We start from the raw sequence: 72,089 nt of genomic DNA on the forward strand, positions 1-72,089 counted from the left end.
CCTTCAAATGAGTCTTTTTTCAGTAGTAAAACCTGATAGTTTAGATGAACTTTCGCAAAAAAATGCTCTTCCGTATTTTAGACAACAGAGGCATTTGCTAGAAACCAAACCATAATTAAAATCTTCATTTTCCCACAGATCAACTATTTAAAGAGCTTGGGCATAAACAAACACAAAAAATCAAAAACTTTTTTTTTTTACTAGATACAACAGGAGCTTTATAAAGTCCTTATAAAGGCCAGGAACAGTCATTTTGTATTTATGTGTTTTGAACAAACGGGTACAGTAGTCTACATAAGTGAAAATTCAACCGCTTCAAAGGGAATTGTAACAGAGGAAAATACTTTGTCACGTTACAGTGCTATTTTGCCCACAGTAACTTTCGTTTCTCTAACACAGCTTTAAAAATAACACCCATAAGTTTTACTAGCAAATAATCACCGCATATTTGGGCTTTTTTTAGAATGGAATCGATATTCTCCCTTTTAACTGAGCAACTTGATAACTCTTGTTTAAAAAAAAACCCTGAAATACACAGACATGCAGCACCATCTACTGGATTAGCATGTCTGTCAAACATCTATGCTCTTACTTACAGAATATATTACCACAGGCAGAAGGAAAAAGCCATACAAACAAAAGCATATCATGGAGATTTATTTAGCCTGTGTCAGGCAAAAGGAATCAACAGGCATGGAATTTCCATGAAAAATTGTGAAATAATACTCTTTACTCATGTAAGACTTCATACTTTTAAGGTGCTATGTAAATACTGCACTCACAAAACCATACGAACACTTACGATTACAAAACTGACCGTTCAGAAGTCAGGTAACTGCTTTAACAAACTGCATTAAAACGACTTTAATTTGGTTTCTTGCTTGCACACATTAGGTACGTGACCATAACTTATTTTTCACTGGATGCCTGCCTTGCTTGGTGAACAGGACTGCCTGTGTTCATCTAATGACAAATGACTATTCAGTAATTTGCTTTCTTCTTACCAGACACTACATGGACTCATGTGTTATTTAAAACACAATCTCTGCTTGTGTTAAAACAAGAAGAGGCGTCTTTCTAAGGTGTGCAACACTGCAGTGCCTCATTGCATTATGGATATTAATTTAAAATCCCTACAAGGTGAGTTGCACTTCTTTCTCACATAGTGAACAAAAGGAGGTTCTTATTCTGGGTAGGGACCATTAATTATCTATCTGCCAATGCGCGCCACTGTAGTCTCCGGTGTACCTCTAGCAGCTTCTAGTGCCTCTGGAGTTCAACCTCATCATTCTGGCAGGTCACCTAGTTACACTGCACAATACCTACCTCTTGGCACGCCACCCACCAGTCGGTCGAAAAGCACAGTACTTAGCAGGCAGCCCTTTCACCCAGTACCTTCCAAACAGCTGAGCTTCCACCTTGTTATCACACCAATGCATGACCTCTGCACCCACCCGTTTTCTGATTAGCCCCATTTCTGATATAGTGCTGACAGTTGCTGGTCCTAACAGTTTATTTTGAAAAGCCAGCTGCCTGCACACGTCAGCCTTCTAGTAGTCTCCTCTGCATCTGCTAGAGTGAGGAATATCTTAAGAAGCCTGATTTTTGTACCCACAGAAATTTTCTTTTCTCTCCTTGATGGCCGTAGGTCTCAGCTACCTTTTATCCTCCTGCAGATCATCACCTTTGTCTCGTCCAGACTGGTAATGTAGGCTAAATCATTCGACGTTCCTCTAGAAGGCATTAGCCCTAGTCTGCAAATTATTCAGACTAGGGCTATATTACTCAGTAATATATATATAATATATATATATATACTGACATCATTACTGAGCTGCAGATTGTAAAAGCGTATGGCAATGAGGTCAAAACAGAGGACTCTGGCCATCAGTACTTCATCCATCTCAGAAGGCAAATGGAAAGGTTATAGGAGGCTGCTTGTTGCCAATTACTGTTTGGAGCCACTATATTTTCCTGCTGTTTATCATGACTGATAAGCTTGCTTCTTCAAAAATATTATTCAGCAAGACTTAAAACCATTCATAGCCCACTGTGCCATTTAAGACAACAAAGAACGTAAAGACCTTCCTAGTGACCTCTGTATTCGTTTTACAGCTAATTTGAGGCACCAGATTTGCTGTGCCATTCCTCTATTTCTAAGAGACTAGGTTGCCTCTTCACACTGATGTTCTTTTTGCTTTCAATGTGTTTAAGAATAAAGAGAGAAACATTTCATAGAGGGATGGATCGGTGAAGAGACTCGCAATCAAAGACCAACAAGAGTCTGCACACTACTGCAGGTTGCATTTTGGCATATTCTCATCAGGACTGACTTCCACTGTTCCTTCAGGGATCTTTTCTTCTCTTAAAATACTGCTCCACAGCACATGCAGATGTCTAGTAAGATCACTGTCTCCTGCTATGATCAGTGTTGTTACTATGCTATCTAGTCACAGGTGCACGCTTTATATCAAACTCCTCACTGCGTCCTAAACCATCCTCCAACCATTCGCCGATCCTCCTTGCTGTTTTGCTCAGGCAAATTTTGATTATGTGTTGACTCATTCCTTGTCTTTTCATCTGTCATCCCTTTAAAGGCCTGGCAATATTCTTTCAACCTTTTCAGGATACCTCTTCCTGAGAGCTTTTCCTGAGTGCTTCTTCATGCTGGAGTCTAAGCAGATCCTTCTTCCTCATCTCCTCCTTTCTCCTTTTTGAGAGTAGACTTTGGGCTGATGAGGAAGCTGATCGGCCATTTCAACCATACAGTCTCACTGGACAAACTCTCTGCAAAGGACTATGTTTCCTGAGCACACCGTTCTGCATTTCATCATTCATGAATGATGGAATTCATTGGCACAGGATGATTTGCAAGCCAGGCGTATAACTGGAGCCAAAAAAATGTAATAGCCAACACCTAAATGTAATCTCTGGCTCAAGGAACCTACCTGCTGATTTTGGAAGATGTACTAGAGGTCTGTTCAAAAACCAGGCATGAACCACGCACCTTCCTAGAAATCTGCTGTTAGGCATTATCAGCAACAGGTAAGCTATCCTATACTTGGTTTGACTGCAAATTTTATGCAGTTGCGACACAGGTTTATGTTCTGGCAGAAAGCAGGCAATCAGGTGGGGTTCTGAAGAGCTGGGAGCGGCATATCAGCCCAAGGCAGAACCTTGCATTTCAGTCTGAATGGTGCAAGTGCAGAACAGTTGCAAACAATTGCAGACAAGGTCATTGCCTGAAAAAATTTAAACCACCCTAGTAACCCTGCTACTAACAGCCCTACTCATGAGCTGATGCAAGCACTTAAGGGGAGATGCGCACTTACTCTGTGGCTCAGGTACTGCCTTGATAATGGGGAACCGCGACTGTGGGTGTCTCCTCACTGCCTGGAAAAGGGAGAAAAAAGACTTCCATGAACCAGAGACAGGGAGATGGGAAGCACAGCAAGGGGACAAATCGTACGGGGCGTGACCGAGAGGTACAGATCTGATGTGCTTTTAAGGGGAACAGGACTGAGTTGAGACTTGGTAAAACAACAAATTGCTGTATAAGGGGCGGGCAAACGTACGACTGCAACTATTACACGTTATCAGCAATTAAAAAAGCCTACGGGTTCACCGGGAAGCTTGGCTCCCTGCGCCATGAGGCACGCAGCGAGATTGCCTGCAGCGAGCTGCCGCTTTGCTCAGTAAGAAGTTGGCCGCTGTTATTGTCACAGAGGTGGGAATCAAAACAAGAAAGGACGTGTGAGAAACAGAAACCTGCTGAATTTTTAAAATACCTCATTATCTGGGAAGCAAGGTTGGGGGTGGGGAGGGGGGAGAAGGCGGCCGGCAAACAACGTGATCCACGACATTCGTACTTCGAGGCTTAACTTCGTAGTATGTTGTCTCACGCAGCCTATTTTCAGGCCGGCCCAATTCGCGGGAAGGGCGGGGCAGCCCGCCAGGCCCTTTACCTCCAGCCACCTTCCCCGGAAACGCAGGCTCCTGCCTCTGCGCGGCCTCCAGCGCCGGCTGGCTCAAGGGCAAGGAGCGAGCGAGGGGCTTAACGGTCAAAACCGCCACCGTCTCTCTGCCCTCGCTCGGGAGCGGCTCCCGCCCGCCGCACCCCGTGACGCAGCCGCCGGGGCGGGGCGGGGCCGACTGCCCGCGTGCTCGGTCGCCAAGGGCTCGCCGTTGCTAGGGGCCCCGCGGCGCCGCCCTCCCCTTCACCTGCCGCCGCCATGGAGAGCGCCGGCTCGTCCGCCTCGGTGCTGGCCGAGCTCCGCTGGGACGATGGCTACGCCGTCCCCGTGGCCAACGCGGAGAACAAGGCGCTGGAGGACGAAGTGAGCGCGGGGTCGCGGTGGGAGAGGGAGGAGCCCGCCTCGGCCGCGGAGCCGGGCGTGGCGGCGGCGGCGGCTCCCCCCGCCGCACCGGCCCCTTCCCGCCCGCCTCAGGCAGCCGCGGCGCCCCCGGGCCTCGGCCTCCCGCCGCCGAGCGCTGCGCTTTACTGACGGCTGAAGCGGGCGTGAAAAGCTGCCGGAGCAGGAAAACTAGCAGTTCTGCGCCCGCGGGGCTGCCTGTAAAGGGTAAAAAGCGTGTGCGCCTTCCGTCCCCTGCACGCTATACGGTTTCAGGGAACTGAAACCCGATACGTCAGTTGGATGCGGTATTTTTAATTCGCGCTGCACCGTAACGTTGCCTTTCACTCAATAATAAGCTTATGCAGGCAGGCTGGCTGAATAGAAGTAGACAAAGCAAAACTTAGGAGGACTTCGGGGTGCATCTGAATGTTGAGGGGGGGGGGAATGCCCGCTCAGCAAGATAAGTCCATGACAATTTTGGTTATCTTTACAAGCAAAAGCACTTTATGGCAAAAGTACTTTTGCCGCTGATGTTTAATTTAAAACCTCTTTTCCTCCCATTCCTATGGAGGAATATGCAGAGCATGTTTTCTATTGTTTTTGTGATTTATAATTACAGTTATATTTTTAAGCAGCTGCAGGTAACAAACACTCAACTAAAATAGTAAATTGACAATTGTGACTTTAAAATAGCTGCAGAAGATGCAAAAAGAAAAAGCAAACCTACAGAATCAACTGACTGACTTTGAAGAGCGTATAGAAGCAATGACATCTCATTTAAAGAATGTAAGACAAGAGTTCAGCTTCGCTCAGGTAAATTGTGCCAACGTGTCCATTTTATCAGCCAGATTTGTAATCTGAAGACTTTCGTGGCTTGTATCTCTATGTATTTTGTCACTTTTGTAAGAGATTTCTCAGGCCCATCTTCCAGGACTCTCACAGGAAACGGAAGTTAAATCATGTTTCTTGGTGACATTATTTGGTCATTAAAAAAGCCCATCCATGATGCATTTTAGAATTATTTATAAATGAGCACTTTCACAGATGATAAGAAAAATTTGGTCAAGGAAAAAGAAAATGAAGAGTTAATTTTTGCACATGACAAATGAAATGAGACGGTTAAGGTGTTAGACACCTACACTTAGATCCTGAGTTAACTCACTGGAATGTGTAGCTTAGCTTTTCAAAGACTGCCAAACCAAAGCTGCACGCATTTCAGGTAGAATATTCTATGTGAAAAAGCCTTAGAAAAACTTCCCTGCAGCAGCACAGCCTCTTCAATTTTACCATGCTAGATTCAAGTTTTAGTTCACCTATGAAGAAAGAGGCAGCACAAGCTATTCTCTACTTAAGAGAAGCTTCTAGTAAGTAACAGATTAATTATTATATAGAAAAAGACCTATCAAATCACTTTTGTCAGGAAGATTAGATGATATAGAGATGCTGCCATAGGCCATCCTGGTGCACAGCTCAAAACAATAAAATTATTTCTCTTGATGTGCCTCCCGAATCTGACAGAAAGCCATCAGTGATTAAGATACTAAGATTTTGATTTTAAGATACCAAGATTCTGAACCTTGGGTGAAATATTTTCAAATTAGGTAATTAAGATATAAATGGCTGATCTGTGAACATCTGATACAGTACGGTGTATATGTATTTGAGATACTAAAATCTAAACACTAAATTTACTCTGAAAATGTCAGTATTTAAATGACAGAATCATGCCATTTCTGAGTTCTGATTCAGTTGTACATAAAATGCTTTTTTGGTGATAAAGGTCTGTTATTCCTTGTAAAATGCTGAACTGTTTTATTCTCTAGTCTCTTTACAAAGCCAGAGAGAATGAAATTGAAACTGAGCAACATTTTAAAGCCCTTGCTGAGAGAGAAGGTGGACGTCTCAAAAGTGAGATTAAACGACTGGAAGATGAGATAGTTTCCTTAAGAGAAAAGAAAAACAGTCAAGAAGTAAGATTTTTAAAAAAAATTTAAGGGAACTTTCATATTGCAATTAGTTTTTATGATTTTTTTTTTGTGCTCACACTTACAAAAGTCAAAAAGCTATTTATAAGTAAAACTTATAAACTGTAAGTGATCTAGATGTACTTCTCACTGTGTGCACAGAATGACGACGAGGAACTCCTTGCATGGCCTGGATAAGACTTAGCAAATATTAACTAGGTATTGAAAGACTTCAGTCTTTCAAGACAGTTACCGTAATCAAGAACTCGGGAACTGAGAGTGATGCTATGAAGGTGGGGTATCGACAGAGTTATTCTTAATGCCAGATACAAAGCCACGTTTCCGTATCAGCATCTTGTTAATTCTTACAGATTTTTTTTTTATACTTTAAAAATTAAATTGCTGGTGGCAGATCTTTTTTTACTCCGTAAAAAAACTTGTTGCATGATTTCAAGAATTCAAAACTTATGTTATTAGGTAATGTTACCCAATTACAGTTCTCATCTCTTTTACAAACTGTCTTTTTTTTTTTTTTTTTTTTTTACTTTCTTTGAATCATTTCAATTATGTTTGCTTATTCTTCATGCTCTCTTTCTTCTTGTTAAGTCTGTTTACAGTCCCCAGTCTCTCAAAAGGTAACCAAGATCAAGATGGTCTTGCTATTCAGCTGGATCCAGATTCTATCATCTTCATATCAGGAAGTCTCTTTACAGTCCCGTGGGACTATTTGTAAAGTGACTGTGGGATAAGGATGTTAAAATTGGGCCTTAGCGTGTGAGGGAGAAACTTTTACCATATGATGCCTCAGATCAGTTTCTTGTGTGGAATGAATATCCCACATATTAATAAAATAGGTATATCTTGCCAGCAGTTGACTTTCCTGTCTAAAATAATTTCCATTTTAGACCTGCGGTAACTTACTGAATAAAAAAGAAAGCAGAACTTAAAACTCTGTTGACAATAAATCTATGTAAACTTAAGTTCTTACAGAAACTTGAACTGGTTGTTTCAATTAATATTCACAGAATTTATTAGACATTTAACACGAACCCTTTAATTTATCTCAAATTTTACTAGAATAATATACACAAAACCACTAAGAAGCTGGAAGACTTAAGACAACAGATGAACTGTGGTGAGGAAGTTTTGGAGAGTTGGATAGAGGAATCGAATCGCAAAGACAATGATGCTGTCACAATCCAGAAATATGCACAACAAGATGAAGGGAAACTAGGAGTAAGTAGATCTGAGAGCAATTTTGTAGAAACAAAAACAGAGACCCATTTTTAGCCTCTAAAGACTTCGCTGTGTTGTCAAGTCAAATAAGATTGAGACAAGATTCTGTAGAACAGCGCTTTTGAGGTATGATGATTTGCACTTAGTACAACAATAGAATTCCATATAAGGAATATAAGGCTCATTTTAAAGGTCAGAGAGGTTACGTTTTACACAGGTGAAAGGCATAACTATAGACATAAATTTCTTTGTTCTTTTGGGTAAAATTTAAGTTTTATTTTTACCTAGATAAGAAAGCATTAAAAAAAAAAAATTTCTAGCAGTCATTAGAAAAATTGTGCCACCAGTTGTAAACACAACTTCCCATTGAATTAAGCAGGGAGTTTGTTTAAAAAAATGCATGCCATATATGTATAGGTAATGTAGATTTTTCCATTAGAACTGAATTTGTTAATGTTACTGAGAATAAAGTAAGGCTTTTTGAGTAAAACTGTCCAGAGTAATGAGGGACAGTATAAACAGACACTCCAGTCACAAGTTCAGATTTCATAGGGGTTGTTTTCCACCCATAAGTGTAGCAGAACTTTAAAAATGTATAAGGCGTTACATATTCATTATTAAATACATTATCTTTTCGTGTCATTTCATGTCAGGCACTAACGCTCCAAGTAGAGAAGCTGACTGTGCAAGCAAATCAGAAACGCAGAGCTCTTGATAATGAGCTTACAGAAACCGTAACAGCTCAGGTTTGTGCTTAAAGTTCTTGAAGATTTCCTGCTATCTATGATTTTTTTTCTTAAATCAGAAATCATAGGGGTCCTTTCTTTTAAGCAGATAGAGCTTGACAAAACAGCTGAAGATTTTCGCAGAGTTCATCAGGAAAGGCAAGAAGTCATCAGGCAGTGGGAGAATGCAATAGAACAGATGCAAAGAAGAGATCAACAGATTGATCGTTGTGCTGTGGTAAAACACCATTGTGACTGATCTATATATTGGGCCTACTTTTATATCTATAAAATTGCCTGAAATTTTGCCACACTTGCGCGCAGAGCAAGAGAGTCTTTTAGCTCAACGGTATTCTTGCGGTGACCTCTATTTCATTAAGCTTTTCCAGAGTCCAGGTGTTACAGAAAGGTATGCAAAAGCAGTGCATTGTTTTGATGAATTTTATCATCAGAATATTACATTTATTATGAAAGACGTATCTCTCAGTGTAAGTAACTGTGCTCTGCTTGATACTGTATTCCAGTACTGCTTTTTGTGTGTGATCTAAGAAGCAACAAGATGGAATGTTGTTTCTTAGCACATAAGGACAATTCAATTGCCATGAGGAGATTCCGTGTCTGAGCTGTGATACAAAAAACAAAATAAAATAGTGAACATTTAAAACGGGGAGGAATGAAAATTTCTACCTCCATGAACAAATGCTTGACTACCACTTATGTCAGAATTATGATAAATAATCACATTAAAATTTAAAGTTGGTCTCTAAGTATGACCTGCAAATCCAGAGAAGCAACAGCACTCCTCAAATCAAAGAAGACCCTGTTGAGTATTACAAGTTAGTTTTAATGTCTAAAAGGTACAGTCTTCATCTCTTTTCCTGACTATCTTAAGCACAGATGTTATCATGGAAAGAGGTACAAACAAAGTATATTCTATCCTGACTTTGTCAGGAGAGGTAGGAACTCCTCAAAGTTTTGAAGAGCACCAGAACTGGTGCAACAGAAAAAGCTATATGGATCAGCATGCACAGAAATGCTATAAATGTCAATTCCAAACAATGGCTTTTTTGAAGGGGTGGGAGGATGGAGGAGAAAGCATGAATGCATCTACAAGAAGCTTCTATCTCAAATCTTCGCTCCGCTAGTATGGTATTTTCTTGCTGAAAGATTACAACTTCTGTGGCTGTTGTCTATATGAGTATTAGGCATACCCAGAGTAAAATATGGTTTGAACAAACTTAAGATGTAGCACTTAACAATTTAATAATAGAAAATAACATGCCAGGAGGAATACTACTGAACAGAGAATAAAATGGTCTAATTGAGCTGGCGTATTTTGTATGTTATTGGAATTTTATGTACTGAGATACCATAACAAACAGACCAAAAAAAAAAAAAATTCTGGCCATCCTTCCATACATTAGTAGTCCAAAGAGTAGTCTTACTGATGCTTTTGTAAATATGTTCTGCTTCACTTTAGAGCTATGGTACAGTTAACCCAATAAATAATCTTTTACTTAACTTCAAAAAATACACAATTTCCACTGACCAGCTACAAATAGGTCAGTCAGCTTAGGTAAGCATCCCATTGTAATTTCACTGTTGTTTTTCCAGCCTTTCAAGTCCATCTGACTTCATTCATGAAATTCTTTTTTTTTTTTTGGGGGGGGGGCAATCAATCAAAATTATTTTTATTTCATGCAGGTGTATGGGGTCATGTTTTAATAAAAAAAAATAAATTATTGGAATAATATTTTGGAAGTGGCCAATTCAAAACAGTTGCAGTATTTTTGTGTTATGAGATACCAGTGGAATAAAGTAATTCAAGAAAGGTGTGACAACGAGGCCGTCTCATGCAAAGAGAAGTCTTAACAGCAATCTGTCTTCTGGTTGTACCTTTTACTAACGCAGCACATCTTAACTAATGTAAGCAAGTCTCTGTTTTTATTCTGCTAGCTAATAACAGAGATAAAACAGGAGATGCGAGAAAAAGAAATTGTGCTGAAAGAGAAGACTTCGTTTTTGATAAATGAAACTGTTAATAATGTGGAGTATGAAAAGACAATTTCTTCTGCTGAACGGGAAGCCACTAGCCTCCGAAACGAGTATCAAACCCAGGATACTTACAGAGTTCAGCTGCAGGATGAGGTAATGATGACTAAACAGTTTAGAAAAACAGACTGAAAACATCTTTAAGTTCTAACTGGATAGAAGAAATGTAGGAATAAAAACTGCTTTTCCCTGCTTTTATACTACATTCCTAATTATATAACAAAAAGTATGTTCCTCCAAGTCTACTCTTGGTGATTGGAATCTGAATCCCGAACTCAGTCCCTTCACTGTTAGTGCCAAAGAAGAGCAAAAGCACAGCCACGGAGATTACCTCGTATTCTCTATAGTGCTGGCATGAGACGGATGAATTTTCTCTTGAATTGTATAGTGCTATGAGATGCTTCAGAAGGTGTGTCTTGCCATTAGCATGTGTAGACTGCAGTATTGTATAAAGATAAGAGAAATCTCTTCTGGATTCCAAACAATTGTTATCCTATGCTCTGAGAAATAAGTGTTGATAGTCCTTGTTATGTTACAATTACTGGAGGGGGGAAAAAAAACCAAACATTTTTCACATAGCTTTCTAATCAAGAGGCGGTATGAGAGGGCTGCCCTAATGAACAAGCTGAGCTTGATTCTGTTAGTTATTATTTAATCTGTACTTAGCACTAGGAGTGAGCTGCATTGTTACATTTCTAAATGCTTGTGTAAGTAGTTGTAAGAGGTAATTTCAGTCTCCTGAGCCTTTTAAGAAGGAACACCCTTGTATTATTTAAGTTTTCTGTTAACAAGAAAACAGTAACACTGTCTGGGCTACTCAGCAAGCTCAGTGATTCCAAAATACTTCTGTGCATCTATTGTGGCATTAAATTTGGATAACTTCTCTGTAGTAGCTGGTTCATAAACTGATTCCCTAATTAAGTTATCCGTGTTCTACATGACCGAAAAAACAAAAACAAAAACCCTCAATCAGAGGTTCCAGTGTGGGGGAAAACGGCAGTGGGCTTTGGGGGCCAGATTCCTCAGGCAGCTCACAAGCTGTAGACTTCCAGATTACCTTATACTTCATGCAAACTTGAGAATTCACAGAATTGGCAGGTTTTTCTCTCTAAGCTGCGAGCTCCTTCAAGATGTTCGCAATTAATGCTACGTAATGCGTGAATGAAAATAGTCTGCCTTTGTTCAGCATCAGAGCCTCTGTGGGATGCAACTGAGAAACAGGAAGAATCTGAGACTTGCAGCTCATTCTGATACAGTGAGAAACCTCCTATATACTTTTGAACAGGTTATAAGGTTTCTTCACCTGTGAAAGTGAAGACAATTACATTTATACTGTTAAGTGATACTGTGAAGACTAATGAGCTACTTATAAAGAACAAATATTCCTATCCTATTTATATTGCCATGTACTGTTTACCAAATTAGATGTCTGCTTATTTTTGTTCCAAACAGCTTTCCCTTAGCTTAATCAAAGTAGTTCTAGATACTCAAGAAGTCTGGACTAGAAATAGTTATTAGAGATATAAGGGTATCCATGGTTACAAAGAACCTCATCAAAATCGGACAGGCTCTGTAAAAGCCTGGTTCCACTCATATAGATGCCATTGGACAAGGGTTGCAGCCTACAGCTACTTCATAATTCTTCCTGTAACCTTCATAATTAACTAGTTTTGGCCCAGTAGTCAGATGATGTGAATTAGTTTACTGACCGTAATAGCTGTCCTGATTTATAGCAGCTCAGAATTTTGCAGCACTTTTCATTTAGAAAACTGTTAAAAGAAATGGAATACTTTTCAATAAATAGAACCGTTACAATTTTAAGGGGCCTAACGTGTACCAAAGTACAAAATGGAGCAATCAAACTCTTATTTAATTTATTAGCTGAACACTTTGAAATGCACTGTGGAAAGAACTACTTCTGATCTAGAGTCTTCAAGAATACGAGTAGCCAATCTGAAGAAAGAAACTCAGAAAAAAAAAGCCAGGTAAGAAACAGACCTTTAGAAACAGTTTGTGTGAGTGAGTCATGTAATCAGATCCTTGACTGAGCAAGGAACTTTAAATAATGTTGATTATTAAAGGATCCACTTTTCTCATTGTTTCACATCCTCTGTGGTTTCTGGCACTGTACAACTTGGAAATACTCCTGGTAATCCTTGTTTGTTTTTAAAGCAGGTGTAAAATATGAATATGTCCTTGGTTATCATACATTCAAGTTCAGCCTGCTTTATTAGGCAACTGCTCAGTAAGATATGCTACTTACCTGCAGCAGTGTTGTATGTGCAACCTTTAGTTTAACTTGATACATCATGTACTTCTGTTTAGATTAACCTCTCTTAAAGACCAAAATGCAAGTCTTTCCAATAAACTGAAGCTTGTGACTGAGAAAACACTCAGTTCAGAAGACAAAGCTTTGAGGATGGAAGAAATATTACAGGAAGAAGAGAAAATTGTCAAGGTAAGATGTTTTAGGTAGTTTCTGCAAATGAGGATTCATTTGAACTTTGCAAGTTATATATGGAACAAACTTATTTATGGCTCAGAATGGAATGTAGGTATTACTAATGACAAGTAGCTACTTCATCTCAAACTGATGCCATCAGGATAGAGGGGGGTCTAGGTCTGTGTTGGGAAAACTCTGGAAGAACATAAGTGATCCTAGTAAAGTAGAAAATGTGTCCCCTTGTATTAACATAGGATAAACATAATACTGTGGGAAGGCTTATGGAATCGTCACTTTACATATCGTACATAAAACCAGTATTCGGACTGCATACGCTTACCAAACAGTACGTTTACATCTGCACTGTCCGTTACTTGCAGCTTCTTGGTTTGATTAAAATAAAGTTCTTTACTGAAAAGTGGCAAACTTACATGAGGTAACATTTTTCTACTGGTTTGTAACAATATACAAAAACATATTTTGTGTTCTGCTTAGCTCTGTCGGGCATTCCTCTCTCCAAACACTCTACTGCATGGGCTGCTGAGGAGCCAAGAGCCTTAAACTTCTAAGCTATCAGTTTCCTAACAAGAAGGTTAGGACATTTTTGGATACATATCTTGCATTTTGCTAGATGACTGGGTATTGGATACATTGAAGCTTTCTCTACTGTAAGATGACTAGGTTACATGAATGTGACAGAGAAGGTGTTCCCGCACAAGTGACAACAAAACTACCTACAGCACATGGTTGCACTTTTTTTCCTTTTTGTATTGTTTCCTGCAGCACCTATGTGAAACAATCCCCTGTAGTAGATTGAGTCTTACTTGTATTTTTCAAACTTAATGACCTTACAGACATTAACTATGCATTTTAAATATACATACATAAACTATAGAGGGGACATCTTTGTTTTATAGTTTCTTAAATTATAGGCCTTACTGTAAATGTTTTGTTTGAAATTTTCAGAGATTTTAAAAACAAGCTGCAATGATATAACACTTCATTAAACTGAAAACCTTATTTGCTTCCCTTAAGACTTTTACCAGGGTGGCTAATAATGGTTATTAGCAGGGTTTCTTTACTTGCATATGGGGCGGATAACCTAAGATGACATTGAGCTTGGCAGCTCTACAGCTTTAGGGTAATATTTTAACTAGGATGAACTGTTCTTGAACAATGTCTGTAATGTATTAGTCAGAGGAATGCTTTCCATCAACATATTAGACACACATGTCTATTTGCTGCATCTATTAATTTACTGTAAAGAGATATGTACAGGAACAATGTGGATGAAATCTCACCATTTTTTGCTTTAGTCCTCTGACACTTCTCCCTCTTAAATCTGTGGTAGAGTACCATTGCACAATAAAGCTTATTTAACCTCTCTTTATATTGACAACCTCATTTAAAGGAAAATAAACAATTTTTATTAAATACTTGCATTTAAATATGCAAGTGAGATTACTAAATGATGGACAAATCTTGATCCAATTCTAGTAAATGAATTTATCATTACAGTCGTAACCTCCAGGAATATAGCTCAAAATTGGACACATGGATAGGAAGGAAATTAAAATAGTTTACTTCTGAAATTAAATGCCTCTGTCTAGACATGATCCAAACACCACTGAAATCAGTGCAAAAATGTAACTGGCTTTAACAGATTTCGTATTAAGCCTCTATCTGCTTTTTTTGTATAAGTCATTCATAAGAAATCAAACGGCATTTCCCTACTTACATATACTAGAAGACACAGGAGGTTTTTGTTTTTAAAGGAGGCCAGGAATTTAGTTTTCTGAAGCGACAGGAAGAAGTAGCATTCCTTGAATATTAAAAGGTCATGTAATAGCAGGGTATGATCCAAGTTTTAAAAAAAAAAAAAAAAAAATCATTCCTTATAACTTATGTACTATCATTAATTTGTCATCAGGAAAAAGAAATAGAAATGAAACATTTGAAAGACCTACATTTCAAGAAAACTCAAGAGTTAAAGGTGCAGAAGGATAAGGAGCAGTGTGTTGTGGCAGAAATTGAGGGAAGTCGAACATCACTTAAAAATCTTAACAGTCGTCTGCGCAGACTTGATGCGGATGCATTAAGACAACAGGAAATAATGTATAACCAGGTAAAACGTTAACAGGCCCTCACTTCATGATCGTTCCTTAGGGCTAATGAGAGTAAATAGCTTGAGTTCTGTAATTTTTACCAATATGTTATTCTTCAAAAATTCTGTGCAGTATGAATGTGAAGTCTGCATTTCTGTCTCTAAGTTTGTGAATAAAACTGAAATAACTGAAAATTGCTATATATCACCAACAGTGTGTGCGTGTGGATTGCGTTGCTTTTGGATCTTCTCTTTTTTCCCCCACTAATTTCTCAAATCAATTGTTTACTTTGATCCCTCTGAACCACGGACACCTCAGGGTAAATTTTTAAAGCGATACAAGAGGTACATGCCAAAATCCTGTTATTTACTAATTGGATTTTGTGCATATTTCCTATGCACCACTTTGAAAATTTGCCCTTTTACATCAACATCCACTGGTAACAGCAAGATGGCAACTCCACTGTAAGCCTCCCTACAGCAGACTTGCTGTGTACGCTTTGTTACTTTTCTAGAAGATGACTTCTGAACCATCATAGCGCATCAGTCATCTAAGAAAATTTTTTATTACTGTTTCACATTAATGAGGTTTATAAGCCATAGATTATTATAAAACAATAGCTTAATTAGGTGAATGTCCTAAAGCCAACAAAGCTATTTCGAAGTTTATATCTCGTGTTTTAGCTTTATGGAAAGGCTATAATTGCTTATCTCAGACTATTAATTTATTCTTTTAAATTATTTTAATAGGATTTTTATATTCAGCAAGTAGAGAGACGGCTGTCACGGTTAGAAGGAGAGGTTAATGCAGATGAAAAACAAGTTCTGGAAGCAAAAGTTGCTGAACTTAAGAAAACCTTAGAAGAAAAGAAAAATACGTATAATGTTTTACACGCGCAACACAAGAAACTTCAGGTAACTTCCTACAACAACAGGTTTTCTGTGCAAGTTCCTAAAAAATTCAATGAATTAAGTAAATTTCTTATTAATAACTTAGTACTAGATTTAAATATATGTAAGCCATAGGGAAAACTTCATGTACACCCTTTCCCTGCACCTTCCAGAAAGTACATCATTACTATACCACTGAGACACATTAACATGAAGACATTAACCTGAAGTGTTGAAATGCTGGGAAGACAAGCTTAGTTTCCATTTCAAGATATGATTGCTTGCAAAGGTCTGAATTTATCTCTAGAACAACTGACAATTAGAGAACGTTATTCTGTGACACTGGTCCTTATTTTTGTATATTTTTCATAAAATAATAGATACATTTGCATTTAGAATTTCACAAGGTAACGTTATTAAATTGAAGGGACAGTATTTGAGTTAGCTGACCCCTCTGTTGATACGTAATTTGGAAATACTATTTTTGTCTTTAATGTAGTCCCATGGGAGGATTTTGCACATACATGCTGCTTCTCCAATTCTCCACTCCCCAGTCTCCTTCATTAATTCTCTACAAATGCATATAATTCTCTACAAATCCTTCCTTGCATAGGTGAACCAGTCAGTTACTCTGTAGCCAACTCATACTCTCTTATTGTAATGTATCTGAAGCAACTCTGTTCAATCAGTCAGCTACGTTTTAGCCCACGTTTTGAAAACCCTTTTAAGGAGAAACCATAAAGATTTCTTTTTACATAAGAAAGGTCAAGTTTTTAATAAAATACCATGGCTGGCTTCTCAAAGCAACAGTTAAGAAAAAATTAGATCAACTTAGTGAGGGAAAGAAACTGTTCATAGGCAAGCCCTTTAACTAGAGATCAATGCCATAACAAGATTTAATGTCTGGAAACTGGCGTCTATGAAATTCATTTTTGAAGAGATGCAAAATTTGAGCAGTGAGTGTAATCAAAACATTGGAATTTATTAAATACTGTGGCGTCTTATCGAAGTCAGATGGTTCTGTGAAGATGAACGAAGAATATAAAAGCCATGGTCAGACGTGCGAGGGCATTTTTTTTATCTAGACCAAAACACATGATCATACTAGGATTATTATGCTTCAAATAAAACAAGCAATGAGCGCCATTAATGTTGCAACAGCAATCTGCAGCACAACTGCACTGCACAAGGCGCTGTCCACACAGCAGCATATGGACACAAGATGATGGTGGTCCCTGGTTCCAGGACTTAAAAATATTTCATTTCAAATCAACTGCTAGGTTTTGGTGTAATCTGCATTCACTGAAATGAATTAAATATAACTTATTTGGAAACAGAGTGATGTCCATTTCATCAAGAGAGCAATGGATAAGACAGGAGAAGAAACAAGTGGTGTGATGATCAAGATAAATGAATTAAATCTTTTCAATGAGAAATCAGATCAAGAGTTAAAAAAAGCTAAAGCTGTTAAGCAGGTACAGTATTATTTTCCAACTTTACTGACATAGAGCATATTTTTTTTAAACGCACAAACTCACGAGTGATCTGATCTGAAGGCTGTTGTCAGTCTCCTGCAGAGCAACGTAAGAAAGCCCCTCACAGTTTCTTAGCTCACACCTTCCTTCCCAAACTTTGATTTGAAGTCACTCTCATGGCTATTATGTCACTAGGCAAAGTGTTGCTTCTCCTCTGTATGCAGCACAAAGTTCACTTGGGAATGAAGTTATCAATTTAATCAGATACTGCGTATACCACAAGAAGCATCTTGAGAGTGCTTTTTTCTGAGAACACTGCTTTTAAAATAGACTACTTATTTATTGCTCAAGATGCTGAGCAGACTAATAGCATGTTATGATTCCTCCTCCCTTTCCCACCTGCAAGTCTCCATAGTTGCCTATCAAACAGCTCACAGAGTTGAATATTTCTTCTTCTGGTCAGCATGCCTTCTCCCAGTATTAAATTTTCATTCTCAATCTGTGATGCTGATTAGTTTGACTTAATCTTATTAAATTTTGAGATTTTGGCAGGAGACAGTTTTGATCTTTCCCATTCATTAGGGAATTAGAAATAAAACAAAAGTCTTCACTGTATTTTGAGAAGCACAAAACAGGGAAACGTTCCCAAAACCTCCAATGACTGCTCATTTTTCCTGCAATAAGCTCTACCCCTCCTGAAGGAAGCCCTAAGACAGCAGAACCATACAGGGTCTAATTAGCACTGACACCACAGAATAGCACCCCCAAAAAAGCAAGAAGATTTAGTTTTACTGTCAACCTCATTGCTGCACTTGTTCCTCAGTTAGAACCATCTCTTTCCTTGGCCCGGAACTTTTTTTTAGGGGGTGAAATTCAGATGAACAAAGGAAACAGGGTGATGGCATAAGAGAAGTTGGAGAGGAAAAATAACTAGTTAGAGTTTGGGATAAGAGGTTTGTTTGTTTGTTTGTTTGTTTTTAAATGATTCACAGTGTTCGCATGCTAATGAGGTTCAGCACTGACTGCTTTTCATGAGCTTTCATATATATATATATATATGTGTATATATATATATATTTGCTCATTACACAGCATAACTCTTAGATATACAGAATCTAGAACATTTTCCAAGACTCTTGTAATAGCTCAAGTAAGATAATAACGGTTTGAAAAAGCTCCTTGTAAGGTCTGCTTCATTTCTTTAATCATCTTTATACTCTCACAATTCGTAATGCTAAATTAAAATAAAGTTGTTTATGAAAATGCCTAATGACACATAACTCGGTCTGAATTAGCGATTCTGAAGAATTTCTAGGAAACCATTCAAGAAACAACTTACCCATATAGCACTCACCATGTAAGCTGTTAGCAAAGGAGAAACTAAGAACATCCTTAAATGCAGAGCAGAATGAGTCTTACAGTTGTATATACAGAGGGTAAGGTAATGGATGCTTTATATTTTTCCTAACTTATTTATAAATATATTAATAAAAAAAGATATTTTCTTATTTTGCGCGTTTTTTGACATTTGTTAGGAGATGATGGTTGAAGATAATCTCTTAAAACTAGAATTGAAACGTCTTCAAGATACTCTGTCAAACAAGGCAGAGAAAGTTCTCACGCTGGAAAAACAAAAATTGAAGTTAAAGGCAGCAATAGCAGAAAGAACTGAAGAAATCAAGATTCATAAGGCAATGATAGATTCGCAGATAAGGCTTGTGGATCAGGAACGGCAACGCATAAGGTAATTATTCTTGATTTTCAAAATCTCATTCACAGCAAGTCAAGAACTGCAGTACAACTTAAAACACACCAAAGGACCTTTCCCTAAAAATCCTAACTAATCATTCTCCAGTGTTTTTTTTTTTCCAACTTCAGCATAATAAAAAAAAATAGCTAGTAGTTTTCCCTGTTCTTAAATTGTGTTAATGGCTGAAAATGTAAAGTTTACATAAATGTAAACTGAGATCAACTGAAATTTCAATTTAAAACGTCCACCTTTAACACGGGTACTTCCTTACAGAGAGATAAGCCTTTTATTGTATTTCACCAATAGAGAAATTGAGGATGAACTAATTCCTGCTCAAAGTCATACAGTGAAACAGTTTAGGATCTTTTTTGCTAGCCTTTCTCTGAAAAAAAGCCTGCAGTTTTAAGCCTTTGACAGCGACGCAGTCTCTGCTGTCCAGTATCATGGACTGGCAAGAGATGATTGTTTAACCTGCTAGCAAAGATCCTCTCTACTATTGAGAGTAAACTGCAGTGGCAGTTGTGCTGCTACTGTAACTTTACAATGTCAGACGTGAGCTTTTTAAAGTAAAGGTCACATGCGTGAACCTGCATTTTGCAAAATAATCAGAAACTGTGAAAACCGTTTCTAGAGCTCTGACAAACAACTTAGAGAAGTTGCTTTTGAAGAGGGTTTAGTCATAATTACTTGATAAAACTGTTATTTCTCTGGCTTATCTAATAAGTTTTTTAAAAAAAAATAAATGCGTTCTCCACTACCTGCCCTGTATAACAAAATTCTTAAGCCTCCTGCAGTACGTATGTGTCTCACTTCTTGCCCACCTATTTTGATACAGGACACATCTTATAAAGCCGCCGCATTTAAAGCAACTTTTCCCTTCTTTAATATGCAACATATTTCTGACAATCTAGCTCTGAACTCCTAATATCTACATTGTAGTCAGTGCTTAAATCCAGCCAAAATTCAAAGCTTCAACAGCTGAGCTGCTGAAATCTGGCAGGCTTTTTATTCACTCCTCAGCTAACCACACCCCACACAACGGGAAATTAGAGTGATTTAGTGTGACTAAAGCTTAACTGCTCAGGGAGAGTGCAGACTGTGTGTTTTTTCCCTTTGATAATTACACAGCTAATTGGTACTTCCATGTAATTTGATTTGGGGTTGTTGCCTGCTGTTGCTTACGTTCATCTAGCAGTGGCAATATTAAGATAATATCAGCAGGGGGCAGTTTGTGCAGCTGTAGGATTTGAATACCAAACTTTTAAATGTTTTCTGGAGAGGACTGTGGCACAGCCTCCCATGATGCACTGATGTGGAATATGACAGTCAATTTGACTCATTTTAGAATTGAGAGAGAACTGCAGATAGCCAGAAAAACAAATGACTCTGGCTGCGGGAGCAACAAAAACCAGTATCAGCTCAACGGCTGCCATACCTGTCCCCAGTACACGGGCCGGATGCTGGGGTAACACCAGTAATTGGAACTGCTATAGCAAGAACTGCCCACAAAACACTACAAGATGAACATTTTCTCAACCCATTTATTTTTCCTCAAAATAAATTAGTGCTGAATTCCAAGATCGCCTGAACAAAATCGATAAACTGAGATGCAGATATGAAATTCTTACTGTTGTCATGATGCCACCTGAGGGAGAAGAGGAGAAAACTCAGGCCTACTACATAATTAAGGTATTTTACTAGCATTATAATTTATGACTGATGTAGTGGAGTATGAAGCTATAGATTTCCCTGGGCTCTACTACAGTAACCTTCTTCTCTACCATTTACTTTTAAGTCTAATTGTTTTCCATTATCTGACACTGTTGGTTATCCAAATAATACAGAGATTTCAGATTAATCTCTGTGGTCAGTCCTGATAGAAGTAGAGACTTAATTTAGCGCAGTTTGAAAATCTCAACAAGTACTTACTTCAGTGCTCATTAATTTTCTACAAGGCCACACGAAGTACTACTGGCTCAATGGCAGTCCATCCACAAGTGAAAACGAGTTTATCACAGTGTTTGATATAATCTTAAATTCTTCTAGCCTTCAGAGAGTGTTATTTTGAAGTATTAATTTCACCATATGACTTTTAAACCTTGACAAATGTGAACTTCCTCCATTCACTTATCATTCATCTATGCACACTTCAGCTTTTCATTGGGGAAAAAAAAAAAAAAAGCAGTCTTTATCCATAATGCAATACCCAGATTCTAGAATATCCACAAATTGTCTCATTTGCTCTTAAATCAAAATGCCTCTAACGGCCATCTTGGCTCTACAGTCCATCTTCTTCTTGCTTTTAAGTGAGAAATTTCTAAAAGATGGTACTTCTGCTACTATGAGATCCAAGCAAGAGACCCTCAATATAGCCCTTGTGGTCACTGTGCGTGCACCCTCTACAATTGTGGGGGGGTACTTCGACAATATTGGATTTTCTGAGTAGCAAAAGATCCTTTGAAGGAAGCTTTCCTAATACAATGTTGCATCTGGGCAGGTTTTCCTACAGGACACCTTATTCTGAGTTGCTACCCAGCGAGCCACAGGAGTTCCATCTAAATCAGCATCCATATTCTATTATTCCTTCCAAAGTCTCATTCATCTGGAACAGTAATAGTTTTTTGTACTACTGACATTAAAAGAGCATATGTGTTTTACTTTCAAAGAAGGAAACCTGTTTGCTGATCCCCCAACTCTATAGCAAAGAGGATGAAAAGTGCATAATATCAAAAGGTGATTGTCCAAGTATACTTAGAAGTTGTAAGCTAAGTTCCCTTCACCAGCAAATAAAAGAGCTCGTCATTATATGCATTATCTGCAGAAGGAAGACTCTCTGCATTACTGACACCTTCTGTGTAGCCACTTGGCGTTCTACTCAGTCTACTAGACATCACGTTACCTCTGAAAAGCATAGAGAAAGTTCTTAGTCGCTGCTTTCCTTGACAAGATGATACAATTTCACCTCTTTGCATTCCAGTGGGTAAACACAGAGAGGATTACTTCAAGGGGAAAGAAAAGTTACTTGAGATGCTTTGCTAATATACATATTACACCGTCTCCCCCCTTTCCTTGTAGCTCGTCACTGGTTGCCTCTGGCAGATGTTTAGCTATAGCAAAGTACTGGGGTAATGACAGCTTTCTTCTCTCTCTAAACATTCTAGTCTCTTCCCTCCAGCTCCCACAGCTGTATATGCACACTGTACTGTAGTCCTTGTCCCTCTTTAGGTGTGGCAACTAATCATAATTCAGAAAATACATCTTTTATACAGGGGCTATAGAAAATACTTCCCTTCTCTGGCTGGCTGGGTTTCTTACCAGTCTTGCAGCTCAGATTAATGAGGCCTCTTTCAACTGGATAATTTCCAGAAAAACTGAAGGGCTTTTAACACTCTCTTGATGGGTTTATATAATGTACAAGCTTAACTCTTACTTGGATTTTGCGGTGACAGGAAACTCAGGGTGGGCACGTGCTGCAGTTCACGCCAGCAGGACAAAGCACGAGAACTGTGCTTTGTACATACTGTGGGTACTGCTAGTCAGGACTTTGTAAGCTTAGGTGGAGAGGCAGATGCTCAACTATAATGAAATGCACATGAAACACCTTAAAGAACATTAATTACTGTAAATAGCTACTCTTTCCAGCTACCTAGTAGCTGAAATCTCAGTCCAATTCTAAACACATGGATGACTCCCCATAACTACCTAGGATTTTAACTACTGAATCTTGCTGGCATTTTTTTCCCTTACAGTTATCCTAATGCTTTCACTATCTGTTCAGTCACCTGAAACGCCAGTTTTATTTGCAGGCTGCACAGGAAAAGGAAGCACTTCAACGTGAAGGTGATGATTTAGATGCAAAGATCTGCAAAGCTGAAAAAGAAATTGTAGCTCTGGAAAACACTCTGCACGTACTTAATAACTGCAACAGCAATTACCGAAATTCTTTCAAGGAAGTCACTGAGACAAGTACGTAAAATGGAAATTGCTATTTGCTGGGTGACTTAAGGATGATGGTGTAAAACTGGTATGCACTGGGGAAATTCTGTGACACAAATGAATCAGCCAGAGACACTCCCTTTGGCTACTGTCAGTTTAGTAATTCACACGTTGCTATGATTTGTTCAGCAAGGCAGAGCAGAATAACTAAGCACAGAAAAAAGGGCAGTAAGACAGAATCAACTATGTGAACTATGTTCATATTCTATCATCTGATTTATGTAAACATCTCTAAACCTATGTAAATATTGTGAAAAGTCATAAGTAGGAACAGTAAAGGGGAAGCAAAGCATATAGACCGTTACTGGGGAAAAACATCTTTATTGGGAGGAGTGCCCAGCTAAATACATAGCTCTAATGGGTAAACTGGGCACAGGTACCTGGCACAGTGGAAAAAGCACTTCCTTTTCTGCGATGCTTCGTCATGCATAGCTACTAATTCAAACAACAGAAGAAGAGCTGTGCCACTGGCAGTCTTCACTTGGTAGACTGAGCTAGCTTAGGCACAGAACTACTCAAAGCAACTGTACCCCTTCCAGTGCTAGCTCAATTACAGCCAGCTTAGGCATAAACACTTTAGTGATGAAGGCAAATCTCTTAGCTACGCTGTCATTATCTGACTTTCACATGGGAGGGGAGGGAGAAAGTAGTAAGCTGTCATCAGGGAAAATGGAGTTTTACTTAAGAGTAAAACGTAAGAACTGTACTATTTTGGCATAGTGTCAGCAACTTTTAAAATATTGATGAGCCAACTAAAAGTGCTGAGCTTTTCACAGAATTCTGGAAAATATCTTGAGCGTTTGTTAAGTGTTTCTGTACTTACTCTCCTTTCTCCACTTCATAAATATGTTCTCCTTTTTCCACTTTCACATTTTCTTTGCTTAGCAGCAGCACAAGCAATTATATAAACTTTACTCTAGGAAGAATATCATTTAACTTCTGTGCCCTCTGCTGGCTCTGGATACAGTGGCTCTTAAATTATTATATTTCATGAAACCAGTTATTTTTTCCACAGTCACTTGGGACAAGTGATAGAGTTAAAAAAAAAAATCCTACACCCTGAGGTATCTTTAAGAGATAACAGTGGAAAAGCAGTCACTATGGGTATCTTTACACCAAATTCCGTTATTCTGTGGTTTTATTGGAAAAAAAATGATTTGTTTAAAAAAAAAAAAGCAGCTTTCTGGCTACTTTTTAATAATTCATGTAGGCAGCTTATAGTTTAGTACTTGCATTATATATAATTTTAATCAACTAAATAACAAAATTACATGTCTGCTGAAAATACACATGGTGTGTAATTAGACAGAAGTGGTCAAAAACTTTTTAGAAATAGTAGTTAGCCTAGCAGCTTTCATCAGGGGCTTGCTAAACCAAAAGTGACGCAGAGGGTTCTTTCTCCTGTACCCATTTGGGTGATGTGATTTTATGAATCAAGAAGAGAAACGTAACTGAACGTAAAACCATCAATGAGTTCAGCAATGAGTAATTCCAAACTAAACTACGTGATTTGTCCAAAAGACTGCCATTCAGCACAAATTCACAGCTGCAGAACGTCACGTCAAGCCTTGGAAAAGGCTTCTTTGCTTGGTTTAGCCATAAATGATGTGGAGTATATTAGTACTCTTTGATGCAGTTAAAGCGTGACTTACTTTAAAATGAAGATTGAATATCTTAAGCTTGAGCTAGGCTGTACATACTGCTTGTTCAGCATTTACACCGAGTCATTGTTTGGGATCCCAGGTGAGGAGTACAGTGAAAAATTGAAACTAGAAGAGGAAAGAAGAGTTGCTGATGAAAAATACAGATACAAACGAAAGCAGATCAAAGAGCTTCAGGAAAGTCTCCAGGTAAAGTACAAGAGTTTCAGTTGACTAGACAAGGCTGCAACATATAGCTCTCAACCCACACAAACCGTCTCACTGAAAGAATAGGAAATTCTGTGACATTTTTTCCTCAATCCTTTTTACATCCCATACTTTGCATCAATGGATACAATATTTAGAAGGCTCTACCTCTCCTGTCAGATTGTTTGAGTGCTCGCGAATCTGAATTCGCTGAGTCATAATGCAACATCAGGCTTTTTAATCACATACAGCTAGAAGATTAAAAATGCCACAGGCACACAGGCCAAATTCTGTGCTTTGCTGGCATCCAGGTGCTTATAATTTTAACACATCCATTTGATGAAAAGAAAGTAGTTACAGTCCTGTGTAGCACACTGTATTATACTGTCTGGTATTGCAGGAATAAAAATCCACATGTCCCAGAAGTGTCCCCTGGTGTCTAGGTCCCCAGATTTTCTAGGAGAAAATTTTCTGTTTTGTGTATGTTGTAGGTGCTCCCGTCTGTGGAAACAGTACTGCTAGAGAAAGTTAGCTGACTCACTTAGTGGGCTGAGCACTAGCACATGGAAAGCATAATCTGTGTTTGGCCCCCACATTGAGTATTTAGTCTTGGCTGCTTTTGTAATCAAACACACACAGCCCTTAAGAAAGGGCAGCACTGATCTCTGAGGTGGGACATTTCAGTTAAAATTTCCTTAAGTAGAAGGAATCAAAGGCACCTTGTTATATCCCAGGTGATTGTTCTAAGCTCTGAGTTATTAGATAAAGATAGGCAAACATTCCTATTGCTTATTCTAAACACAAGACATACACCATACTTGAGAAACCCAAGGTACCCATCTCTTCCCACAGGAGATGTAAATAAATAACATATACATTATTTTTAGAAGGACAGCTTGCACCGATCAGTTAAGCACTGCAATATTCCCTGGTACAGGGACACATAGGCACTTCTGAAAGCATATACCTCTAACTTCATTGTTAGTACTCTGAACGTCAATTTTTTAATTTATGTAAATCACCCAGTGGTCTCTTTACCCAAGTATTCATCCAGTAAGCAATTAATCTGATAGTCAGGAAGTCTGAGTTGCATAATCATTAATACTAACTGCTTAAGGTACATTTAGAAAGAAGTAGCAGCAATAAGAGATCAAACCACAAAGTGATATAAAATTTGAACAGAGATCACAACTGTTCTATAAACTAAAACTACTGTTCAATATGAATTTGCAGAGCACAGAAAAAAGTTTTGATATGGTACTGAAGCAGGAGGCCCTCTACCAAGAGCAAAAAAAGGAAAAACAAGCAATTATTTTGCAGCTGAACAAAGACATAGAAGAACAGAAGCCAAAACTAGAAAGGGTTATAAAACAGGTTGGTATATAAGTAATGACAACTTCTAACTTCATAGCGATAGAGAGCAGTCTGGTTAAAACTGCAGAATTTCTACTTAGTAGGTTTCTGAAGTATAGCAATTTCACAATAGCACGCTTTAAAATATTTATGTTAAAAGTGTTCTAGACTATCCAGAGAAATTCAGTCTGTAAAGAAAACTAAAACAGAAACACAAGAAGAAAGAGACATCGATCTCCGTGAACTGAAAAACTTCAACAGAACCATTGACAAGCTGTTAGCTGATGTTCTAGAAGCAAATCCCGACTTAATTACACCCCTTCAAATGTACTTTCACCAGGTGAGCTTTCTAGTTGACTGCTGCTAAAATCTTGATTGATAGTTCAGATCTACTGAGGCGTGTCTTGCAAAGGCAACTCCTCAATTCTATAATAAAGTGTGCTTATGGTAAAACAGGAAAAAAGCATTCATCTGCTTTTAACGTGTCTTGAAATACAAGGAAGAATTATATACTTTCCTGTTATACTCAGTCCTATTACACAGGAATCCTAAGATCAACAGAATTTGTTTTTTCAATTTTCTAGTCCAATTTAGAACTTCCTACTATTTCCTCTGCTGGTGGTAGTCAAAGTTCTAGTTCACCATCATCACAAAGCTCACTGGCCTCTAGCAGGTAAGTGCCTGCAATGCTCTTTTACCTTAAAGCTTGAACTAGCAACATTTTTCCCTAAATAACAGAATTCCTCACTCTTCCAGATTCCCTCAGTCTCGTCCCTGCCTACACAACCGTCTATGAAAAACGTCTCTTTATATGTTCCCCTCCATCAAGTCCACTAGATTTTTCTAGCACGCAATTAACAGTTCACTTCAGCATCCATCACAGTTTAAAATAAAACAGTAATTGCAGAATAATTACATTTACTTTTTCTAACTGTGCTCCAATTAAAAAGTGATTTCCCTTTTTAAAAGCACAAGTTTGTGCGCTCCAGTCAGATTTTGCACTTGCAGTTGCTCATGTGGGCCCCCTTTCCTAATTGAATAGGGAAGCTAGACACGCATGCTTTTCTTGATGACTGCCATGAATAAGAACCTAGAATAAGCTTTTTTCCCCGTTCAAAGTGCATTCTACTTACAGTACTGCTTTTAACATGTTGAATCAATTACGATCTAACAAGGTTCCCATAGATCCACTGCAGAAATCTATCACTTATATAGAGTAACACTGCTGCCAAGTGGCTTTACGGTAAGCAACCTTCAGGAGAAGCTCTGCTCAATAGATAGGGATTTCTATATTCTGATGAATACGTTTTTGTCTTTCAGATCCTCCAGAAGCACAAGTTCAGCTTCTAGTCAGACTTCAGCACTTAAAGTCATAGACCTGAGCTTGTCTATCAACAGTTCTGCAGAAGCAGCTACCATTGGTTCACAGCCACCCAGTGGAGCTAGCAACTCTGGTACTTATAACCACAGAAAAAAATCTTAAATAGTCTTTTGAATGCCATAGTAAAAGCCTCATATTAGTTAAGACTTCTAAATTGGTTAACTTACACCTTAATTTATATAGCAAGATCTAATGGCAATTAGAATACATCTTAGCACTAACTTCTACCAGAAATGTCTTAACTTCTTACTAGAGTATACAATATCTTATATAGTAGCAATGTTATTACGTGTATATTTTACATAATAAATTAACTTTCAAATTACTTTCTCAAGTTCGGCTGTTGGAGAACTAAAGATCTGGGAAACCCTTCAGAAACCAGCAGTTCACATTCTTACAATGAAAAGGCTAGTTATGTTAAAGCAAATAATTCTAGTAAACAGATAACTTATGATTGCTGCCATCTCAAGACAAATGTAAAGCAGACTAGGTCCCCACTCCAGGGAATAAGCTGACTACATTACACCTGTTACATATATGCAAAAGCTCCAGAACAGACAGTAATACTGTCTGGAATGGGCAAGCTTAACCTTTGTAAAAAAGATTAGGACTTTTCATGTAAATATCTTCCCTCCTTAAAAGTGATTCAGAGCACTTATCCTGAAAGTAATTTTAGGTTACTATAGCAATAACCTGGGCAATAAAACTTATGCCTCAAGATCATTCTGGACCATAAATCACATGGTCATCTCAGATATCTTCATGGAGATATAGGTAGTATAGGATTAAAGTCAGTAGAACTATACTTTTCCTATTCAGCATTACATGGTACGTTTTTGGCAGCTGGCCTGTATGTTAGGAATTACTTGGAAAACTTGCAGATGGAAGTACAATCAGTACTGCGCAATCAGCCAGACGTTCAGTTCAGTGCGCTCTACCAATCTTCTTTGAAGAACTCATTCTTAATACGGGAAACTTCGCTTACAGCTGCAATCACTGCCTTCAAGCTACTGTAACACAAATCCCTAACAACAACAAAGATCAAAGGCCCACGTTTGAACATTTCAGGACAATAAGCACTTTTTTAGAGCACCCTCTGCTTCTACCTCAACTTTATTATACGCATTACTTAAAGAACATATTTGATGCATTTAGTGAACATAATAGGCTTGCTTTCTCGCAGACACTGGCGGGTTGAATTCACTTAAATTATAAAGCACTCTGAGTTTCTCAACAGGAAGTGCATAAGCAGCATATATGAACCAATGCACCAGTTCAACAGTATCAAACACACCAGTGACTTAAAAACAAAAACCAAGACACAAAACTAATAAGATTTAATGATCAAATAAGCTATATACATTGATGGCACATCAGCTCCATTCAGTTATCCCCTTTCAATATCTGGAGGTTAGGTTTAAATACAAAAATAGTTAACAGTCAACAGTACCCTAAGAAGAAGAAGAAGAAAAAAAAAAAATCACCTGTTGTTAAAGTGCATATTTGATGCAGGTTACACAACTACCATTTAAGGGCATCAAAAGATTTAAGATTTCATCCAGTCACACCAAGAATATTGTACAGGAACATCCCAAGTTACGGAGTACAAGGACCTTTGATTTTAAATAGTAACTGATATTTAATATGAGATATCCTTGCATCTTTCTTTCCGCCATGCAATCTTTTAACCTTAAAGAATCTGCACAACAGATTCTGCACAACAGAACAGATTCTGCTTTACTGTCACTTTTCATATGCATTTCAAGGGCATGTATTTTTCCTTAACAGATACCGGAATAAAAATTCATTTACCTACATCCAGCATAATAGCATTTTCTTAGGTACTTCACTGGTTCTTCTGCTTACTTCCTTTTTCCCTCTCAAATTCAGCAATTTGATTGAATATGTTCAGTAAGTTCTGGGGCAAGTTTCTTTTAATGCCACTTTCTGATTGTTCTTTACCATTTAGAGTAGTTTCCTCGTCCACTTTTGTGGTACTGGTCTCCTCATAACTTCTTTCGCTATGTTTATACTCTCTCCTTTCATTTTTATGCTGACTTAATACATGCCTATCACTGTCGTAACTTTTATCACTTTCATGTAAACAAGTGCTAGAATACGATTTGTACTTTCCCACCGACTTGCCAGAATAGTCGGACCCTGCTGGAGATGCATAATACCTGTCTTGACCTGAGCCGTATCTTTTAAACGGTTCTCTTTTCCCCTCTACTTCCCTGTCTAATTTCCTAAAATAATGCATCTGGGTTTTATCATCTGACTTATGACATGAACCTGATGAACTCCTCCTACTGGAGAAAAATCTGTCCGTTTTAACATGTTTTTCAATTTTGCTACTACTTGCCTGAGTTCTGGAGCTACTGTAAGAATCTCTTGAATCTTCAGACCTACCTCCAAAAGTGTCTTCATCCTCAGCTGAAGTCCTCGATAGAGAACAGTGTCTGTCTTTCTCTCTTACCTCTGTTTTTGGATACACTAAGCTGTCCTGCCTTTCCAGCAGTTTTTCCACTTCAAATCTTTGGTTAAGAAAGGAAGCAGAGGTATCAGCTGGAGGCGAATACCACTCATCTTTCCTAATCTGATCTTTGTAATGTGAAGATCTAGATGAGTGCTTTTTGGAGCTGCGGGAAGACTCTGATCTATTCCGATGCTTTTTCTTGCGTTTTTTGTGATCAGAAGAAGAGGAAGACGAAATTGACACATCTGATGAAGAGTCACTTGAGGACGAGGAGGAGGAGGTGGAGGAGGAAGAGGAGGAAGTTGATCTTTTCCTTTTCTTCTTCAACCTAAAAATGTAATTAATCTATGAGATAATCTTCAGTATCAGGGAAAGATTATATGCTCAAGGCAAAACTGTACTCTCCAGAGTTTGGCTGAAATTGGACCATAAGGCATGAAAGGAAACTGGGCCTGACCTCGCAAAACAAGATTTCAAACACCATTTCTTTATGAAGAGAATATTAAATCCACAGAACACTTCTATTGTAAAAGTCATCTTTCCCAGTTTAATATCTCATTGCATTTGCTAAGTATTTTTAGTCAACTTATCTTCCACATATTTCTCTGCTAGAGGCTATATACATTAAAGAACATCGCCCAGGAAAAATGCTGGAGAAGAAACCAGTTCTACCTAGCTTACTGTTAGACAATCTGTTTGGAAATGAATTGTTCATGATCTTATCTGCACTTACTGCCATTTCCTCTTTGAAACCACAGGATCTTTTCCATGGTTATGGGAAAGATAACAGAATTTCAAATTTAGTAGCAGAATTAGTAAATTCCTGATGTTAGACCGTATTTTTGTCACCAACCGAGGTAAAACAGATGAGGCCAGGAAAACAGCAGACAATCATTAAATGGCGTTGCTTTGAGCATCATGCTTTGGCTATGTTTAACTACTATTTAATCTGTGCTTTAACTGTCAGGAAACTTGAGCATTTGCAATGGGTCCTTTATCTTAAGATAACAGTTCTTATACTTACTGGTTTGGGGTGGGTTTGTGGGTTTTTTTCTTATTAAAAAAACTCATGCTCTGACACAATAGGCTCAAGAATCAGAATACTGAACATAACAGGGTTACCTTTTCTCTTCTTTTAAGAGCTTACGCAATTTTTCTGCACTTGTTTCTACTTTCTTTTCTTTCTGTCTCTCTTCTTTTGCAGCTTGCTTCTCCCTCATTTCCAAAGATTTCTTTTTTGAACCCAAATATCCAAAAAAAAAAAAAATTAAAAGTAAAAATGTTACCACAGGTATTTTCCCCATGTCCCCAACCCCATTCAAATGTATAATTACACCAAAGATGTTTTACCAGGATTCCCAGACCAAGAATTAATATTGTCCAGGAGTTTGGCATTGGCCGTTGTGATAATCAGGTTTACATTAAGGACCATATTGCAGTTTTTATCCCATTAAAAGAGAAATTTGACCAGCCATTGCAGTGGCACCCAGGATCCAGTATACCGTGAAGCACGCAGCCCAAAAGGTACAGATGGCAAAGGCAGGAAAAATAACGTTAGCAGTATGAAGGAGGAGGAAAAAAAAACAAAACAAAACAAAACAAGCAAGAGCAAGAGAGAAAGCGAGAGCGCAGGGGGTGTTTCAGGGAAAGCATCGTTATTGTAGTTTACAAATAAGACATGGTAGAACCCATTTTGAAGTGCAGTCAAGTTGGCCACGTTTGAATACAAACCATTTTGTAATAATTTCACAGACCAGTGTGATGCATAGTTTACATAAGTAATCATGTTCCAAGGGTTTGTTGGCGATGAGCAGCACCAGGGGTCAGATACAGCAATAACGGTCCGATTCAGAAGAAAATGCATTGGAGAAAAACACATAATCAGTATTACAGGAAAACGTTGTTTATGTTTCAGCCATTCTAGCACAACAGTTTGAAAGTATCGGATGTGCGTATTAAAATACACAGAAGTGCAAAAGAGCATCTGATTATCAGATGAATAATCTTTAAAGATACACTATTCAAGTCCTTTACAGATCACAGGCTTCTGTGATCTCCAGCCCTAAAGAACAGCTCTGTTCGTATTCAGAGTGAGCAGAAAGTCTGATTATGGCTTTCAGTACTTAGCAACTGTCATAACAGATACAATAAATAAAAGAAATCCTTAATTACAGGTAGTGCCATGCAAACCAATGAACAATAGTGCAATCGATCGTGTTTTAGCTGCTGCATCAATGACCATTATACCAGAATAATGCTATAAGGAGAGTAAACTGAGACTTTGAGACTTCTTTCTAAAGCAGTCATACCTCTTTCTTGATATTGCCAAATATCGGTAGTGCTCAAATAGCATACAGTGTTTTGTATATAGCGTAGTTTAGTTTCATTCAAGATTGTCATACATCTCCTCTTCCCCTTTTTTCAACACAACCTGTCAGCATTATGGCTCCACCAACTAAAGAGGTGTCTATTAAGGCCCATTAACATCTACCTAAGTCTGTCTATTTCCTTAAACACAGACGCATAGAGCAAAACCACCCTGTGCCTAAGTGCTCCAACTTACTCTTCGATCCACTCTGAAAGACAATGCAAGTAACGGACATAAATGAAAGAAAAAAAGCAATGGACAACAAAGATTAGCACAGCAACCCGCCAGGGCTCGCTTGGGAAACGTACTGTGTGGAAGTTCAAAAGTCCGCAGACAAGTGAAGACCCATACACCAGAGAAGAGAACAAAGACACTCAGACTTCTGCCACCCCTCCACCTCTCCCACTCACTCTTTTCCTTTAAATCTTAAATACTAATCAGCTATTAACTTTCTCTCACATGTGATCTTCCTGTGACTTAGCTTCAGCTGATGTTATTCTGTCTTTTTCTGATTATTCCAAATTACAAAAACCATCTTGCTGCTGAGAGGGCTTGCAATGTTTGTTTGGCTTGCCTAAAATTTTATTTTTTGCAAGTTTTTATTCTACAAATATTTTAATTCAACATTATTAGTCATGCTTGTGTGGTAGAGTATTCTCATCCCTGGCTTGGCTGATAGGGTTAATGGGCTTTATTCTTTCCCTACTGCCACTGTTGGGCATTTCTTTACTATTCTGTTCAAAACAGTAAAGTCTACTATTGATATAGGTATATTACTTCTGGTAGGTACAGCCATAATGCTTACTATAAGAGATTTACTGTGGAGAGGGGAAACAGAGAATAAGACTAACCAGCAACTTATTACTCCCCATTTAAAAGATACAATATGATTGTGATGGTAATTTTTTGTAACTGAGAAAATTAAACGAAGAGAAAGTAAAGAATCACCTGCATGTGCTTACGGAGTTTCGTTAAGGCCTCTTCTGCTTCCTGAAAAGTCTCATCCAAATTTAAGGCTTTTTTATAGTAACTCTCAGCATTTAGTAGTTTGTCCTCCTCTTCCAACCTAACATTCAAATTATAAGTTTTATATACAGGTAAGGCACAGCATTTATTTTGACTTTTTATTTTTAGGACTACCTTTCTTATTGGTACTGTGACACTGCCACTGCATCCCTCCAAGACCCAATCTGTCACCTTAGCCCACTTCAGTAAAAAAATAAAATGAAATTCCCAACACATTATTATCTCCTAATCATCAAGCATGCTGTTTAGAATTTCACTTCCAGTTTCAAAAAGTACTGCATCTCTTCTTAACATAGGTCTCAAAAGAAACGTTTGCTGAATATTAGTTCAAAAGTATTTTTGTTACAGTAGTTACTATAAGTATTTCAGAAAAGTAACAGAACACAATTTAGTTACAAATGCTTTCTAAAAATAATTAATTTTTTTTATATTCAAACATTTCACAAAACTGTATATAAGCCTGGTATCCTATAAATGAAAACAAATCTCCACTGTTTCGCAAGGATTTTAACTGAGACATGTAAAGTGTAAACCAATGGCACAAGCAGTTTCATTTCCAAGGCCGATTTCCTTTTTTACCCATAGTCAAGAAAGACAGATGCCATTCTGTCCCCTAACTAGAACCATATCATAAAAATACTGTGAGAAAAATTAACAACTGAATAAGAACACAGTTCAGCACTTACTGCCCGCCTCTTTCCACAAGTGTTTGACAGAGGTATTTTCTTGCATTTCTGTGGGTGGGACAGTTTTCTAACGCAGTTTCAAAATCATCTATGGCTTTGTTTAGACTTCCTTTTGTTGCATACCTATGAGAACAGAAGGGTTGCAGAGTTTAACAAAGGTCATCATTCACAAAGCAAAAAAAAAAACAAAACAATGAAACAAGGATACTTACAGAGCTCCGCGGGCTACCAACGCTTCAACATTCTGTGGATCTATTTCCAAAGCCTTGTTGTACTCATTCATAGCTTCCACGTGGCGTCCAACCTTAAAATAATCAACTCCAGTCTTCACGCTGGAGAAAAATATTTAGAAAATATGATTGTACAGTTAGCCTAAGCAGGTTCTGTACCTTTAATAACTTGGAAATTATGGTTCCATGCAAGTGACAGAGAGCAAAACTGCATCTTGTTGCAACGTGCTTAAGCTTAGGTTGTTATATCAACGCCATATTCACATCATTGCACACCAACATACTGTCTTTAATCTGAAAATTTAAGGCATCTGAGAGCACTTCTGCAGACAGTACTACTACATGACACTTTTTTTTCATTTGCAGAATGAACATTTAAGCACTTTTGTGCACAGAATTACGTGTGTGTGTGTGTGTGTGTGTGTGTGTGTGTGTCTGTGTCTGTGTGTGTCTGTGTGTGTGTGTCTGTGTCTGTGTGTCTGTGTCTGTGTGTGTGTGTCTGTGTCTGTCTGTGTCTGTGTGTGTCTGTGTGTGTCTGTGTGTGTCTGTGTGTGTACATACACATACACACCCAGGGAACTACAGGCCAGTTAGCTTCACCTCCACCTCTGGAAAGGTGATGGAACAGCTCATCCCAGAGGCCATCGCTAAGCAGGTGGAGGACAAGAAGGTGATCGGGAGTAGTCGGCACGGATTCACCCGAGGGAAGTCGCGCTTGACCGATCGGAGAGCCTTCTCCGTCGGGACGACTGGCCGGGCAGATGAGGGGAGAGCGGCGGACGTCGTCTCCCCGGCCCTCGGCGAGGCTTCGGACGCCGTCTCCCGTCGCATTCTCGTAAGCGAGCCCGGCGAGCGCGGGCCAGACGGGGGGGACAGGGAGGTGCGTCGAAAACGGGCCGAATCGCGGAGCTCGGGGTCGCGGTCGGCGGCGCGGGCTAGCCGGAGGCCCGCGGCGAGCGGCGTCCCCCGGGGGTCGGCCCCGGGTCCGAGGGCGCTCAACTTACTCGCCGACGACCTAGGCGAAAGGACGGGGCGCGCCCTCGACGCGAAGCCAGGAGGGGGGCCAACGCCCCGGAGGGCCGCTCGGAGGGGCCCCGGCGGGCCGGAGAGCCGGGCGGAGGGGAACCTCCCGAAGTTCCGCGGGGGCGAGGGCAGGGTCCTGCCCCCGGGGAGGCGTCGCCCCCCGCGCCGGTCCGGGCCGGGGGCTGGCGCGCCGGAGATCGGCTCTGCGGAGAAGGATCCGGGGGTCCCGACGGGCGACGAGGCGGCCCTCCCCCTCCGCTCGGCCCCGGGGAGGCCGCGGCCGGGGGACGGCGTCCCGGCCCGGGCTCCCCGGCGCGAGAGGGGCGCGGGGCGCCCGAGACGAGGTAGCGGAGGGCTGCCGAGCTGAGGAAGGGACCCGGGGTGTCTCTCCTGCGAGAGAAGGCCGAGGGGGCTGGGGCTCTGCGGCCCGGAGGGGAGAAGGCCGGGGGGGGCGGGATCTGATCGAGGCGCGTCAGTGTCCGAAGGGAAAACGTCGAGAGGACGGGGCCGGGTTCTTCTCGGCGGCGCCCGGCGACGGGCACGAACCGAGACCCGGGAAGTTCCGCCCGAACGCGAGGACGGACTTCTCGACGGGGAGGGTGGCGGAGCGCTGGGGCAGGGTGCCCGGAGAGGCGGCGGAGTCTCCTTTGCTGGAGGTGCTCGAGAGCTGTCTGCACAGGGTCCCGGGCACAGTGCTCTAGGGGACCCTGCTGGAGCAGGGGGGTTGGACTAGATGATCTCCAGAGGTCCCTTCCAACCTCAACCACTCTGTGACATGACCGATCATACTAACACTGGAACAGTTTTAATAACATACAGAGCTAAATCCACCATTAGATCAAGAACACGAGGCGAGAGCAGTAGAGGTATGCACTGATGCCAGTTCATCCTACACTGAAATATTTTGAGGTTTTATATTTCACAGTCATTATCTGAATCTTTCTTTTATATTTGCCAAAAGATCAACTTTTTGGCAGGTAACAGATATGTGTTGAATATCAGAACTTTCCACTAAAGACTTCAATTCTTTATTTTAAACAATCAGATTTAATTTAATAACTTGTTAGACACAATAGACACTTGTAGCTCTAGTAACATAATTGATTTACTAAGTTAAAATAGGTGTCATAGTTGTCATCAACCTATATTGCATCTTACTCTTTTCCTAGCAGGCCACACAAATTTTTCATAGGGAAACTATAAATTCTCTCTTTGGAAACTGAGGAAGGATCTCCAGAAGAGAACGATGAGGATACTTTCCAACCAACCTGCCTGGACTACAAACAGAGGCTGTCAAGACGGGAAAAGGCTCATATCTGTTTCCATCCACTGCCCCCGGACCAGCAGCGAAGGGAAAAACTTTTCTGGCAACTTTACACTTCTTCAAACAAGGTCAAGAACGACATGATCTCCCCATAGCAATTGTCCTTAATTTCTATATTTATTCCCCTTTTCAATGCAAGAAAAAATGCTCAGTCTCATTTCTTGGCTTAAAGATGAACCTTTTCTCTTACCTTTTTTAGGTCAAAATAATTAACAACTTCAATGTTTTAATATTAAAAGAAACCCCTTCTATAATTAACTGAAGTCACAAAGCACTATTGTTTCATGAAAAAAAACACGCTTTGCTAGCACAGAAATCGGAAATTCTGAGGCCTCACTCCCCTTCTTTTTGAGCTGGGGGATTCAAAGAGAAGCTTTTTCTACGAACGATTTACATTTTCCTCCACTCTCTAGCATACCCAAGTATACTGCATAGCCTACAAGCAATGGCACCTATCCAGAGCTGCTGTTCCAAATGTAGCCATGTCAATATATTTACTTTCCAAAGACAGCACGTACAGTTGTTAAATCTATGGTTTGAGGCTTAAAAGGCATAGCGAGCAACATTAGGTCATTCAATTGCTAATTGTAAAACTGAGAACTTATCTCCTCGGTATTGTCACAAATGTTGCTGTCATCTAATCTATTGGCCAGCATAGTATCCTAGAAAGTTCTCCCATTAAACCTGATAGGTATTTGCAAGTGTATCTTCAAACCTTCTTTATCGTGTATCTTCTTGGCAATTAAGACTTTCAAGCAAGTCCTCTTACTTACATCCAGACTATGTACGTACTGTAGAAAAACTAGTTCAGACTACATTTTAAGAAATATAACCTATAACCTAATCTTGGAATAAGCGCTGACAAGAAAATGAAGGATCACATACCATTTCAAGGCCCAAGATGCAGACTGTCTTTTCCTCAATGCAGGAGCAAAGTCTTCTTCACTGAAATTCTTGCTTTAAGGATAAAGAAAAAAAAGTGCAGATGAACAAAAAACTCAAGTTGCCTTCTGTATCTATAAAACTGACCTTAAAAGCTGTAATTAAATCTAACAGAGGCCGAAATATCATTGATACAATGCCTTCCTGTTCTCCAGTTGGGAATATTCTTTTCCATTTCCAAAAGAGTTTTTCCTGACCTGTTCTAAAGTGCTGAATTGAACTAATACAGCTGCAGTACATTTAACAATATACCATATTCACACCTGCTTAGGAGCCTAATATTTAAGGGCTTATAATATCAATAGCCAGATATGTTTGATGCTATATTCCCTAAAACTTCAGATCTATTACTAAAATAAATATTATGAATAAATATGAGACACAAAACACATTAGAACCTAAACATCTCACATTTCCATCCAAAGATGTTAACAAGACCTGAGTAATAACTTGATACCAAGTAATTGGTATCAAATGTATTTTGTTGGATAAGTCATCTTTGTTTTTCACAGCAAAAGAATTCTAAAGTTAAATTTCTAGCTCCAAAGCAGTTAGCTTTAAATATTTAAGGACATGTAGGTGTCAGTGATGCAAAACAGAATGACTACAGTTTAAGTATCAGTGGTCTAGGAAGTTGCTGAACATAAACTGCCCATCACAAGTTTATTTCAGTGGATTAGAATAACCTCCACAAAGCTATAGGATCATTGCAAGAAATCACTTACACTTGAAGACCTCTCATCAAAGATGGTGGGTTTGTTTCACTCAGTCCTAGCTTTTCTGCTAAATATTCAACTACTGATGGATTAGCAAATCCTGGAGAACGATGCAAAACCTCTTCATATGTCTCCAACGTATTGGCAACTTCCATGCTTCGCCTTAAAGAAAGCACCGATGCACACAAACACAACTTCATTGTACTGTTGAACGCTCAATTTTATGACGCTTCTGTTTAGAGCAAGTATAAGTGTACTGATGTTTATTACTGGCAAACAAGCTAATTATGTTACGGTGACACCTTGTCTTTGAGGTGTAATGGTGACACCTCTGTCTTACACGCTTTCCCTGATGAGAATCTTCTTACTGTTTAGCCAACCTTTCGTCCTAGAGCCTAAGAGTTGTTTGGAATTCATTTTAGCACCTATCCTCTAGCGCCTTATGAAATTACAGAGACAGCCATGTTCTGCCATTTGTTAAAGGTCATTTTAAGAGTTTAATACTTCAGTCTTCCAAGTCCATAGGTTTTTGGTGGGTCTCTCTTAATGCAGACTCACAATGACAGATATCTCAAGTTCTAAATTTAGAGGACATAACAGAAGCAAAAAGCAGAGTGAGGTTACCTTTTGGGAAAGACTCTAAAAACAAATCACATCTGACATATCCAGAAACACGTGTGTTAAAGAGATGAACGATGAACAAAATACGTCACCAACTAAGTCACTCACAACCCTAACAAATTTAAAGGACAGTCTGTCAAAGACACTCTTCAGACCAACTGAACACACCTAGAGCAGTACAACTGAAGAGGAAATTCTTACCTGTAATGTAATGGAAATTCATCAGAGGTAATTACTCCTAGTTTTGTACTAGAAAGATAGGGTGGAAGAGCCGAGCTGTAAAGCGATATCGTGAGTTTTTCGTGGTAACGATCAACATCCTTGACCGCAGCTATAAAAATAGTAAAAGTTTAGACAAAATGGCAGAATTCTCTCAAAAATGAAGCAAACAGATTCCTGAAACAATTTCTGCAGCTACTCGCCTCGAATAATGTCTCCAGTCTGATAATAAGATAAAGGATCTCCGTGGTTGCTCTGAGAAGGCACATCTCGCAATGGACAAAGAGCCTGCAACGGAAAAGAGTAAAAACACGATAAAGTACACAAGTAGCTATAGAACCAAATAGGCTGCATTACAAAACTTGGCCCTTTTTTCCCCTCCACTCAGAATTCATTTGCACAACAACCTTTTAACATGCAAAGTCATCTTAAAATATAGGCATATACAAATTTTTAAATATAGAAGCAGTTATCCCATGGAAGTAAAACGTGCAATAACATCACTGAAGCCAACAGGACTAGCTGAATTTCAAACAGTCTTTATCGCTAAATGGTCCAAAGCATTTAAATAACAATCAAGAGTTTTTTCTTCCTCCAAAATTAAACTAGAGGAACACCAGTTTAATCTTAGCGCACAGCCAAGCTCAGATAATAAAGCACAATAAAATTAGCATGGTTTAAAAATCAAAATGTACATATCCATAAATAGATGGACTTTGCAATAAAGAGTTAATGCGTTTTGAGTATACGGTGGGGGACAGGAGGTAAGAAGGGGGGGAAGCGTTTGCTGCCTCTGCAGAGCATCGTATGTTGTCAAAGTCAGACTACTATTCATTGCCCCAGAGTTCAGTTCTGCCTTCACCCACTCCATTTCATTAAAAGATGCAAGATGCAGCCATTCATTAAAAAAACTACTGTTCTAGAGTAAAACCCTATTAATCATAGCCATCTTACAGTGATTTCTAAATCCGAGATCTCCCGTATGACACCACTTCCCAGACAAATCAACACCATGAAAAAGCCAAATTCCCGAATAGAAGTAATCCTCCCAATCACGATATCGCCACGTTCGATGTCTCGGAAGAATAGTTCTCTCCTGTCTTCCCTGGGAACCTCCATGAACTGTTCCAGGGGAGGCATAACAGCATAATACTCTGCAACACATGAGACATTTGCAGGTAGGTAACAACGGAGCTACATCCTCAAATAAGAGACTACTTCGTTGCAGCAAAATATTTTAAAATCTGATTAATAACCAAGTTTACACATAAACGAGAAAAAGCACAATACCAAAAATTCTTTGACCCTGGTTTTAGCAGCACCCACTTTTTTACATCTTTATGCTATGCAGTAGACATTTTACAACTGCACCCTTTTACAGAAAAGCTCGGTTTGAGCACGTTTACCTTCATTTTCTTCAATTGTGTCAGAAAGAGGACCATTGGGTTTCCACGACTGAGCAAAAAGGAGATCCGCCTTCCTGGCAATGAAGCGCTGTATCTCGGTGTCGGTGCTCGTCCTCTCTTTCCTAGGGGAAGGGGAACCCGTCAGAAAGGCCCCGGGCCGCCTCCCGGCGGGCCAGCGCCCCCCCCCCCCGCTCCCCCAAACCGCCGGGTCTCGGCCCGCTCCCGGCGCGGCCCCGCAGCCCCTCACCAGGCGGCCGGCGGCGGCGGGGCCCCGCGGGGCGGCTCGGCGGCGGCGGGGCCCGGCGGCGGCAGCAGCCCGCGGAAGTCGGGGTTGTCGTGCTGCTCGGCGCGCAGCAGCGAGAGCAGCGCGGGGCCGTGGTAGCTCAGCGCCTGCCGCAGCAGCTCCCGGTCCATCCCGCCGCCCGCAACCCCCGCCGGAACCGGAAGCCGAACGGTTCCCCCCCCAACCCCGCCATCGCGCATGCGCCGCCCGGGAGGGGCGGAGCCGCCAGGAAGGGGCGGGGCTCACCCACCCCATCCCCCGCCGCCGCCCGCAGCGCCCCCTGGGGCGCAGGAGGACGCGCGGCGGCGGCTCCGCGCAGCCTGCGGGCGCCCGGACGGGGGCGCGCGGCGGCGGCCGCCACTCCGGGCTTAGCGACCCGTTTTCAGGTCTCCGGTGCTAACATTAAAAAGGGAGTACAAACATCACTAAAAATAAACGCTAAAAAAAAAAATTACAAAAACCGCAGGGTTCTTCCTCAGGAGCTGCAGAAACACTTGCCGCCTGGGGGCAGCTGCGGGGGCCCAACGGACGCCGGCCCCTAACGGCCCTCCCGCCGCGGCCGTTACAGCGGCTGCTCGCCCCGCTGGGGAGGGAGCCGCCGCCCGCGCCCGGCAGAGGGAGCTGCGCCATCACGGCGCTCTCCCCGGCGCCGGTGTAACAGCGCTCACCTTCCCATGCTTACAATAATTGCTTTTTACATGTAGCCCTCTTGTCAGGCATCTCATCCTACATTCACGTAAGCGAACACAAAGATGCACGCCGGTGAGAAACGGCCGGAGTACGTTTTTCACAACAGCTATATTGAAACAGTGGGGAAACTGAGCAATTATCTCAGGAAAAGACAACGCACTGAGATGACAGTTGAACAAGTAAGCCTAGTGCTGGCGTCTGTGGCTCAGATGACTAAGTTTAAAACCGAAAAAGACGCTTAATTCAGGAGGCTCCTCACGCTGATCTCTCCTTCCAGCTCATGGAGGAAAGGTGCTTAAAACAGCAGGAATTCTTCCAGGCCTGTTGGAGAGATCTCAGTTCCTGAAACCCCAGGAAAAATTTGTCCCTGGCCTCACATTTAATAACTATTTTGAAAAAGAAAAGAAATAAGAAAACCCATTGCAAACAGTAAAATGTCGCTTCTACCCTCAATACAGTGTTGAGGAAAAAATAGCAATCTGACTGACAGCAGATCAGTTACACAAACTCCGCTAGGAAGCAGCATGACTGGGAGGGCAAGGACCACATCAAAGATGCTGGTCTCAGAAGCTCAGTTCAAAGCCAGCAGGCCTATCGCTGGTAGAACAGACTCAGGAAGACACTGGAAGGGCACATTTATATTTTCTTTTAATTGTATGCCCTCCTCTTTTAGGATTATAACAGAAAATAAAGAGGAGACGTAACACAGCTGTCAGCGTTTGGATTTAAAGTCTTCCTGGTTTACATAAGGCCAGGTGCGTACTTGGATTGCTGATTACTGTAGGGCAAAAAAACATGAACACTAGAAGGAAATTTCTAGACATTAGACTGATCAGGGGCAGCTCCTGACGGAAAGGTTAATGCACCTGCACAGATCCAGAGGCAGAAAGGGGAGCCTTGCCTGGATGAACCACTCTGCTAGTGCACCGTCCTGCACTGCGCTATACAAGAGCAGATACTGACAGTTTTATTTGAGGGAATAGTATTTTGAGGAAGAGTTAATTTGTGTGGCTTAGCCAATAAAAACAGCTGGCAATAAAAATTGCTTGGAGCACAAACTTCACATGCAGGCATTTTTCCAGTCTAATATGCACGCACACAGAGAAAGTACAAGAAGTAAGACATTATGAGTAAATATTTTAAGTACATCGTGGCTTGCAGACATGCTAAACCAGAACAAATGCATGGCTAAACCTGAACTACCTATAATTATAGACGTCTCTTGCTGACATTTCCTTCTGTGAGTAGAAACCAATTGCAGTGTAGGAAATTCACTAATTTAAGCATCATGTTAACACACAGAATGCAGCACAGTTGCTCTTGAACATGAGGGCTAATTTGAGATTGAAAGTGATCGGATTTTACATGGATTTTATGTCAAGAGCCACGTTTTATCACTGACAAAATTAGACAAGATTAGATCCTCCAAGATCATGCTTGTCAAAGTACTATTTTTGCAAAGTTTAGACATATTTGAGACAATTTTGACCTTTAAGTTTTAACTCAGTGCAAACGGGAGCAAAATGTTCAACAAAGTATATTTTTTGGGGCAAAGACAGATGAAACTAATGGTATTATTGAGAATCAACATAAAGAGCTATACTTGTAGCCGTTTGTCAGGGTTGTTTCAGCAAACTGCCAAAAGCAGTCCTACTGCCCAGTTTTCTTGACACTTTATGAAATAGCAAAGGGATTGTTCAAAGGTGACGTGATATCCAAGGTACTGTTTTAGTTCAGGAGCAATGAGAAGCGGTTCAGGTCAAAATGACTGGTAGCCAGTTAGTAGCCGTACTTGAAGGAAAACATTACGTTTGCAGACAAAATCACCAAATATGATGAAGCATGCGTGAAAACAACACAAACTGAGAATGACAACACAGGCCATGGCCATTCAAGCACTTCCCCTTTTAATAAGTTCATCATAATTCCAACTTTGACATGGACTGTAAGAGAGGTTAAGGTTTAAGCGACATGTAGACTCACCTGCAGATACTCTGAGCACGTGCCATGGCTCTGCAGGCAGTGGCACTGCTGAGCCTTTGTGTGGCTTTAGGGACAACTGCTTGTGCACTTGATGCAGCATTTTATGTATGCCAGCAGATTAGTGAGCAGAGTTTGCAGTTTTCAGGTGAGACTGAAAATACTACTGAAGGAAACATTGGCATAGACATTTTGTATTCTTCTTGTGAAAAACCGGGCTGTAGCGAGTGAAGGTTTGCTTATTTTGACAAGAACACCAGTCACACAACTTAGTGATAACTATGACACAGACTATGTGTATACACCCACCTGTACGCAATGCAGTATACCTAGAAATATTGCCTACAGAGGAAATACCTATGATACACAAGGGACTTGGCATAAGGTGAGCAGACAGGTTTGGAGGTTTTCTATGGACATTCGGCCTCTAACAATCCACAGGCCGATAGCATCCACTGCTTTATAGTGGGGGACAGTCATCATGGTTTCTGAGTTTCGGAGTCGAACATCACAACTTCCAAGACAGCAGAGTGGACACCACTTACAACGCAAAATTATATTTACAATGTATAGCAAAATGTAATAACAATATTGGATCTCAAGTCTGTAAATATTTACACAGATTTTTAAATTTAAGCCTACGACTAGTCTCCATTTATTAAGTCTTATTATTAGTAGCAAAATATTAATGCTTTCATTGTAAAGTTTTCTCTCCAGCAATTCTCATTTCTCTAAATTATGCGACATACATGAACTTTCCAAAGAGATTCAAAGAAGTTGCTAAAGTATTTTGAAGATTTAATCCTGTTGGAGTTCTTCTGTTTCTGGTAAGAACAACCTATTTCTTTTTGTATCTCGCAGTCAGTTGTTCTAACTAGTGTAGCATGCATAATAATACTCACTGAAGAGCAATTTACAAATAGCTATTGGAAGTTATCTTGCTAATTGCTTGCAGTGAACCAGAGACTGCCACGAACTAATTAGCAGCCTCTTATTTCTGTAAAATTTTGTCACTAGTTACCTTAAAAATAAAAAGCAAAAACTGTTTTAATTAACTCACAAAGAGTTAAACTGTTGTCAGCTTCTCACTACATTTTAATTATCTCCACATTAGCTCCCCTTTAATGTACCAGCATACCTTTATTAAAATAAACAAATAAAAGGTATCAAAAATTGAATCTTGGCCCGAGCAGGTGAAAGTTGATAAGCTGATTTGATCTGATATGATGTTCAAGTAATTATTATTTCCAATAAGAACTGGCTTAAAATACAATGATTAACAAATCCTTTAGCAAATGGAAAGGGAAGTTAATTCCAGTATTGCAAATAGAAAGGGGAGTTAATGACAGTATTATCTGGATGGCATAATACTAGAAACTAAAGTCCAACAGTAACCGTCATAGGTAGTAAAGACATTAGTCATTAGTCTCCTGACAGAAAACACTCAGTAATCTATTCAGCAAACGAAAGAGAGCCATCTCGAGAGGAAAGTAAGAGCGAGAGTTTCTCTTTGTTTAATACAATCTCTAATATTTCATCACTGATCAAATACAGAGACAAAATTGCAAACGAAAATTATGCATTCCATTCATCTTTGTTTTCTTCTGCTTGTAGTACATGCTATGAAACTTGATGAAACTTTATGTTACCATAAAGGTATTTGGCATGAAAACTCACATATTGCCACCTAGCAAGATTTCCAAAAACATACAGTAGGTTAGGAGTGTAAATACCTTTGCAAATTCTGCCCTAAGAAAACATGATAATTCGTACCACAGATCAAGTTCTTACATATGCAAATGGCAGTGTTTACTGTCACAACTAATTACAGAGGTAACTCTGTGCTGGGCTGACTGTGAGTGCAGAATAAACATACAAATTTAAAACACTAGTGTTTAAAACTCCCCTCTTGTAATTGTGATGACATGATCCTCCTAAAACTGACAAGTATATACACAGGGGACTGTGTGTTCATGTGTAGGAGACCAGTAAGTGGGAGAAAGAAATCCAGATTTTTTAATCTGCGCATAATGTCACACATACTCTCTGTAAAAAACCATCAACAAAATCCTGACAAGCACAAATTCAGTCTGGCTCTAATCTGCATTGTCATTGACACCACGAGTTAATCAAAGTTCCAGTACACTGTTTTCTTAGGTTAAAAAGTTAGGAGGAAATGATGTAGCACTTTCAAAAAATGCTGCAAGACCGAGCTTATGCTAGATAGCACACATACAATCACAAATATAAATAGAAGGTCAATGATCCAGGAGAGAGGTTGGTCCTGAAAAGTAACACTTGAAGCAGATGGGGCTGAACTGTGTTATTGGCTCCCACTGCCAAAATATGCCTGTGAGAAATGTAAGGGACAGTTAGGGAAATAAATTACTGTCGGGTATCGTTAAAAGCAGTGTTTCATCATTTTTTTATATTTCACTTCTCTAAATTGATTTTTAATTTCATAACACAAATTTTAATCCTTTGTTCCTCTCAATTAAAACAGAATAACTCTGCTTGGTGTTAGGAGTGATTGCAAAGTACATCTGAAAAGGGTAAGGTACACTTTTTCTTCGAAAGCAACGAATTCAAAAAAAGAATGGAGGAATTAGTGTAACAAGAGGGCTATAACGAGTAGAAGTCTAAGACATTGTAACTGCAAACCCTGAGCCATCAAAGGTCCCTGTTGCTACCTAACATCTGCCATTCTACTTTAGAAATGGCAGCTTACACAATTAGCAGGTTAAGTAGTTATTCAGTCTCTTTAACAGCTATGTCAGAAGCCACAAAGAGCAGGAGAAAACTGTGGCTTGTACGGTGTGATACACAAATCTTTTTTTACAGGGAAAACATATTGCTGTCCTACTTTAAAATAACAATTACAGGAAGAAATATATTGTAAAGTATGATAAGAGTACAAGAGCTCTTCAGCTTCACTGATACCAGAATGGCAATTCAGACACTGTGCATTATGCTTTCAACATTTAGCTGGAAAAAAAGAAAGCCATTACAGGAAACAATCTGTAGATTCCTTAACTAGAAAAATATACAGCATAAATAGTTTACATTTTCAGTGGGGAGCATCCTCTGGTGCATCAAGCTGTCATGCAGCTTAGCAGCATGACACATCTTAGTGATTAAATGCCAGCTCCCTGGCAAAACCCCAAAACAAAACAAATTAACTTTTCAGTGGAGAAAGCCACCGTTCTCATATCTTGTACAGCGGCTCTCACTGCTGAAAAGACACAGCAGCAGGATGGGAGGAATTAAACTCTAGCAGCAGGTGAACTGTAGTTTGAACATATTACTTCAGGGTCTATCTCTCTTTCTCCTTTCAGTCTCTCTTGGCTGTTTGGGAAAAAATACGCAATCCTTCGAAAACCTGGCTTTTTTTCCACAACATGCTAACAACTCACAAACACAAAACCCCAATATCTGTAAATGTCATACCAGGGTAAAATAGCACTGTCTCTTCCTCTGGATAATTATCTTAGACTCAGACTGGCGCCTAGGTATAACTAATGGACATAATGGCAACAAGAAACAGCAAAAATGGGTTGAGAGAATGAAAAAGGAGGAGAGAGCACATGAAAAAAAAGAATTCTCAAATGAAAGCCTATAACGTTAGAACATTTTATTCTGTCCGGCTGGAATCTCTTCTCTCCTCCCAGAAAATAAACTGGCCCAGTGTTGTGGGTATGAATACGAGACAGAGTCCATTAATCATGACAGGGATCATTCTGCTGCTGACAAAACATTGAGCTGTACACAACACAAGCTTTTTTTTCTTTTTAACAAGTATTCAGTGAAAAATGTTAATATTTTATTCATAAAAATAAATACAAAACTAAACCCTCAAATAACCTATTTTGGTGGGTGATAAGATAAAAGCTTACAGACAATATTGTTTGAGTTTGGGTGAGAAATTTTTAATATCACACACTTACCATACAAAATAATTTTCTCAAAATCCAGTTTCCTGTTGGTAAAAGTTCTGTCGGAAGAAGACCAAATTATGTCCTTTTGAATTAAGTGAGAAATATTCCCATAACAAAACGGAACTGAATTCAGGTGTTAAATTTCCTCATCTGTCACAGTGGGATAATAATGTCTACGTATGTCAAAAATATTTAATTAGATAATAGTGTGAGCTAGTAATTAGCTTAAGATGTGCTACATAAAATACTACAGCAATATCTCAGCCAGAAAGTTTTGCGTAGTGTTTGGATGAAAGCAATGCCTGTTGGAATATTTTATGTACTATTAGAAACTGGTTCAAATAATCTTGTATTTGGAAAGGTAAAACCAGTCTCTATGTAGTAATTTTTTAAAGTAGTTCTTACATCTGTGCACACATATGTGTCTATATTTATCTGTAGGCCTAGACCTATATCTATGTGAAGAAGAGATTAAACCCAGGTATAGCTCTACTAATCACTATCTGAAATGTTATAAATTCTCTGAAGTCCTCACTGAGTGATGCTGTTATTTTGTAAGGTTTCCAGTAGGTCCCTATTTATGCTTTCAGTGTTCCCTATGGCCAACAAGCTATTTACTCCTGGCTTTGGGAAAATAACATTTACCGTTACTGTGTAATACGTTGGACCTCAGAAAGCAATTATTATGGAAGTCCATATATTTTATTTTGAACCCCCTCTCCCCCCAAAAAAGCTCAGTTAACTAAGTTGCCCAGCTCTGTGAAATCAGGAAGGTGACAAACTGCCAGGGAGCAGCAAGGGCCACCTGCGCTGCGAGGGAAGGCGAGCAGGGCGCCGAGCACGGTAACTCCCTGCCGCCATGGAGCCGGGATGCAGAGCGGCAGGGCGAGGAGACCATCGGGGCCAAGGGCAGGTCTGGGGCCAGGCCAGGAAGCCCAGCCAGCGGGTCAGGGTCAGAGCTGCAGAGGTACGAGACCAGGTGCAGGCGTAGCTGCAACCCAGCTGCGACGTAGCACAGAGGTGGCTGGTGGTAAAGCCTCAGTTTAAAAGCAGCTCCCAAGGCAAGGAGGGGCAGGCCCTTGCTTCTAGCTTGTTTCACACCTCTTACCAGCGTTGGCACTGACGTTGGGTTCAGCCTGCTAAGCCGCTTAACTTAGCCAACTAAACTCCAGGGCCCTGACTCACCCTGACTCAGATTTTGCCCTTTGGCCAATGGAAAAACAATTGTAGCGTATAGTACAGGTCCGTTTTATCAGCTAGGCGCCTTGAACGTGACTCACCAGCCAGTTTGAAAAGCAGAGTTAGCTGTATTTCTTGAGCAGTTCACACTTTCTTATGCCTTACCTTGTTCAGTATTACCAGTCCCACCAGTATAGCGTGATCTGAAAAGCCAGCTTAGGCGTACTCCAGATAGCACCAAACAGTATGGCGGTGGTGGGTGGGGGCGGTGACTTAGCAGTGTTTTCTTACCTTTGTTTTCTTTATGCTGTTTGCAATTCCAGAGGGGTCACATTCAGGGGCTGACCATGAAAAACACTCTCCTTAGATCACAGAAAGCTTCCGGGAGTTGAGGAGAGGAACTGTAGTCACATAGCGGATTGATGCAATGCATACACTGACACTTGACAGGATAGCGATTATCCCGTAGTTTAATAATAACATGTTAATCATCTTAGAGTCATTATTTGCTCCCAGGCACACACTGTACTCCCATATTGACATAAAAAAAAAACCTCAACCAAACAGAGTGCATTTCTATAGGGCAAAACACAACTGAAAATGAAAAGGATCTTGTCAGTGAAAAAGGTCTCGTCATCTGTCCTAGAACACCAAGACAACAGAAAGGTGGTGCAGTTTTCTGCTACTTCATGCTAGTCATCCCAAATACTTCAGGATATAATTGCATAGACTTTTATTTCCTGTATTTAATAATAATGTGAATGGAAAGGTATAACTTGGTCTTGGCATCATACGAACAGACTGCGGTAGCGTCAGCAAAAACTTCTCTAACAGCAATATCTTACTGCATTCAAAGGTAACTATGGGCAATTGGACTCTGTGATTCATCTTTAAGTGACATTCCCAACTGTGATTTCCAACGGCATTGTCAGTGCCAGTTCCAGTAGCAGCTTTTAGTATTTTTTAGCTAGATCACTTGTGAGACAGATAATAGCCTGAAGTCACTAACTGCTTTCATATATATCATGAAACAGTCCAGAGGCGTTTAATTTTACCTGTTCAAACTTCAGGTGAGAGATGAGTTCTTTGGGAGATTGTGATGGACAGGAAGCGTTTGGTTCATGAGTTCTCAGTTTGTGAATGTTCCTTTAAAATGTATCTGAATTTGGATGGACCCACCCAACTGGTGGGCAGACCGCTCCTTCCCGTGGAAGCCCAACAGACCGTTTGGCAGAGATGCTTCCACTGGCACAATATGGCAGAAGGAGAAGGGGAAAACCACAGTAAGCAGCTTTGCCCATAGCCCAAGCAAAGACAGTGAGACACACAGTGCTGACATAGAGAAACTTCCAAAGGACCAGCACAGGAAGACATTGAGTTTGTCAAAAGGTAAATCTGGAAGGAAGGACCCACTCTGCAAATGCACAAACAGCAAAGGAAGACAGGTTATTTTTTTAATTTGTGGACACTTCAGAGATTGTTCTAGTTAAAGAAGTTAATTGCTTTAGTTCATATTCCTAGAAAACCTGACTTACAAGTTTAAGAGTCTTTTGGGGGGTACTCAAGTCTATGGAGATCTATACAGACTCCTCTTAGAGGTCTGGCTGGTCCAGGGCCAGCATTTGTTTGGAGTCCACCATACCCTAGCCAAGGCACTCCTAACAGCCGGCCCAGTCCCTGCTATTCCTTCATATGGCGCATACATAGTGAGCTCAAGTTAGTGGGAATTTGTGAGAAGGTCATGTCCTCATGCTACTACAAACAAGTTAGTCACTGAAATATATTTAACTGAGACTTTGTCCAATTTCTAAGTCTTCAAACAGTGAGGTTTAAATGGTTCCCTGGGAGAATTTTACACTGTCTAGTTCACTTCTGTGTGAAACTTTCTGTCTTAATGTTCACCACTAGCTCTTCTGCCTCACAACATCCTGAATAGTTCCTCTTCCTTTTTGCTGCTTATCCTGTTAGATTGCTGGCAAGTTTTTCAGCTCTCAACCGCTTAACCCTCCTTTGACCAAGCTATAAAAATTTATCCATTTCAATCGACCCTCTTTTGTCTATTCAAAACCCCCTCAATAGTTATTTCTGCTCTACACTGAATGACCTTCAGTTTGTGTGTTGTAATGAGCTACCTGGAAATGAATGTATTCTTCTGCAGACACATCAGAGCTGTGCAGAGAACAATTACCTCCCTATTCATGTTGAATGAACACAGGCAGGCAAACAGTTTCTCAGTCCTTCACATTACTGCTTTCAAATGTGATGTATATATCTTGAATTATTTTTCCTGAGATGGATTAACTGGCATTTTTCAAGGTTGAATCCAATGTTTGTTGCATTTCATCGAGTTTTTAAAATCTCCAAGAAACAGACTATTTCTGTTGCTTTCTATTCTTTTTTTTTCTGTAACTCATCCAGAGCACATCCAAAGAATAATTGGGGAGTTTCATAACATATGAGTTACATCTTTTTCTAGATTATTAGTTAATTTATTTTCCCAGGATCTACCACTGTTCTCTATTATAAAATTAGTCATATTATTCTAACTCAGCATTTGCCATTTATCAGACTGGATATAGACTTTACTCTTTACTCACCACTAGTTTTAGGAAATAAATGATTGTTTGGCTTAGGTTAAAAAGTATAACATTAATTGAATCAAATTGCAAGGATAGAGACAACTGCAGTTTTAATGTATGCATGCGCAGATATATTTATGAAAATGACTATCATTCACTGCCCAGATTGTAGTTTTCTATTTCATACTCAAAATTATTTCAATCAGTTGCTAGTAAAATATTAGATACTGCAGCAACTGCTGCCTGTAGCAATAGCTCATGCAAGCTTCAAGCCTGGGATACTGTAATAATACATCACCAAACAATAGTATAAACTGCCCTAGATGGTGAACTGAAATCACTAAGAACTTTCTGCAAGTGTCTAGTAACAGAATTTGTCTCAGTAGTCACAGAATTATGTCTGTTTAATATCTATACGCAAAATAGGCTTGAAAACCTGTGTAAGAGTGTTATTCTTAGATTAGCTGTCGTTTACAAGAAATTTTTTCCTTCTGCATTCCAGCCAGAGCAGGTGAGGCGGCACTGAGCTTTTGCAGGCATAGCCACCTGCATCTTCCTGGTCTTAGACTAAGACCTTTTTTGGTGCAGACAAATAAGACTTCATAGAGCAAAAAAGCCACTGTTCAGAGCTTAGAGCACTTGCTATCAACATCTAGTTATTACTACTTAACTAGAGCTCAGATTTTTTTTTTTTTTTTGCATCTCATGCATGTTTCCTCAAGCTCGTCCTCACAGAAAGTCATGGAATGGAACAAGTTCTTCCTTTTTGTGACCCTTGTATAATCCTATTGATTTACCCTGTGTTCAACCCAGTGAATTTCAATTTACCCTGTTATGATTTGTTTTGCTCGCAGTTAATAAACCTACGCTAACTATTTTAGTTCCAGCTATTACTTGTTTGTGCCAATCGATGAAAACAGAAAAAAAATGAACAGTGAGAGCCTGTGCTGTGCCCCTAAGAGATGGAGCACAGAAATCCCAGCACCTGACATAGCAAGCCCTGACGGCTTAAACAGAGCTGAAGGCAGCTCCGTTGATGCTGGTGGACCGCACAGCTGCCCCCGGTACCTGACCACTCTGGGTGATACCAATGGGTAAGTGCTGTAGCTCGGTCTTCTTGGGAACATCTGCCTTTTTTAGGGGTCAATAGTAGATTCAGCTTAAGTTTGATGATCTCTCTGGGCTGTGACTCAGCTCAGAATCTACATATCAATATATAGCTGATATGTCTCTCAGCTTCAGTGTGCCCTTTAAGTAGAAATCTTGCAGGCAGCTTTCTGTGGCCATGAGCACCTTGTGGAGAACCCATCACCACTGCTCACCAGGAGCGGGACATTCAGACAGGACACACAGCGCTCAGGTCTTGACAGCGATGTAGCTGGATTCATGCGGTGCCAAAACTGAGGTAACAAAAACAGCTTCACAGGTACACTGCACTAAGGAAGCTACACTGCTCCAAGGTGCATTGCGTGGTGTGGATGTGCCCTCCACAGTGCCCGGGCATGGGTAATTCTCTCCTCGGTGCACCCTCTTCTGTTATTGTACCTTGTTCAGTCAGGTGCAACAAGAGAACCCACAAATTTCATCTCATACACGGCAAAAGAGACCAAGAAAGATCAGGATATTATGACAACATAATCATAAGTCTCTGGGCCAGGTATACGTTTAAGGGATTTGTTGAACAGGAAGGTATTGCTCCTTAAGGGCCTCTGCATGCTTTTGTGACCATCCCCTGAACATATTTAGCAATGTTCTGTGAGCTGATGAAAGAATGCTGAAAGCTCTTCTTAAAACTATGTTACTCTCCAAAAGTTTCTCGGTAATATTGATACATGAAGGTCAGAATTTCATGACAGCAAACACTACTGAAGTCACAACACTTAGGGCAGTAGTAAATTTAGCCCAAATGTATTTTTCAAAACATTTGCAGGAAACTGTACCAATGCTTGATGATATATATTTCAGTATTCCTTATTAAATGTTTCCTCTAAAATCCAGTCCCAGTGACATCTGCATCATCTATAACTTTAAGATTCTGCTAGCAGTTAGTTCAGCTCATGTCTGAATTTGAGACCTGCGGCTCAGAGCCAAAAAACCATATTAGAAAAGATAATCTCAAAAGTATGGTGTTAGATGGCAAAGTAGAGCTGAGATTTATCACACTGTAGCTTCCATTTTACCCCTATTTCACCTAGGCTAAACATGTTTTCAAGAAAACAAATACATAACTATAGATCCTGAGGCAATATTATTTTAAATAGATTTGTAGCAAAGAGAAAACACAATATATAATTGCTGACTGACTCAAAAATAGCTTCAACTGCAAATAATAAGAAACAGGTTAGAGCAGGGCATAGTGCCTGCAGATTTTACCAGGCAACGGATCAAACAGCTGAACTCTTGACAGACTCGGCAGCTTTCCTTTGCCTGCTGTTTTCTGGAACAGCAGATTCAGGAGCCATTTGTGAGTCACTGGCCAGTTCATCTTCAGAGAGCAATAAAGTCACATCTGAACTTTCAAATGTCACAACGGAAACAGCTACCATTAAAAAAGAAAAACAGCTCAGAACTCTCCTATTTCTTAAAGAATAGCTTCATTATATTTTTTTGAAAGGTTTTTTGGAATATGTATTTTAGATGATTGACAGACCTACGGCTGCCATAAGTTTGGGTGGAAAAAAATCTATATAAAAGCCCTTAAAATGTTCTTTTACAGTTATTCTGCCACTGAATAAATATCTCAGCAATATCAAGCATCAAATGGAAAGCCCCATTTCCTGAGTGCTTGTGGAGGGCTTTTAAATTTTCTTTTATTAACAAAATTACAACAGCAGTTGTAATTTCCCACAGTTCCCCAGGGAACTAATGCATTTTACCGCAAAGAGCAGCACAAAGACCTAAAACTCTACAGACATATTTTTAAAACAATTTTACTCATTGATTTTGTGCCTTAAGGAGTCCAGGGTTCAGAATAGTCTTTTGTCTGCCACAACAGTGAAGATAACAGCCAGTGACTTTTATAAATGTACTATTAATTGCACACGCTTATATGCCTAGAATCTAATGCATAGTGCTCTGAATCATGTATCTGACAAGGCCCAAGCTAAAACACGCCAAAGATGAGGAGGAATAGGAGGGAAATCATCACATAAGGATTAAGCGCCAGACACTCTCCTGGCTCTCAGCTCCCCAAGGCTCTGCTGCTTGATCAGCTAAACCTGCGGCTGCGAAGGTTACCTCCACCACTACCGCTGCTGTTCCGGTTCTGTCTAGTGTCACCAGGGCACTATTTATCTCCCGAACAGCCTTGTTAATGCTGGCCCCCCAGCTGTGAAAAGCAGGCAAAGATGTGAACAACAAGGCCTCAGCTCTCTCTTTTTTATGAGCAAACTCTTAACAGAAGCCCAGGTCTTCAGATCTAATTAGAGTCAAAAATTCCCTCTCCTCTGCCTGTGAAGAGGAACAGAGTAAATCTTACCTGACTCAGAACTAGAGTTTAGCTGAGATTACTGCCTGCTGGAGACATGGAATATAATTTTCCTGTGGATGCTTTAATCTCTGCATTTTTGGATAGTCTGAATCTTTAAAAAATATCTTCTCATCTCTTCGAATTAAAACCAAATTGCTTTGATTATCTAGATGGAGACAGTGAACACAGCAAATTCTTATAAAAATCGTACTGTTTGCATATAGCACTTGCCATCGGTAAATCTCAAAAGTTATTTACAAAAGAGAGCAGTATGACTATCTTCAACTTTCAGATGGGGAAGTTGAGGCACCTAGAGGTAAAGTCACATGCCTAAAATCATCCAGCGGGTCAGAAATCCCAGTAAGTAAAGTGGATTTACAGCATTTGAAATAGCTTCATGTGGGAAAGAATCCCAAAGAGAAATTACTGATATTCAAGAACATTCACCACTTGAAAATGAACCTCAAATTCTTGAAATACCCAAATACTCAACGCAGAAACAGAATCTGGTGTTACCACTGAATGTTAGCCTCCCTAACTAGGTAGAGTTAACTATGTTATATAAAACTAGTTAGATTTAGTGTCTGCCTTGAAAAGCTAAAGTAATAGTCCTTTTTATTATCGAAAACTCTTTCTTACATCTTAAGAGTTTCAAAATTTTGGCTCCCTTGCTAATAATTACATACCTATTTCTTGAAGTTTTTAAGTAACAGCTGCCTTAGAGATCAAAGCTGATCAAAATAGCAAGGAGTGCAGGGTAGGAGCAGTATTCTTTTTCATGCATTCCTGGGCTTTTGATCAAAGTATGCAGAGAATCACATTAATCAGTGACTGTATTTAGTGGGATGCAGCTATATTCAGCTGACAAATAGAAAATATCTCTCTTCGGTTTATTGGATACATAAGTCGTCTGCGTTTATCCTCTTTATGTCTCTCATCTTCATTTTTTCCTACAAACTGTCATTATATATGTGCAAACTGAATGGATTCAGGGGTGTTCAAGACTAGAATCGGGCTCATAAACCGTTTAGAGTCACAACTGCTTTCACTCCGTTATGTTCTCAGTTGCCAAACTCTATAACGAACAAAGCATACCCGTAACAGCTCAATAATGATTTGCATCAAAGGTCCTTAGCAAATATTGGAGAGCAACTGTTAATGTGGATGGCCCTAGGCTTCGCTTTTGTGAACAAAAGTATTACCTCTATGCATGGATCCACAAATTTGAGGGCAGAATACGGTGCTTGTGGTCTTGTCTTGCTTAGGGAAGGGTCCAGAAGGCTATTGTTATACGTGTTTGAAATTTCAATGTTTCCTGTAAAGATAAACTGATTTTTTTCTTTCAGAAAAGTGGGGGGAAACTCCCTTCAACCTGCAGGCCTGCAACGGGGGTTGCGAATGGCAAAGTCGGGTACGTTTTTGGAAGAGCGGCTTGAAGAAGGGGGACAGGGATAATTCTGTATGCTGGTATATAAAGCGGTTACTTCTTCTGTCCCTAACACTCAGTAAAAAGCAGCTGGGCAAAGCGCAAGTTCTGGCCTGGGCAATGCAGGGCATGGGCTCTGCCAGCTGCGCTGGGGCAGCATGCCCAAGACGGGCAGATTTCCATCCCAAGCCTGCCTGATTCCCGGGAGAGTGCTGCCACAGAACACAGTCCAGCCAAACATTTACATTTTGACGTTATCAGCATTTTCCAGAGGAAACCTGTTCCTCCAGAAAATTTCCAATGAGTTCTGATTATGTGCCCAGTTTGGAACGCCAGCCTTGCCCAAACGCATTTTTCTAATTTCATTTTATCTATGCACCTAAATTCTCCTGTTCTTTTCCATTTGGGATCTCCTCCTCTTCCTGTCCTGAACTCTGCTGTGAAGTTGTTATACAACTCAGCAGTGCACTTTTGCCCTCTCTAATGCTTTGGTTCAGCAACAGATTATTACTCATTTATAGTTGGACAGCTACTCATGTATAAAGGGCCTAATTTTGCTTTTACATTCCCCGCGATTGTGAGGCAGTGCACAGAAAATACATAAATGGTGAACAAATGGGGAGAAAGATAAGGTCTAACCCAAACTGATGAGGTTCTCTGGGATAAAAAGGAGTTATATAAATAGAAGATTATAATTTCTCATTAACAGTAAAGTTGCATCATTTTCTTTTTGAGGCCTTGAATCTGCTCTTCAAGTCAATGTGAACCTTTGTTTTCAGTGCTTAACTTTGGTGTCTCTCAGAAACTTTCTAATAAACATTTTAGCTTGCAACTTACTTGCTGGCAGATGGAGAGAGCTGTGAGGAGCGTTACTGGGCAGGGGATGACAACATTTCTCAGGCTGAAGAGCTCTGTAAAGATGAGTGTTTCTGCCTTAAGGCCTAGTGGCCAAATTCTGCTTGCAGATTCATTAGCATAGATCAGAAGTAACCTTGTCACAATCATGAGTTAACTTAGAAAGGCAAAATCCTTGTAAATGAGAGGAGAACTAAGCCTCAGGGGTTTTTAAAAAGTGGATTAGTTCAGGTAATTCTGAGCAACTATTCTCAAGAAAGCACTTGGGGACAGTTAAGTTTAATTAGGCTACAGCTCATCCTGGCTGCAAGTAGTTTTGTTTCCGCCACAAACCTATCTTCTCATTTCACGTGTACCAATGAGTAGCACTGATAAGCCACTGAAATTGCTCCCGTTTTAAAATGAAGGAAGTGAGAGCTGACTAGATCTTTCCATAAAAGAAGGTGGGAGTGGAATTGCCTTTGCACTTTGGAATTAACTAGCACCGCACTTTACTGCAAAAGGCAGAACTAGGCAGGAAGAGCTACCTCTATACCTGAGCAGACCTGAAGAACACACTTTGTCTTAAGCAGCACTGGCCATGTGAAAAGAACCAGGACTGTGACTGCTCCTGTTGTCTGACCAGTATTTTAGCCTGGAGACCCTCCAGGGTGTTTTGGACTCTACTGGGCTAAGGCTATATTCTTTCATTTCCCTAATGGGAATTTTATGAAAATGACATGTTTACCTCCAGCTGTTTGGAGTCAACACAGCTACAGGAAGAAAACCTCACTGAGTGTTCAAGGCTTAGGAAGAGAGTTCAGGTTGTTGGAGATTTTTTCAATTTTTCTTAATTGATTTGGGTTAAATTTTAATCAGGCAGAAAAAGGAGTCTAACAGTTGTCAGAATTAGTTGTATCTCATTTCTTCTGTATTCACCCACAACTGTTTTTTAATGTGGCATCCTTGAGATGCTTCATTTGTGACAACAGAGTGGTGGAATCACTCAATTTCATACATAACGTATTTAAATTTTTTCAGCTGTACATCTCCTGAGTCATTTTCATGTATAACTGAGCTTAACTTGCATTTGGCTTATTCTGAATTAGGAAATGTTGTACTGGATGAGGATAGATACAAGTGGATACACACTTGGCATCTCAGTAAGAAGTCAATTATGGGTCTTTACTAATTTTTAAGATTTCCTAAAATTTCCTTAAACTTTATTAAAATGAAACTGAACTGCTGTGATTTTAAAATCTAAACTTAGGGATTGAATATATGAAGATAGTTTTTTTGGATTTCTGAATATTTTCTTATTGCCTCTTGAATTGTGAAGTTCTCCCAAAAGCCTTTCTAATTATGTTGCCTGGTTTTACAGTATTTATGCTTGTATCAAAAAAAAATCAGAAAACTGGTAAACTTCTAGTAAAACAAAGACATAAAAATATGCAGGTCTAACTGTAACCCTAGTGCTATTAGACACTCTGGAGGGTTTGCTGAGGAAATCCATGTAGATGCTCAGAGATTCTACAATACATAACACTGCATACATATAGATAGCACATGCCTTTTTACTCCTGCAAGGGCAGCTGGTCTTGCACAAAATGGGACAAAGAGCAGAAAAATGGATGTGCAGAGAAAGCTAATTTGGGAAAATGTGAATTTGCCTTCCCAGTCTTACTTATCACACAAACGCTCACAGTAGTCACTAAAGTATCCAAAAATAGGAGTTTGCAGCCCTAACTATAGCCTTGCAAAACAACTAGAAACTCGAATGATCTCTCTATTGAAATGACTTACACTTTAGAGAGCAGATAATTTGGCTTACCACATTTCATCTGCTTTAATCAGTTGGCAGAATATTTCAAAGCACAGAAGAACTCAGCAGTGGAGTTTTATCACTTTAATTATAATTCATCTCAGGTTTTATCACCTCAAATCCTTTTGGCCTAATTTTGATTCATATTGAGATTCTAACGGGAATCAGGGAATATGGGAAAAGAGAAAGGAGGAGAGAAGGAACTCCACAAGATGTGAATATTCGTGTCAGCAAACAATTCCGAAGGTCATGCTAGTAAACGGTGTGACCTTGTACCACCAAAGTGTAAAGAAAAGAAAAGTAAGAACATTGGTAAGGAAGACAGCCTTTGCAAATTTCACTATGTTTATAACAGCGTTAGCATTTCTATGGGACGTCACTTGCTTTCTCTTTTCCTTTGTAATTAGACCTTAATCACTTCCTCAGTCCTGAAACTTGAAATTTTGGTGCCCAGTCCAGCAGAAACTTCTCTCTGAAAAAAGATCTGGCAAATCAAATCTATTGTGAATATTAAATAGGGTGCAATAATTTAAACCCTTGAAGGTAGTCCTGTTCTGATAAACAATGATAAACATGGCACCATCTTGCTCAACAGGACTGTTCTCTGATATGGCTTCTCCTTCCAATGCTAAAAGTAAGCTTGTGTTATTCCTGCCGGAACTGATGCATCTAAGAGGATGCAAATTTGATTCTATTACTTGGTACAACAGCAGAATTACTACATTTTCATTAGCTCCATTTGTGAGGTCTCCTTGAAGGCACTGGGTCTGCACAGGTCTCTAGGCCTAAAGAAGAGTCTAGTCTTCAGAAATTTTTCTCTTGGCAATAAGGTATGAAAAAGTATTTGGCTTAGGTTCCTAAAAATAGGAGTTTTCAGACCTCACACTCCAGGAAAGATATTTGAAAATGTAAAGTGTCTGTATCTGATATCAAAACCGGTAAGATTCAGTAAATGTGAAGCTCCAACATTGATTTAGAGTAGCGTTATACTCTAAAGATTTTTTGTTCTGTATCACTGTAACTTTAAGAACCATTCTCTGTAAATGTTACTGTTAAAATGTTTAAATTATAATATATCACAAATAATGATAGTGAATTTGCAGAATGTGCAAGAGTTCAGAATGCTCAGAAAACAACATTTTTGAAATCTGGCCATTGATATCATGTGAGTTATGAGAATTTGAAAATTAGGCCCTGAATTTGTTGTGCCAGCTTTACAAAGCATTTATATGTCTAAAAATGAAGAGAGGCATCTAGGGAGATTTATAGAAGCACCTAAACAGTGGTTGTTAGTCAATGAAAATTAAGCATCTAAGCCAGCCAGATGCTTCTGTAAATCACACTGGATGTCCAGCTGCATATTTAAAAATAGAAAACATTTATAAATCAAGTCCTTTGAAGATACAACCACCCGTATACCATATCAGCTAGCTGGCATCTCAGTATCCACGGATGGAGTGCTCTCAGCCTCGCTCCATATTTTAAAGGTGTCCCTTATCTATATGATGGCTGAACAGAACGCTTCATTTCTAAACCTTAACTCCACTTTTAATTGTGCATGCCCAAAATACCACATGAGCGTCCTGTACCATACAGTGATGGCTCCCATTCAGATCAGTAAGAATTCAACCTGCTTAGGAATTAAAGTACTTGACCCACCAGATAACTCGAGGTCATTTATCTAGCAGCATAAACAGTAAATGTAACAACTGTTCAGAAACTGCATGCATTCTCAGAAAAATATGTAAAAGAGGTTTTTTCAGTTACATCTGGCTGCCTGTGTAGATGACTCAGTTTATACATGTAAACCTTTACTGTGGCTAATCTATACTTTGGATATGCAATGTGAAGAGAGGAAGATGAAGAAGAGAGGAAGAGTTCTCTACCACAGCCCAGTTCAGAGCCTGAGCTAGCTCGAGGCTAATTTGACCCCTGTCATTATTTACAGCAACATATTTATGAGTGGAACTACTTTTATAAACCCACACTGCACTGCCTTTGAGCACTTGCTTTTGTGAAGTGCTTCATGGTGCAAAAATAATACAAAGCACCTGCATGCACAGGCTAAGAAAAGTGCTCTTCTAGGGATTACGACAGACAGCCAAACAGCCAGGGATTATCACAGCATCGCGCAGTATGGTCAGAGCTACAGCGTGCCCATTATAAACCAGGGCTACGCTAATCTAGAGCACTTGAATTTCCTGTTAGAGAAACTTCCAGTTCCTTTGCACTCTTTTAGTTGTACAAAATGCCTAACTGGGGACCAAGAACATATTTTTACAAAACTTCTCAAAGTGCCATCTAATTATCCGGAGCGGACAGTGGCACTGACGTTCTAGAACAGCAGGAAGAAAAAAGTTAAACATTCTTTTTAGAAATGTTGCTTTTTACTTCAGCTCCTTGGGCTCTCTGTTGCTCCCTCTGAATAGCAGGGGAATTACACTTTCCACCAACTGGACCACTCACAACTGAAGCATCTTAAAAATTCCCTGGTTACCAGTTTTGTATAACTTTTTCATTGATTCATCTCCCAAGATAAATTGTTTACCATCACATCATGGAATATATAAGAAAATATGTTTCTCCTAAGGCTTAGCACGTGGGCTACAATAACTTTCCATGTGTCACTGAAATGTAGCAAAGTATTTTGAGATGTTCTCTCCACTGAGGTTTTATATGCATATGAACACAGGCAAAAATGACATTGATTTGGTATTAATAGCCCCATAATACAGAAAGGACTTTTTCCTGTTTCACTTTCAGCTTACTCATGTCTTATCTAATATAGAATTGCTAGGAATATTCAGGGAGGTGGCACATGCCTTGCTTGGAACAGATGCAAACTTGGATCTAAAATGAGAGGTGCATTTTGTAAGTTGTTACTGATGACATATGGGCATGACAAATTCAGGACAGCTTGTCATTTAGCATCACCAAGAACCTTACCCTTCAAATCAGGCTGGATGTAACCCTAACCGATTACATCACTGCCTGTACTCATGCACTCCTTGTGTCGGGGAGGAATTGTTTCAACTCCCTTGGCACTGTGACAAATTCACAAGATCACATATGTCATTTAAATGAATCACTTGGATGACCTCTATACGGCTGCAAGTGCCCTTGCTCTTGTGATGCCACATATCTCTTCATGCTCAATCATAGCTATGATATGTAGTGCACACAGTACGCACACCTAGAGAGTGATGAGGAAGAGGAGAGCACAAGATCTTCAGTCCCCTGCAATACTGAGGCTTACGAGAATAATTCCAGCATGGAACGACATCCTATTCCCTGGCATTTCAATTCCAATTGGATGTGCTTATCAAGCAAGTGAGAATCTCTCTGCTTAGGCACTGCCAGGTAACGAAGAAACCTAGCACAGACGATGTTATTATGATCATTCTAATTCGCTGCTCAGAAATGGTGGTTAGAAGAAGCCTTTTAGGATTTAGCTGCCAATCTGAACCGTCTCGCTTGATAGACAGTCACTTCTAGGTGACTATGGCTTACGGACAGGAGGGATAGCTGCATTTCACATAACTGCTTTCTGGCTTGTAATCACCTCCTTACTATCTTACTATCCCAAACAAATTTCCAAAGAGAACTGTGCTGACCTTTACTCCAGAGTAACACAAGAAAGAGCTATCAAAAATGCAGGAAAACAAAAGAAAAGTAATAAATCATTTTCTCTTCTACTCCTCACACAAAGCTTAGGAAGAGATGGATAGAGAGTTGCATGAGTCATCCAGCTGCTAGAGAGGAGAGACAGTAGTCATCCGAGTGTCTGAGCTTGCACTGGATACCCAGCTCCATGCAACTGCATGTTTTGCTTGCATGCGAGACTGGTCTTAAGTGATGCTCTCAATTTCCATATTAGTCCAAGGACTGCAGCCAAAGGTAAAAACCCTAAGTCTTGAGAGAAGGAAAACAGATCACTTTGGCTTCAGAAGGAAATGAGTATTATACTCTGCACTGGTTAAGTGTGGAAGCCTATGGATCAGTTGCAGATTCTGCATGAAGAGATCCCCTAAGAATTCCTAGAATAGGTCCTCATTACATTCAGCCTAGAAACACTTCAAGCAGGGGACGAGGTTAAGCTGGACAATTGGGCTAATACCTTGTCTTTTGCCTTAGAAATGAAAACACATTTTTGTGTAACTTGAAACAGTCTGCATACACTTGTACCAGCAAAAACACTGATCTGCCTACACAATCTTCTACCCGGGAAAACAATGAGGGAAAGAACAAACCTCAAAAGTTAAAAGGTCCCATTTCCCAATGAAAGGTTAGAAGGCACTTGGATAATATGGTGGTAGGAGAAATTATATAAAATGAGATAGGAAAAGACCATCTTCAATTACATTCTAACTTCTAAACCTGGATCCTGGAAGAGCACTCTACAGCCTTTTAAACAAACATGAAATGAGAAGCAAATTCACAGGTGGCTTACGGGAATATGAACTTGATACTAAGGAGGCAGAAGACACTGTCTTAAGTTTAATCTCTCTTAGGCAATAAAAGGATATGGTCTTCTGCTCCCAGCTGTGCCAGTGCAATATGCTGCCACTCTCCATCCACTCCTTTGCTAGAAATTATTGCTGCCTCAGATCTGCTGCTAGAGCTGTTCATATGGCATTTCCTTAACCTGCATCAGTTTAAACGAGGCACACTAACTGAAATGGTTCAACAGTATGTTTTTTGCCAGTCCATCTAACTCTGAATGAAATAGGTTAGGGAGCATACGTACAAGTAGTCCTGCTGGCAGGTTTGAGGGGGCTGTCACCCTCAGCACGGGAATGGTAACTAGGTGCAGGGGGCTGTTGAACTTTCAGCAGCTCAACAAAGCTGTTTGCAAAGTGCACCTCCCATCTCACCCTTCTTCAGTTACCTCTTGGCTCTTGTGTCTTTCAATTTCATTGAAATATGAAGTGCTTGTGCACAGTCGGGAAAGTAAGTCTAATGATGCAGTCTTCCAGAAAAGACTGTAATAAAATGTTGCTTTGGCCAGGTCCCACACTCACTGATGGAGGCTGCTTCCATTTAATTAAAAATCAACACCAAAAAAAAAAAAAACCTCTTACAAAGATAAGCATTGGTTTCAGAAATCAATACGCAAACTAAATTTTGAAGAACTTCCCAAAAATCTTTAAAGACTCAATAAAACCATACCACCATTATGAAACATGGTTTTGTAATTAAATACCTATTAAAACCTAAAAGCACATATACACACTCTCAAAATCAAAAACATAGAGATCTATGCCCACATTCCATTTACACAAAAGCCTGGTTAAAAAAGGAGCAAACCACCATCTGCTGAACCATCTGCTTCATCCAAGTCCTGTTCTTCATTTACGGTCATTGGGATAGGCACTTGCACAGGAAAAAACGTTTATCATCATCCGAATCCCCCAATAAATATTTAATACCTTCTAATACCACCCTCAGCTTAGTCACAATAGTGGTTTTAGGACAAAATTTTGGCTTGAGACACAGATATGACTTAGCTGGATATATACTTGAAGGTTAAGGATATGTTTCTAAACAGCACTCCAAGGGCTAGAGAGCTGATGTGCGGGGCTCTGCTATTTCTACTTTAATGCATGCTATGGGATGAGTAGAACATAACCTCGGCAGAGAGCCATTATGTGAAAAAACTGTATTGCTCGAGTCCGTGGGCTTGTGACCCATTTGCCTAAATTGTGAGGTTTGCCTGTTGATCCTGCTGCACTTTCACTTTAAAAAAGAGGTGAGAGACCTGCAACCTATGAACCATCTATGTCTCACATCATTTATTTTCTGCATAACATCTGTTTCATTCTAAGCTTATATTAACGTTCCGCCTACCAAGTACTTGGGCACTCAGAAAGACATTGTTTCCCTACTCTTCTCCTCAAAGTCTCTATGGAAGAATAGTCTTTCAGAACGTGAGGACAGAAGGGAAGAAGCTTCCTTTAGCAGTGCTTCTTCATTGGTTCACTCTTGTCTATGTCTCAGGAGCCAGCCCAGGCAGGTAGAAAACCAGGCTTCATCCCTTCATGCATTGAGAACACCTGCATATTTAGAGGATAGCTGTAGACCTGCATTATTTACCACGTAAAAAGTGAAAGATGCAGCAGGCAGTTATTTCATTGCCTCTGTCTGTAAAAAATTTGGTAAACTTTTAATCTTAACAAGCCTGTTTGATGCTAACCAAAACTCCTAGATGTTACTACAGTGGTCAGAATTTCGTTTAGGTGGGAACAGACATTATAAGGGGCACATGACTATGATGGCCATCAGATGTATTTTTGTTAGTGCCTCTGGAGCAGTTTCAAAGGTTGCCACTCCCAGCTCTGTGTTTCACCCTCCAGCTTGACTTTATTACAGCAGAAGTGGCAAAATGGATTAAATGAGCATTACTTGTCTGCTTCAATGCAAAGCAGCTGGGCAAGTTTAAAATGCCAATCCGACATCTGTACTCTGATGCCCAAAGTCACCTGACTTGCTGTGGTGGCAATTAGGCACAGCAGGGCAATGCACCACTGCTCATATTCAGGATATTCTGTACAGTCATTCTTTTGCTTTCCAGATTATGTTTCCTTCACTTTAAAATTTGCCATTTAGTTTAACTAAACTTATCCTGTCTTCAAGCACTGAAGGTGAGAAAACTTGTGTTAAAGACCAAATAAAAAACTATTCCCCCTCCCTCAATAAACTGTTGTTCTTCCTTTTGAACTTTCTGTTTAATCCATTTCCATTCCTTTTCTGAATCCCTTCCAGCGGCTTCTCCCAACAGGGATTAACCGCTACCGCCTATCAGCCCAATTACCATTTTCCCACGTAAACTAGCGTATTGGTTATTGGATTGAAAATGACACCTGAACAAAAGCGAGCCGCGGGGTCTTTCACAAGGTTCCTGTAGCAACTCTCTCCCCACTCTAAACTGCACTTGAGCAGGTACCGCTGAGGGTAACGGAGAGTGGCCATAAAGCAGCTTTGTGTGCTCTGCATTCTGGCTTCAGCTGCAGACTGGCCTAGTTTCATGGCACAGAGTCATCTAATACAGTTTGCTCCGGTACGTTATGGGCCAGTACAGTCCCACACAGATATTCTTGCAGAAAAGGATACGGCTGTGGCAGACAGGCCTTTCAGCCCTGGCTGGTCATGTCTCAAGGACAGAGGTTAGAAGAGGGCCAATAATGTGCTGCTACTCTGGCCTTCTCCCAGCTCAAAGACTCACTCATTAAGAAGGACTTTCCAGACACATCAATATTTTGGTAAGTTTGGGTCACCAGAATGGCACAAAGCAGCAAGAAGGGGTCATTATCTAATTCAGTGGGCCTTATTTCCCAGAATTTTGTATGCTGCTCCCTAAAGCTATGCAAGGCATATGCAATCTAGTTGGAAGCGTTTTAAAGTCATATTTTATAAAAACAAATGATGACACAAGGTGTAAAGCATCAAAACATCAAACTAACATATTTTAAATTCATGGTAATAATTTCTTCTTCAGTACAGAAGGAAATTATTTGCATAACTGGGTTAGGTATTGTTTATAAATATTGCACAAATTCCTCACAAGCCCTCAGCCTCAAGGAATGATGAACTATGATAGCAATTAATTGCTGAACAATTCTCAGGGTCCCTGTTTACTAGAAAGATAATCAAGACCTGGAATGAGTCAGTCAGGTGCTGTAGTTAAAGGGGGAGCCCAGAGCAGTGTGCTCGCTGGAAACAGGAAGGCTGAATGCTAATTACAGCTGATAGCCAGTGTGCTCACTTCCCACGGCAAAATGATTTAGTGCTTCCATTAGAATTTCCACCAAGACCTGACCAAGCCTGAAAGCAAGGCAGAGCAGGCTGGCATGCAGCTGTGCACCAAGGTCAGGAAAATACAACTCTGCTTCGAGTCTAGGAGCCTGCAGAGCTAACAAGTGATAACAGACAAGATTAGTACAAAAACTCACTGCCCCACTGATACAATGCAGATATGGTTTATTTTCCTCTTCAGGGAAGGCGTCCAGGACAATATACCTGAGCTGGAGAAGATACATCTGAAAAGAGATTACAGAGCTTGCTCTGACCATTCTTTCTTAGGGGAGAAGTATTACAGCAACAAAAGTGTGGTAACCTACTCTTCAACCTTGTAGGGACTGATGTGTTGGGATCCTTCTATGCTGAAACACCAAATTTACTGGAAATTGGATATTTACAACTTTCCAGTGGAACAGAGAATATAGAGCACGACGCTGCAACAACATGCATATATTTTTTGCTTCACAGTGCCTAGGACTACCCAATTCTGCACCATTTCTGCACTTCTCCTAGTTTCTGTATTTTCTTTATATGGAGTAGAGGATGAGGATATTTGAAGAAAGTAGCTTAGGCGGGCAACCCTTCTGAAAGCTAAGCCATTACCAACATTTTCCGAAGAGCCTGACTTTGTGTAAGGCTATATCACACTGCCTCGTGCCTATTTCCAAGGACACCCTAACAGACAGCCCCCTGAGTAACTAGCCTTTTCACCAGCTCATGGCTACTTTCTTAACATATCACCATGTACCTTCATATTCAAATGCCACCAAAGCAAATTAATGCCATTCTTCTCTAAAATTAGATATTGAAGACGGCAACTTTGAACACCAAGGATTTGTTACTGCTGGTTTCCCAGCTTACATCTTGTTTTTGCTAGTGACAAGAACAGGCTTTTACTGAAGAGTCATAGCTGAAGGAAGGAGCTGACTGCTCGTCCAATACTCATTCTTCCACCAAATATGTTTCCCGAATTTAAGTCAATCGTTTTTCACTGGCGATAAGGAAGTCTCAAAGGTATCAACAAGGGCACTGTTCAGCCTATAGGGTTGATATTACTTACAATAATGATGGAGAAAATTGAGTTTGACACCTAAATGACTGCAAGTTAGTTTCATTTGGCTGGGGTGAAGGGCACGCATAGAACCTACTTAACTGTGAAGTGACACACCTAGATTAAGCTCAAATTGTATTTCTTCTGCAAAGCAAGAGAAGATTAAGCCTGTACCTCTAAAGCTTCATGGTTTTTTAGGAATATAATAAATAATTCCTTATCTTTTAAACAATCCCATTTCAGAGCTGGTTTCTCCATGAGGAATCTTAATTTTGAAATGCATGATTCCTTGTGAAGATTAAAACGAACATTTTAACAAAGTCATTAGGAAAACACTTCTGTTTGCTCTTCACACTTAGCTACATTCATTAATTTTTCAAAAGTCTGGTTTTAAAGACCCTAAGTCTTGGTGGAATTAAAGGCTGCAGAACTTTATAGTGTGCTGCATTCCGTCATAAGTCATGCTGGACTACATGGCCAACCTCAGTTTCCATCACTAGCCAAAGTGATATTACTTCCCGTGTGATGAAACAATTTAACAAAATTAAAAAATCTGTGGCACCAGTCCTGCAAATTTGTCATCATTTGAACTAAGAATTCAGTAAAGGTATTTGCTGTCCTGTTTCAAAGAAGATCCTTACGTAAAAGGCCTGTTTCTTATTCTTTTCAAATATAACCTAGCAGAGGGCTTGAACTGGATGACTCAGTAAGTTCTTACCATCTCTAACTGCCGTGATTCTGTTTAGCAACTGCCTTACAACAGAAGTATAAATGCAGCCAGTAGATGAGATATAAAACTCTCAGTGGAAAGGGAAGAAAAACCATCAGTCTATTAACTCAGAAATTGCAATTTTTGGTTTGATTTTGCAAGATTTTCTCAAGAACAAATGACTGTATAACATAGCATGCAAGGCATAGATTTCATTTTTTGTGCTTTCTGTCTATGGAAAACACATGAACAGCCAAAATGAAAGATCAGGTCCTGTCCTAGTCATATTTATCACAACAGCTCAGCCTTAGAGGTAGAGATGATCAAGAATTTAAAAAAAAATTGTGGAAAAATACCAGTTTACCAAAACGAGATAGTCTCAATAAGTATCCACTGGAAGCTACTTGGCTTTCTAAAAAAAAATTTCTAGATGGTCTGTTGCAGAGCCCAGGCTTCCAGGATGGCTCTGGTGTGAAGGCTGTAATTCCAGGTTACCTTCACAGTATAGACCTTTGGGGACTAGACACATTTCAGTTTTTCTCTGGAGTCCCTTGGTTCTGGAGACCTAATTCCGAAGGTTAGGCTTGACAATGCTGCTGTCATAAAACTTCCAGGATGACACCTGCTCATTACAGATTTTTACAAAATGCAGCTGTATAGGACCCTGAGCTCAGGCAGGGTCCACAGAAACTGAAATCAGTGACTGCAGTTACTTCATTCATCACTGAAATACATATAGCTGTGGGAGAGAGCATCTAGCAGCACACAACAACATTGCACAGTAGATGATGGACCAGCAGATCTAAGTGAACCTGAAAATGCCAAGAGAATTGATGAAACAATCCTATTGCACAAGAGATTAGCTTTGTCTATCCTTGCAAGAAATTTCATAGAATCGTAACTGGCTATAAATTATACTGTACTTTTCCATGTATTCAGCATACTCATTTTACCAAGATATCAGTATTTGTATCTGTATCCTTGCAAGAAGTTTCATGCTGTCTTTATTGACTGCAAACTGTCAAGATTAGGCTGAGGAAGAACAATTCTTCCTGCACTGACTAAGATATATCTATTAGTAAACTCCAAAGCTATAATTCACTACTGCCACAGATTTACCAGTCCATAAAAGCTGCCATGTAGTTAGGAGCTGAGCATTTTTGCCTCCTGCTGTCTTGCCTCCTTCACATTGCGATCAACTGTATGACAGTGGTGCAAAAAGAAATCCTTGCAGAGGCAAGGGATAAAGTATTTGAGTCATGTCATGTATCACACTTGTAAAACACCCAAAATCTGTCCTTACCATCAGTTACACATTTGCTATCAAGAGCTGAATATCACAGATATGAAGTATGCAAGTCTCAGCGCAGGCTACTGTACAACTTACTCAAGTTTGCTTGGGGTTCTCAATCCAAAGACTAGCCATGCATACTACTCAATTTGAGAAGGCTCAGAGATTTCACAAATGACAGCAGCATGGTAGAAAGTACTTCTTTTAAATCTTTCTGTGTATTGACATTGTAGTAAATGCCAAGTGTCAGTGGAACTGCCTTTATGAATCCTGACTTCTTGTTATTGTTATCTATTACTATTACTGAATCACAGCAGTGTCTAGACCCCAACTTGAGATTCAGGTTTTAGACTGCAAAGCATTGACATACAGAAAGCCAGAGGAAAAGTCTCTACCATGACAGCTTACAATTTAAGTAGATGTAACCAAAGATGGGAGGAAAGACAGATACAGATAACCAGAAACTCAGGGCAAGATTATAAAGCAAGACAGTGGCAGAGCTTGGAATAGAACCAATGTTTCTCAGCAGCTGCCTTTAACTTTGATAATAAATTTATCAGTTTCTTATTATGGCATTCTGCTTAAAAGAGATCCAAGTCAGAGTTTGCCGATGCGAGTTAAAATTGTGTCTGGGAGGATTTCATTATATCTGTCTCTAACTGGCAAAAGTTTTTTTAGTATCCTAAAAATCCGCACCGAAGTTATTTATATAGGAGGTAAAACAAAAAGAGAAGGGAAAGGAAAGCACGAGTCTGTTTTGCAATGTTATAATAAATTACAAAGACCATATATTAACTATCCATACAGAAATGTAATAGATCACGCAGCATCTGCCCTCAGCTCCCACATACTGCTAAACTGCAGTGATAGAAATGGTCTATCTTTTAAATCATTCATTTCCAGCGATGCTGATCTTCTCTCTTCCTCTCTCCCTGGTGATTCTTTTAATTAATAGCTGCTAAATGTGCCTTTCCTACAGAGACTTCATCTTTCCCTGACTTTTCCTGTAGTACTTCCATGGTGTGTGATACTAGCAGAGATGACACGAAAAACTTGTAATTCAAAGAACCGAACTCTCCTTACACTACTGTCTCTCAATACCTCTCTGGAAACATTAAAAGGTCCATAAGGAAGGGGAGACTCATTCGCTGGAGCGTCAATACACCGAGTCCTTTGTTACACGCAGAGCGGGTAGACCTGGAAGAGAGCATTGGCAGTGACATAGGCCACGGCCAAAGTCCACCGCGCTCCGTGTGCCCTCCCCTTGCTGTGACCCTCAAGGGTCCTGGGGTGAAGAAGTAAATTGCTGTACCTCCAGATCAGATTGACGCATGCCAGAGACGTGCAGATTGCCCAGCCTTTCTGGAGCAAGGGCATGTAAAGGACGCCTGGAGCCTGCGCTCTCTTTCTGCCTTTCCCTTGCATCAGATCTCAGATCTCACTCAGAAACGGGATCAGCTTTGCAACTATGTACTTCTCTTGACTTCTGTGGACTCAGTTCTGCTTTCAAGGGAAAATCAGGTCTAAAAATTCAGATTTGGGAGAAAAACGTCCTAAAATATTCTAGTAGGCCAACCCCGCAGTCCCTGGCACTGATCTCGATGGGAATTTGCATGTGCAGACAAAAGCAGATTTAGAAGTTATTAGTTGTACTTGAGCCTAAATGTAAAAAACATCTGATTTAACATTACACGTTCCCATGAGTTTTGTTTGTTTGCTTATATGCATAAGCAAAATTCAATGATTGCTTGTTAGCATATTATTCAAAACATAAAAATCAATTAAAATCATTGTCTACAATTCACTCATACCCAAATGCTGACACGGTTTAAACTGGCTCACTACTTCCCTAAAAAGCAGTGGGAAAATCAAGCTAAAGATGAATATGGATTTAGTCACTTTAAGAAAAAACTTCAAGTGTTTTTCTTCCCACATTACAAAGTCACTGAAGAACAATGAATAATTAAAAAGATCGGTCAGCTTTTAAATAAGCTTTGCTCATGCTTGCTCTAGATTAAACAAAGTTATTGTGGTAATTTAAATAAAATCAACTCTGTTTTAGAGGATTTAGTCCAACTGAGTATAACTGCTAATTAAGGAAACAGCAGTTATAGCATTGATCTTTCTTGGTTTTTTTCTAGGCAAAGAATATGCATTTCCTTGCAGCCCAGGCCCTGCAGTCCTTCCTGGTAATAAAAATGGTACTTCACATGGAGGAGACATGAATTTAGTTTCATCTGTAGGAGACAAAGGATAATCATTCACTATGTCCAGTGGCAACCTCCAGGGTATTAGGAGAAAATTAATGTGTCTAAGGTTAAGCCCTGGGCGAAATGGTGGCTGAATGTGTGACTTGGGAAACCCGGTCGCTGTAGATACACAGATCCTGCCGGCAGGATAAACCACAGGGGACATCAGGGAGCGCACAGAATTCA

At 39.9% G+C, this 72,089-nt stretch overlaps 2 protein-coding genes across 3 annotated transcripts; one reads left to right on the top strand and one right to left on the bottom strand.

The window, feature by feature from the left end:
* Positions 1-4,147: 4,147 nt before the first annotated feature.
* On the top strand, positions 4,148-27,891 carry CCDC39 (coiled-coil domain 39 molecular ruler complex subunit). Of its 2 annotated transcripts, none has more exons than XM_068953891.1 (20): positions 4,148-4,337; positions 5,049-5,168; positions 6,179-6,325; positions 7,397-7,555; positions 8,209-8,301; positions 8,390-8,518; positions 10,237-10,428; positions 12,214-12,317; positions 12,658-12,790; positions 14,706-14,900; positions 15,630-15,794; positions 17,108-17,245; positions 18,781-18,989; positions 20,561-20,684; positions 22,802-22,961; positions 24,735-24,841; positions 26,072-26,212; positions 26,352-26,531; positions 26,776-26,864; positions 27,512-27,891. In XM_068953891.1, exons 1-20 carry the CDS (start codon positions 4,233-4,235, stop codon positions 27,672-27,674), a joined length of 2,853 nt encoding a protein of 950 aa, XP_068809992.1. In that variant the 5' UTR covers positions 4,148-4,232; the 3' UTR covers positions 27,675-27,891. The 2 variants fall into 2 exon arrangements, with proteins under 2 accessions (XP_068809992.1, XP_068809991.1); XM_068953890.1 differs by having other exon boundaries at positions 8,387-8,518; positions 27,512-27,799.
* A 1,002-nt stretch (positions 27,892-28,893) lies between these two features.
* TTC14 (tetratricopeptide repeat domain 14) lies at positions 28,894-41,045 on the bottom strand. Its single transcript, XM_068953892.1, has 12 exons — positions 40,857-41,045; positions 40,610-40,731; positions 40,158-40,357; positions 39,407-39,491; positions 39,186-39,315; positions 38,373-38,525; positions 37,591-37,662; positions 34,341-34,460; positions 34,129-34,251; positions 33,365-33,482; positions 31,171-31,280; positions 28,894-30,376 (listed from the first exon to the last, which is right to left on the bottom strand). Exons 1-12 carry the CDS (start codon positions 41,021-41,023, stop codon positions 29,419-29,421), a joined length of 2,358 nt encoding a protein of 785 aa, XP_068809993.1. The 5' UTR covers positions 41,024-41,045; the 3' UTR covers positions 28,894-29,418.
* Positions 41,046-72,089: the final 31,044 nt, after the last annotated feature.

Source organism: Struthio camelus, chromosome 9 (genome assembly GCF_040807025.1).
Source record: "Struthio camelus isolate bStrCam1 chromosome 9, bStrCam1.hap1, whole genome shotgun sequence".
Classification (NCBI taxonomy): Eukaryota; Metazoa; Chordata; class Aves; order Struthioniformes; family Struthionidae; genus Struthio; species Struthio camelus.

Excerpts from the sequence above, each read along its gene's own strand:
- CCDC39 (XM_068953890.1), top strand. The coding sequence starts at position 4,233 with ATGGAGAGCGCCGGCTCGTCCGCCTCGGTGCTGGCCGAGCTCCGCTGG. Across the intron at positions 8,519-10,236 it reads AGATTGATCGTTGTGCTGTG|CTAATAACAGAGATAAAACA; the intron begins GTAAAACACCAT and ends TTATTCTGCTAG. Across the intron at positions 22,962-24,734 it reads CAAGGAAGTCACTGAGACAA|GTGAGGAGTACAGTGAAAAA; the intron begins GTACGTAAAATG and ends TTGGGATCCCAG.
- TTC14 (XM_068953892.1), bottom strand. The coding sequence starts at position 41,023 with ATGGACCGGGAGCTGCTGCGGCAGGCGCTGAGCTACCACGGCCCCGCG. Across the intron at positions 33,483-34,128 it reads CTTGTGGAAAGAGGCGGGCA|GTTGGAAGAGGAGGACAAAC; the intron begins GTAAGTGCTGAA and ends TTTGAATGTTAG. Across the intron at positions 30,377-31,170 it reads CTCTTAAAAGAAGAGAAAAG|GTTGAAGAAGAAAAGGAAAA; the intron begins GTAACCCTGTTA and ends TTACATTTTTAG.